The sequence below is a fragment of the Macrobrachium nipponense genome, chromosome 14 (assembly GCF_015104395.2).
Source record: "Macrobrachium nipponense isolate FS-2020 chromosome 14, ASM1510439v2, whole genome shotgun sequence".
NCBI lineage: Eukaryota > Metazoa > Arthropoda > Malacostraca > Decapoda > Palaemonidae > Macrobrachium > Macrobrachium nipponense.
The window spans coordinates 24,010,328-24,082,416 of NC_087207.1; the positions used below are offsets into that span (position 1 = coordinate 24,010,328).

At 38.4% G+C, this 72,089-nt stretch overlaps 1 protein-coding gene across 2 annotated transcripts; it reads left to right on the forward strand.

Annotated features, from left to right (window-relative positions):
* The first annotated feature begins 4,904 nt into the window (after positions 1-4,904).
* On the forward strand, positions 4,905-46,506 carry LOC135226390 (acetyl-coenzyme A synthetase 2-like, mitochondrial). 2 transcript variants are annotated; one of them, XM_064265870.1, is made up of 12 exons: positions 4,905-5,372; positions 32,133-32,258; positions 33,590-33,686; positions 34,646-34,845; positions 35,709-35,884; positions 36,675-36,827; positions 39,446-39,593; positions 40,451-40,681; positions 40,898-41,168; positions 41,588-41,684; positions 42,397-42,582; positions 43,887-46,506. In XM_064265870.1, exons 1-12 carry the CDS (start codon positions 5,159-5,161, stop codon positions 44,052-44,054), a joined length of 2,067 nt encoding a protein of 688 aa, XP_064121940.1. In that variant the 5' UTR covers positions 4,905-5,158; the 3' UTR covers positions 44,055-46,506. The 2 variants fall into 2 exon arrangements, with proteins under 2 accessions (XP_064121940.1, XP_064121941.1); XM_064265871.1 differs by having other exon boundaries at positions 5,239-5,372; positions 32,129-32,258.
* The last annotated feature ends 25,583 nt before the right edge of the window (positions 46,507-72,089 follow it).

The following is a 72,089-nucleotide window of genomic DNA, read 5'->3' on the forward strand; positions in this document are numbered from 1 at the left end:
AAGTTGTCTGGCACCATAAAAAATAAGTGAGTAACAACTCTAGTGCCACTATGAACATTTAAATAAACAGATCCTAGTACTGGTACAACTGCCTGGGTGACTCCCGTTAACCTTGGTAAATTTCTCATCTTGGCAGGCTTCAAACCTAAGCTTTCCACAAAGGATTTCTTAACTATACTGGCACAGCTACCTGTATCAACTAAGGCTTCAATCATGTTATCATTAACTACCAGACTGATACTAGGAGCTCGTGCCTGACTCCCTAGTCATCTTATACCTACTTTTCCTGGACATCCTACATGACCTCTCCTACTATTTTGTTGGAAACAATCAAAACAAACTCCCTTGGGAGGATCAAGAGGACAATCTGACAGATTATGGTCAGTCACTCTGCAAAAGGCACAATATTTACTATTACTCTTCTGTTTCTTCATGTTTACTTTCTCCAGCTTTTTATTTACCTCTTCAAGCTTCTTTCTTAAATTATCTAGCTCACTTCTTTGTATTTCCCCCTGTTGAACACCTGTTACTGGGGTTGATGACTGAGGATTCCCAGTGCCTGAAATTGGCAAGACTCTATTCCCATTAATACTATTCATTCCTTGGGCCCTATAATATTCTTCTTCGGCCCATGTCATGAAATTTTCCAACGGAATATGGTCTGCTAAGAAATCAACTAGTTTGGCTTGGGCCTGTGAATTCAATCCCTTATAAACCTTTGTCTACAGGAATTGGATCATTGGGGAATTTCAAAGTTAAAGCTGAGATTTTACACTGTAATTTATTAATAAAGGAACTAGGAGGTTAATCAAAATAGTAAGTCATGGCAGTAATCTCTTGCCATGCCTGTAACAGAGTGGCTGAGCCAATAAACTGCTTCTTCATAAGTTTCTTAATCTCATCCCAAGGTAGATTATTACCCTGTTTTACTAACGCTGCGGTTAAGAATGTAGCTATATCCGGTTCAGCCCGGGCCATTGCCACTTCTATTCTCCTGTCATCTGAGCTAGTGCATGACTCTACTTGTCTAAAGAAAGTATTAAGTCTGTTGTCAGCAAGAACTCCCTTGAGTTCAGAAAGTTTGAGAAGGGCTACATCTTTCGGCTTTAACACTGGTACATTCTGAGGAATTGCTACTGGAGTGTTTATTGAATAAAAGAAAGGATTGGTATTAGTAAAGGGATAAGTAGGCTGTGGTCCAAGGAAAGGATTAGGTATTACAGTCTGTTGACCTTGCTGCAAAATGAATGGGTTTGACAAGAGTTACCTGATGATGGATTAGGTATAGGTGTGGATGGTTGTGGAGGAGGTTGTATTACCACTGCAGGGTTAGGTGGTGTTGATGAGACATTTATGGGTATTAAGGACACTGTACTTGTGATAGTAGTTGTGTTTTCTGGTGGGTACTTAGTATTTGTACGAGGCGGTATTGGGGGTATGTATTGTGGGGTTCCTGTTATGGTACTGAGGTTGTCACATGAGAATGGATTACTTGGAATGTGAGACATATGTGGTGTAGATTTATGGGTGGTTGAGTGTCATTATGTTTGGGTGTTAAGTGTTGTATTGTCCCCTGTATGTCAACCAACTTCTGGTCCAAGTCCTTGATTTGATTTGATAAATCTCCCACTTGAGACCAAACGTCCTGGTAGGATTGAGTGAAGCTCTTAACTGTCTGTAATGTTTGTTGTGTTTCTTGTTCTAACTGAATTAGATCAATATATGATTCATCAGTACCAGTCGCCATTGTTACAATATTTCAAACACTTACATATATAATCAAATAATAAAATGTAAACTACATTAAGAGACAATACCACACAATCCGTCACTATAGAAATAATGAATATGCATGTAAACAAGTCATGACCTTAATCAGACAAAAATCAACAATATTGTATAAAGAAATGCATACAATACGACAAAACATTATAAGTGACCTACATAATATATGGGCACAGTGGGTCTGGATCAATAGCATTGGACTACAGATCCTACACAGCTGCCACCAAATGTCGCAGGAGAATTTTTCCCTCAGCAATGACATTAAGATTCGCGAGTAATAAGACTAGGTACTACTATACATATACAAAGATAATAATACTATTGTACATATGCACTGTTGTTAGTCTTCTTGCCTGGAGACAGGGGTCGGAGAATGGTACTGTGTCATAGTTGACACGATGGGTATGAAGACTAATGACCTTTACGCTGCCTGGGAATTAGGGTAGGCCTGTCCTACCTGCTATTACATGATATTCCTTGTGTGCATGGGTCTTATTACTGATGAGGCCAGGTGATGTCTTCCCACTGGGAGTCAATTGAAGTGCTGATTTCCATTTTAAAGGTATTGAAGAAAATTCCTGGTATTCAGCTTGTTTCTTTATTACTCATTACATCCTGCCAAATTTCTCCCAGGCCTAGTCTCGTGGACTTGATTAATTTACCTAGTCTTCAGAACTCCTGGACTAGATCCCTTGCAAGGGATAGATAATCATTTGTATTAACATTTTGGTAAAATAGCCAAAATGAAGAGCGGACAGGTTGACGTATTCACACGAAAGCATTCGTGATTCTTACATGTGTCTTTTAGTGTTACCAAAATGCAGACGAAAGATTCAGGGCAGCGCTACCATACTCAGAGCGAAAAAAAAAAAAATAAAACAAGGGACTGGCTACACTGCTACGCACTCGACGTTCACAACAAAAATGAAAACATTTTACAGTTCCAATCACTTTTACAACAGTAGTGTAAAGATATTAGAGGAGGATGATGAATCAATTCCTAAAGAAATCACTAATAATTAAAGGAATATTTTTCCCATTACACAGGCTCCCTATTTAAGGATATACGTAGGCACACCGATTAATCAGTTATTTAGTTGTTGTTCCAGTTTCTTCTTCTTCCTCTTCTTCTTCTTCTTCTTCTCATTCACTTTATTATCTGGGTAGGCGAATTTGTTTACTTCATTGCTCTACCGTTCATTATTAATGGATCAAATTGTTTAATTTACTTTCCTCATAAGCATATCAGTCATGATAGCTTTAGCATGAGCTCTATTTTACACAAATATTTGCCACGAGAATCTCTTACATTTGCAGAAGGAGCTGACCAACATGATTAGACTTATACACTCCATCGAGCGTGAACTTTCCTGGTATGGTCGATATATAGCTAAAACGTTCTACCTCAACAGGATTGAATATTTGTAGTTGTCCTTCTACCCCAGCAACTAAAACACTATGGTCTCTGACCCCCTCACCGAGGAGGCAAGATTTATCTAGACCAATAGTTGCCATGGGCTACGCATTCCTCTTCGGGTAGAGCCACGTTCCTCAGCGTCAAGATAAACCGCGACAGGTAAAAAAGAATTGGGAGTGAGGGCTTCAAGGGCCTGTTATCTGGTGTCTGACATCAGCGATGTCAGAAGACGCTCGATAATGACGTCTTTGAACCTAATCTCAGACGAAACTTTGGATTAGACGGAGTAATCATTCTTTTTAAATTATTTAAATAATTACCCTTAAATAATTCAGATAAGATTTGTTAAAAACTCGTGCAGATACCTGACGTTTGAAATAACCAAACGGAATCATCCTGTATAGGTACCCATTAGGTGGTATGATGAGCTTACGTGAAATCTCAAAGCTAGCTTACATAGGCCTATGCAAAGTAATGGAACTTCTTAACAAAGGTAGATTATATATATATATATATATATATATATATATATATATATATACATATATATATATATATATATATATATATATATATATATATATATATATTATTTGGCCACTCTCTTCCGTTTGTAGAGAATATTCTTTCTGAAATAATATAAAATCTAAGGCCACTATAGGTTATATCTGAATAATAATATGAAGACAATTTCCGTCCACATATGTTAGTCTAATGCTACGTCATTAATCGTTTGCTATTTCCATATTGTATGAGGTCTATTTTACACGCTGTTGAGTATTGAATTACCTTGTATACGTCATTACATATTTTTTCAAGGTTCTCGGGTACATTTTTGACTATATTCTAATATTTCTTTCCAGTTCGGTACGATGAAATGCGCAGAGTTTGGTCGGCAACGTACTGAAGTAGGATGTACAATGTACAATAATGAACTCTGGATGCATTTACAAATACGTCCATGTAAGAGAGATTGATCTATAATTTTAATTTCTCTAGTTGATATTTACGTAAATATACTAAAAAGTTTAATGTCTTAGTTAAAAGCGTGAGCTCCAATCTTTAATTATTGCGATGATTATCACCATTCGATAAAACGGCAATCGGCAACTCTGCACAACATTCCGTGTGACCTTCTCAGGGCGAGAAGCATTGCTTCAGGAACTTGTAAACAAAAGCCGGCTATTAATTCCAAGAATCGGCTTTTATTGAAATAAAAGTTTTTTAGAGAAGTGTATTTTTGTATTCTATATAAAAAAAAGTTGTTACTGACAGAAAGCCGTTGAACTTACCTGTATGTATAATTGGTCTAAAGTTTTATGACGTAGTTAGTGATAACAAATCATCTTGGTCTAGATTTAAAAAAAAAAAATAAAGTCGAAGAAAGTTTTATTACTCAATTAGATGTTTATCAGGAATTGCTTCATTTTTATTACAGAGTATTTAAATAATAAAATTACAGCCTGGTTTAATTTTAGGGATTAAAGATGATCACCATCAGAAATCATTTGATTATTACATTCTACATTAAAGAAAAGAGTTATACGTGGAAAGGGGCGGTCCATATTTCTCACGATTTCTCTTTTGGGGCCGACTTGTAAACAGACATGATAATCCATTCATGTAAACACCTGACGTCCCGAGAGAGAGAGAGAGAGAGAGAGAGAGAGAGAGAGAGAGAGAGAGAGAGAGAGAGAGTCAGTTAGCTCTAGCACTGGTTAGTCTGGTGGTTGCTGAGGTTCACTCAGTAGTATAGTAGTATAGTGTGTAGTGCTGGCGAGATAGGTCGCAATTCTCTCTCTCTCTCTCTCAATCTTTCTCTCACACCCTTTCTCTCCTGAAGATAGTTTTAAAAAGGCGCAACTAGTGGATAGTGATAAGTGTCCAACAATACTTCGAAGTACAAAGACAGATTCCTCCGAAGGTGATGAGTCATGCGGCGCCCTTACGCCTGCTATGGCAGGTCCTGCATTCGGGTTGCACCAGGGCACCACCACCATCACGCCCACGGCGCTTGTCAAGCGCCCTTTGGGCGACGAGGCGCCTCTGCTCTTCCTCGCCCATGCCCTTGGCCGAAGCAGAGGCTGTCAGCACGCCCATTCCCGAAATTACGGAAGCCTTCCCCCATTTGCGCACTTACGAGAGCATTTACAACTTTTCCGTGGAGCAGGTGGGTTGCAAGTGTTGTTATTTTCTTTTCTAAGTAAGTTAATGTCTCTGCTTATGTTCCTCTATCATTTATAAGTAACTGGAAAAGTTTCAGCGTCAAGAATGCATTTTGGGTTCATTTTCCGTAGCCTTAGGACTAAATAAACCTTTTTTTTTTCTCTTACTATAAACTGGTGGGTTACAAGTGTTGTTATTTGATTTCTGGATCATATTTAAGTTATGAACATCTCTACTTTATTCCTCATATTAACGTCTCTCCTTAATTCCTCAATCATATGAAGCAACTAGAAAAATATTTGGGTTCGTTGTCTATAGGCCTAGGCTTAAAAAATCAGAATTTAGTAAAAAAAAATAATTTAAACTGGGACTTGCTCCTCTTTGCATAAATGGCCGTTTTTCTGGTTAATAGAAAAATTAAAAATGAAAAAGATTCATAAAAAATAGAAATGGCAATAGATAAAAGAAAACCACAATAATAACGGTAAAAGCAAGAAATTCATTGAAGTAGTGTTAAAGATATATGTATAGTGAGCTCATTATAACATAATTCAAGCTGGCTTAGGGATATTCGATTTCATATATATATATATATATATATATATATATATATATATATATTATATGTTATATATATACATACATATATATTATATATATATTATATATATCTATATATATATATATATATATATATTATATGAGTTTGAGTTTGCGTGTACACGTATATCTTAGAAAGACTTATATTTACGATTTATTTTTACAACTTCGAAACAGAAGATGATCGTGCTGTTACATTTAGTAGGTCTTCAGAATGTAATCACAGCATCAGAGTGCAATCGCACGAACTGATAATGCAATCAACCACGAGATGCAATCAGACAACCTAAGAATGGAATCATGCAATCGGAACATCACCGGTAGGGGATGGAAACATCCTGCTGGTTGTTTGTTGTTGCGAAGGGAGTGACCTTCGACGAGTCCTCAATGTGAAAACGAGCCACCATGACCAATATAAACCGGCCAATTCTGAATTATAATACATAATACATGATTGTCTAAGCAGAAAAACCTTTGGAAAAGTCATAGGTCTAATGACACGTCGGTTGAAACTTCGTAATCGCTAGCCAATTCCCCGCGAAGATTATTTCCCGCCAATTTTAAATTTACTCAAGTAGGAAAGGTTATTTATCAGGAGTTAAGGATATTTTCTTGGCGTGGAGATTTGACATTCAAACCAGTCTTCTAGACTTAGTGACATGTCCGTTGAAACTTCATAATCGTCTGCCTAATTTCGCGCGAAATTTATATCCCGCCGAACTTGAAGTTTACTTGGGAAGGGAAAAAAAAAAAAGTTCAGTCTTAGACTTATTTGAAGAGAGAGAGAGAGAGAGAGAGAGAGAGAGAGAGAGAGATGTAAACTCCTGCATTACCTTTTCGTCAATATACATACACTGACCTCCATTGCTTATCTGAAAACGCGATGACGTCATACTTGTGTCCAAGTTCACGCCAACAGACCATATTTCAACTTAGCTCTCGCTTGCAGCATTGAATTCCAATAATGTTTATAAATAAAGGATTCCAGGACTCCAAATCACAGGTTTTGAAGCTGCAAATTTTGGAAGAAAATAACGGTAACGGTTCACGTTAGACTACGTTTGAATAGAGCTTTTTACTTTGTAGCTTTTTAAAAAAAAGAAATATAAATAGTTAGATATCTGTTCAGAGGGATGTTACGCTTTATCGCTTATTTTAAGGAGTTACAGAAGAATGGGTGTTCTGTTCTCTCTTTGGCCTTGAACTTCATGCACACGTATTCTCTCTCTCTCTCTCTCTCTCTCTCTCTCTCTCTCTCTCTCACACACACAATATTTCGTACTCGACATATGAGAGGTTCTCTCTCTCTCTCTCTTTGTCTCTTGGTATTTATGTAAGTAGCGGCAGAGCTGGAGCTGTCTGACTCTCTCTCTCAGGAATTTTCCTATTTAACTCTAGGAAAGATTGTTCCTCTCTCTCTCTCTCATTATATTAGATATAATATGGGGCCATGTGACAACTATCTCTTTCTCTCTCATTTTCATATTCGACAGTAGAAGAGACTCTCTCTCTCTCTTTCATTATTATATATGGGGCCATGTAACAACTCTCTCTCTCTTCTCAGTATTACGTAAAGGACCATACAACAGCTCTCACTCTCTCTTAGTATTATGATATACATCATTCACATATGAATGACAAATATACACCGATTAAAAAAAAAAAAAAAGGGAAAGATTGTCGTTCTGGGAAAAGGAAAGCAGAAAAAGAACAACACCAAGGCTTGGTAGTACGGGGAACGTTTTTGTGAGAAGTAGTGGCTTGCCGGATGTTACAGTTAATTTTTTTTTATTATATCCTTTCTCCGGAATCATTATGTCACTATATATTTTTTTTCAGAATTCCACCTTAGTAAGTAGGTCCAGTGACTGAGTGATTCACTAACGTAGAAAATTATTATTATTATTATTATTATTATTATTATTATTATTATTATTATTATTATTATTATGTCCATGTATTTTTATGGATCAAGTGAATTTGTTAGAAATTCAACAGACTAGATTTTTAACGCATATATATTATACACATTTTACCACTATGGAGTGAGGTTGTTAGCCCCGCAACCCTTCCTAGATGCCAGAAAGTGCTGGTATACCCATATACAAATTTGGCGGACTGCTGTGCACTATAGGCTGGGAGTATCCTCAGACCATCCATATGCACGCACACATTATATATATATATATATATATTATATATATATATATACACATATACACACACACACACATATATATATATATATATATATATATATATATATATATATATATATTCTGGATTTTCTTCTATACAGTTTTCGTTAAAAGCTACTGCTTTAGTGGCATCAATATGCGTGTTACATGGATCTTCATACGTCGAAGTTTAGTACCGATGCTCATTCGTCAATTTATGGTGAAAAGTGCGCAAACTTCCTTCTTCCATTTATCGAATTTTATAAACGAAATCTCCGCTAGCATTCCCATTTCTTGGTTCTCAGAATTTATAACTAAAATTTAAGATGCGTCCTCATTTCTTGGTTCTCAGAATTTATAACCAAAATTTAAGATAGCGTCCTCATTTCTTGGTTCTCAGAATCTACGATACGCACCTATATCTTTCCCCTTTTTGTATCGTTACGATAACGCGCGATAACGCAAACCGTGGGATATATCACCGGTTTGATCGACCCAATCCAGATATACGATACCTTGAGAGAAAGAGGTATCGCGTTACTTCCGTTACTCTTGTGTTATTTCTGGCATAGGATTTCCTTTCATTTTCGCTTACTCGGGGGGTAAGCCTACACACTACTTCGTTGTTGTTGTTGTTCTTGCTGTTGTTGTTGGTGGGGGGGGCGGGGGCGGGTGTGAGGAAAGGTCTATTGAAAAAGCTAAAAATGTCTGAAAAAGATGTTTTTCATTGAGTTAAAGATACAGGAATTTGAGGATGGGATATTTATGATTTATTCATTAGAATGAAAATGTAAAAAATAGATAATGTGCATCTTATACTGCACAGAACAATTATTTCTATTAAAATATATCGTATTTATTTTAACTTTTCATTGGTGAAACAATGTGCTATCTGTATGTAGATTTTAGCACGTGACCTGAGTAAGCTGGAGGTCGGATCACGCCTTGTTGTTAAGGGGAACAATATTCACGTGGATTGTTGTAAGTTATGTCTTGTCCATTAGCGACTTCGCAATATTGGTGGTCATTGATGAGGTCAAGTAACTCAATATTTATCGAGTTCACTCTCTTTTATTTATCTTTTTATTGTTATTATTATTTCGTTACCAATATTATCTTGGACTTTGATTCTTACAGATTTTTAGTTATGTAGATTGGTGAGGTCAAGTAACGCAATATTTATCGAGTTCATTTTCTTTTATTTATCAAGTTTTATTTATATTGGTTTTGTTACCAGTATTATCTAGGACTTTGATTCTTATAGATTCAGGTTAAAATGATAGGTTCTTATTGAAATCAAATTACATAATTATATAGAATATATTAATTATTAATATACCAATGTACTAAGCATAACAATTATAGAAAATGCCATTGGAGTATATTATTATTTATTAGTTTGTCGAACATAAGTTAATCATCCGTTGTTCTTTGATGCAGAACTCGACCTAGTTATATATTTGAGCCGTTGGTTACCCTTCCACTGCGAAGTCACTCTCGCGATAAGGAACGATTGTATAGTTGAGAAATCAACCCAAATCTGTCTGGATTTGACAGGTTTAGGCCCAATCGGGCTTATCTTATCGACCGTGAAATCTTATGGAAGTCAGTCTCTGGTACACAGTGAAATGGTGTGTATACATACATACATATATATATATATATGTATATATATACATACATACATACATATATATATATACGTATATATATATATATATACATGGTAACTCATACATGTTCATGACATACGCATTTCTGTTAATTGACTGCAATATTGATTTAGGGTTCTTCGGCCCGTATATACAACCCCTTCGTTCCTTTTACTGTACCTCCTTTCACATTCTCTTTCTTCTATCTTACTTTCCACCCTCTCCTAACAATTGATTCATAGTGCAACTACTTTGAGGTTTTCTTCCTGTTTTTACATCTTTCAAACCTTATTACTGTCAATTTCCGTTTCAGCGTAGAATGACCTCATAGGTCCCAGTGCTTGGCCTAAATTCTATATTAAATTCAATTCAATTCTGAAGGGTTTATAGAAGCATAGCTAATGGTAGCATCAGAGAATAAGTAATTATAAATAAGAAAATCAATTCTGAGTTGCTTTCCTCTCTTTTAAAAACTATGGTTTACATACCTGATTAATTCTCCGGAAGGACATGGCCTTAAACTGTAACCTTAGGGTGATAGGTCGTTAGAATTCAATTAACCGAACAGGAAAAAGGCAGCTCGATTTATATTGTACTGCCAGTGCGTATTCTGTAATTCTGTAGCCTCGTGTGAGATATGTGACTCTACTTTTAATTAGGTGGTGCGCAGATTATATTAGAGCTATTTTAGATTTCTTGTCTCTTCTGAGTGGTCACCAGAATTCGCTGATCGTCTTCAGAAACCTCAGTTTCTGTGACACCAGTCTGCAGTCATAATGCAGACACTCTTGCCTGTCAGTCAAATCAGTCAGCGTCTTTTCCCAAGTATTGTAAAATTTCAGGCACGATTGCGGAATATTCGATACATGAAAGCTAGGCTTAGTACTATACCAGGTTTGGGGTCAAGGCGTACGTAGACCTTGGCAGAAGTCAGCCCCTCTCTGCCAAGATCTGGCTCCAATAGATTTGGGCATTTTCGTGGCCTCATCAATAAAGCTTTAGCTTTTGCATTGCAAAACGCAGCATCGCAGGGCACTGAGAAAATTGCTTTTTTGACTCTGAACATTAAGATGTACTTATGACTTGGCATTCCTGGACGCATTGCAACATTACTAGTTGACGCGGTGTTAAATAATTCTGTTCATGCAACAGATGCAGTTTATGTGAACCCAATTATCCCAATATTCACGATCGTCTCTTTGCAGTCTCCTGAAAGCAGTGTCATTAAGTTACACGCACCAAGCAACCTTCAACCGTCACTTTGTAGTCTCATGAAACGATGCTGTAAAATTAAATGCACACAGCACCTTTGAACCAACAATTCTCAGTCGTCCTTTTACAGTATGCTGAAAACAATATTAAAAGCAACCAGGATTCCTCAACCAGCAGCTCTCAACCGTATCTCTGCAGTCTCCTGGAATATATATCTATATTTTAAGTAAATTGCATCAGGCAATCCTCAACCGTATCTCTCCCGCTCCTGAAAACAATATTTTGAAATAAAACTCAGCTGGCAATCCTCAACCGTATCTCTGCAGTCTCCTGGAATACATATCTATATTTTAAGTAAAATGCATCAGGCAATCCTCAACCGTATCTCTGCCGTTTCCTGAAAACCATATTTTGAAATAAAACTCAATAGACAATCCTCAACCGTATCTCTGTAGTCTCCTGAAAACAACACTTTGAAATATAACGCATCTGGCAATCCTCACCCAGCAGTTCTCAATCGTCTCTTTGCTGCAGAAACCTGAAAACTTTGTATAATAAACGCACCCATCAATCCACAACCGGCAATTCTCAACCGTTCCATCGCAGTCTCCTGAAAATGCGTTCAAATCAAACGCCTATATGCCATGAATTCTCCACGTTTTTAATCCTCTACATCTTTTTCGGATCAGCTAAGGAACAGGTGTTGATAAAACGGACATCACAGCGTCAACCGGTGCTAGAATAAATCTGACAACACTTGTGTATGACAAGCGAGCCTGACGTCCCGACCGGCACAGGAGCATTGTTGCCAAACCCCTCTAACCCTACAGGAGACGAGAAATTACCCTACATAACTGAAAATGACCCAATATTCTGCGGCTATGATAATAGATAAATCTTTAGATTATATGCAATATAATGAATACTAATAAGCATATTGATCTAAACCTACCTTGTTACAATTACCCTACACTTGAAAGTGTTGCCCTGCTGTCTTAAGATTTTGCCCATATTTCCCTACACGTAGGGCAACTACCATACAGTTGGCAACACTGCACAAGAGGTGAGTGAGTCTATACAGGTTCAGTGCACCTGACCGGTTGACCTCGGAGATTTCTCTCGGCTCTTGAGTGGCCAAAGATGATATTATATAGTCCTCTTTGCTGTTGTCCTGGGTCTCTATATTTATTTAATGGTAAATGCAGACGCACTTGCGATTAAAACTCATAGTTCCGAGTTTTGATTGTGAAGGATAAAGATGAAAATTGTTAATAGGCTGACTTTCTGTTAGACGTGTCTATACGTACGGTAAAATTATTTAGATTGTTCGATACTTTTTTGTTGCATATATATATATATATAATATATATATATATATATATATATATATATATAGAGAGAGGAGAGAGAGAGAGAGAGAGAGAGAGACGAGAGAGAGAGAGAGAGAGAGAGAGAGAAGCACGCTCGCTCATTATTACATAAAAAGAGAAAGTTTCATTATTATTGATCTTTATATCTTTCCTGGGAAGCAGAAGTCTCATTTTATGTAAAAGTTAACGTAAAACACATTAGATATCGGACATAATAACAGTCTTAAGCCTAATTATGACATTAATAAGGTACCTCGTTGTTTCCAACGATGCTCTCTTGTTTGTAGTTCGAGAGGAGCAAGTGGCTGTTGACTGAGTATACAAATGAACATAAGCTATTCAGTTATGTTATCTTACGTTACGAGAGTCAGTCAACACACAGCTGGGATGTTATATTACGTCGTTTTGCTATGTGACGTTATATTGTCGTATCGAAATAGTGAAAGTGACCTAAGTGGCCGTTGTTGTTTTCTCTTACGTAAGTCATGGGCAGTCATGCAATGTTGGCCCAACTACCCCCTGACGAGAATTAGTAACGAGGGGTAAAGTTATTTTTCGTTGTTCTTCTTCAATGACTGATGTTTTCATGCAAGCTGTTCTTGCTCGCAAGACTATGCAGGCCATGCAGCCTGCTAGCAGTGTAGTGTCGTTCTAAAGCGCCGGGTTACATAATGCTAAGTTTGCTAGACCTTTTACCATTTCTACTAAAATGTAGAGTATTATTATTATTATTATTATTATTATATTATTATTATTATTTTATTATTATTATTATTATTATTATTATTATTATTATTCATAAAAATCTCATAATAGCATGCTGACTAAAATGGTGAAGGAAGCCACAATGGTGTGAATGCAGATACATATATATATATATATATATATATATATATATATATATATATATATATATATATACCACTGTGGATTAGGAATAAGTAAGAGGAGATAAAGGGGAAATGTAGAATAGTTTGCATCTTGCAGTTTGTGGAGGAACCGTCTTGATCTCCAAATGTTGGAGAGAGAGAGAGAGAGAGAGAGAGAGAGAGAGAGAGAGAGAGAGAGAGCAAATTCATTCCTGTTCTCTACTGCTTCTGAAGTCTTCAGAATTTCAGTTGTGTCGGTTTTTATCTTCTGTTCCCTCGTATTTATTCATTTATCACCTTTTCCTACTCTCTCTCTCTCTCTCTCTCTCTCTCTCTCTCTCTGGTTTAACTGTTTCTTCGTTTTATTTATTTATTTATTGTTTTTAAATTCACTCTCTCTCTCTCTCTCTCTCTCTCTCTCTCTCTCTCTCTCTCTCACACACACACACACACAGTTTTCAATACCGACCATCAGGAAGGAGGTCACTGACCAAACCTTTAAAAAAAAAAAATAATTAAAGCAGGCGAAAATATGCCCTTGGCTAAGCAGTCTAAGATTCCAACGGATGCTCTCTCCAGCTTGTTTGTTTATGCTTTCGTACGTGTTTGCTTGTTGCGTGTTTGTGCACGTGACGTCACGAGGCGACAATGACCTGAAGGGAAGGGTATCGGTGCAGGCGGGCGAAGCGATGATCACCGTATGGCAACACGCCACACTGGTTCAGGACATTGGTTGACGATTTTTTTTTGTATAATTATTTTGATAATTTTTTTAATGAGTTTTATCTTGGGCCAATTCCTCATTTCCTCCTGGGAAAATGAGATGTCGTCATAGAGACTGCATTATGTGTTATTGCTGTGAATATATATGTATAGATATACTTATGTATACGTGTATATACACATAATATATATATATATATATATATATATATATACACACAAACTTATAAAAATTAATCACATTAATTATACAAAAAATCGCCTACCAGTATATATCATATATATAAATATATATATATATATATATATATATATATATATATATATATATATATATATATATATATATATATATATATATATATATATTCTTAGATGGTTCAATATCTTTCCAGTTATTAGAAGATATTTATATTTATATTTATATTTATATATATATATAATATATATATATATATATATATGCATATATATATAAATAAAGGTTTTTTGCCACGAAGGAAAAAATGAAAAAGCGAAATAGTCAAGTACTTTCGGTCCTGTTACTGAGGCAAACTGATTTTACAAAGAACAACATAGTCAAAAGAAGGCTTAATATACAAACTGACACTACCAGATTAGCCATAAGGGCGATTTTCACTCTACAGAAAGGAGGAGCCGCCAGAGGCTAGCCACACCTTGAAGGATACCCGCAGTAAACAAGTGATTCTTCCAGAAAACAGTACATTTTTGAAAAAAACACGGGAGCATATACAATTTAATATCATGAATTTTTTACACAAATTTTCCCAACAAAAATTATTATTAATGAAAAGACGAAAGAAAATACAAATATATATATATATCGAGCAAGAGAAAGAGGGAGAGAGAATATTGAACCAGAGATTTATTTTTAATGGAGAATATTACCAACAAATATTTGGTATGGCCATGGGTAACCCTTTATCACCTCTCCTTTCAAACTTATATATGGAATTTTTTGAGAGACGACAACACCTGAATATCACACTTATCCCCTTAAAATGGTACCGATATGTCGATGATATCTTAGTAGTCTTACCTGGTGGTATCGATGTAAATGATTTACTGTCTAAATTGAATAATTTAGTGCCATCCATAAAATTCACTGTTGAAATTGAAAATAACAATGTCATCCCTTTCCTAGATGTATTAATACATAGAGAATCTTTCCAACGCAAATTCAGTATTTATAGAAAACCCACAAATAATTTAACATATGTACATTTTTATTCTGGCCACCATCTTAATATTAAAATTTCAATTTTTTCTTCCATGTTCCTACGCGCTTTGCGTATCACGAGTCCACAATATCTGGACCAAGAAATAGAATACATAAAAAAGATAGGAAACGATCTCTGCTACCCACCTCATTTAATTGATTTATGTTATCAAAAAGCTCACAAAAAGTTTTATAATGTTGCTATTAATGAAAAAGAAATGCCTAAAAATGTACTTAGCTTATCTTATTTTCGTGGATTTGAAACCATAAAATCAATATTTAAATCGTTTAATGTTAATGTAGTGTTCTCTTATAACAATACCATTAAAGATATGCTAATTAAGAATAGTCCCGTAACAAATAACAACATCACTTACAAAATTCCTTGTAAAGGTTGCCCTTCGTTTTACGTTGGTCAGTCAAGTAAAAATTTATGTGTACGTATAAAGCAACATATGTATTCAGTTAGAACAGCCCAGACTTCAAATGCACTGTTTATCCATCTGAGTGAAAAATCTCATTGTATTAATTGGGGTGATACCTCGGTAATTGCTAGATCTAATGATTATGTTTCAAGAAATTTACTGGAATTGGCAATTATACAAATCACTAATAAAACTACCTAAATCTTAGTCTGGGAATGTACCATTTGGACCCATATATTTGTAAGATGTTTATGAAGGACCTCAAAATAAATGAACAACTAATAAATTAGTCCCACATGTATATAGTTATTATTTTCTCTCTCTCTCTCTCTCTCTCTCTCTCTCTCTCTCTCTCTCTCTCTCTCTCTGGTTCGATATTCTCTCTCCTCTTTCTCTTGCTCGATATATATATTTATATTTGCTTTCGTCTTTTCATTAATAATAATTTTTGTTGGGAAAATTTGTGTAAAAATTCATGATATTAAATTGTATATGCTCCCGTGTTTTTTTCAAAATGTACTGTTTTCTGGAAGAATCACTTGTTTACTGCGGGTATCCTTCAAGGTGTTGGCTAGCCTCTGGCGGCTCCTCTTCTCTGTAGAGTGAAAATCGCCCTTATGGCTAATCTGGTAGTGTCAGTTTGTATATTAAGCCTTCTTTTGACTATGTTGTTCTTTGTAAAATCAGTTTGCCTCAGTAAAGGGTCTGAACAGGACCGAAAGTACTTGGCTATCTTGCTTTTTCATTTTTTCCTTCATGGCAAAAAAACCTTTATTTATACATAGCCTCACGTTTTATATATTTCGTGATCAAGTTATTCATATATATATATATATATATATATATATATATATATATATATATATATATAATATTGTCTTAGCTGGTTCAAGATCTCTCCATTTTTCAGAAGATCTTTTGGAATGGAGGTGCGAGCCTCATACCCCCTCTCAGCCATGGCTCTGACACACCGCAGTCAACTAGCAACCAGGAACTTACCCAACTATAAGAGAACAACTGAGGAACAGTTTGCGTTAATGTAATATCTCTTAAGCATTCCAACCACTTGCAGGTGTGACGAGCGTCCTACCCACTGGAATACGAGACAGTGAGACACCCTGGGGAACACAGAGCGAGGGAGAGAATTCATGATCGCTTTATTCTCTCCTCAGTTAAGAAACGGCTGAGTTGATCTCTCTCAGTTTGTGGATGCTCTATGGCCTCCTCGACTGACATTTAAGCTGATAGTCAGGCTAAGTCAGCCCATAAACTTTTCACGCTCAGCGATTTCGTAACCTCCCCTCTGTGAAGAGTTAGTTTTGTAAAACACACACACATTATATATATATATATATATATATATATATATATATATATATATACACATATATGTATATGAGCATGTATTATAAGTCTATGTATATATAATATTATATATACATTATGTGCATATATGATATAAATATTTATGTATATATAATACATAATATAGATATATATATATATATATATATATATATATATATTATATATATATATATATATATATATATAGATATATATATATATATGAATAATTATCACATCGAACCGTGATCCATTTATATATCAATTCAAGCTACAAATGTCCTTTAATATCTAAATTCACTTTACCGCCCAAATGATATATTTTCATATATGTACCGAAGGGGTAATTTTTAATTGATAATAATTTCGTCCCCCCATGGGATCGAACCACCGTCCAAGTGGACGGGGACGAAATCAGGACGGTCATGACGCTATCCAATCAGCCAACAGAGACGCTATAAGTTCATATCGATTCTGACCTTACAAATCACCCTCGATCTGGATGCATTCGTAATTAGAATCGATACGAAAACCCCGTCTACCATGTTGGCCAATTCGAGCGTTTGACAGAACGTAGCCTTTTGTTATGAATAATTATCACATCGAACCGTGATCCATTTATATATCAATTCAAGCTACAAATGTCCTTTAATATCTAAATTCACTTTACCTCCCAAATGATATATTTTCATATATGTACCGAAGGGGAATTTTTTAATTGATAATAATTTCGTCCCCCCATGGGATCGAACCACCGTCCAAGTGGACGGGGACGAAATCAGGACGGTCAGTGACGCTATCCAATCAGCCACAGAGACGCTATAAGTTCATATCGATTCTGACCTTACAAATCACCCTCGATCTGGATGCATTCGTAATTAGAATCGATATGAAACCCCGTCTACCATGTTGGCAATTCGAGCGTTTGACAGAACGTAGCCTTTTGTTATGAATAATTATCACATCGAACCGTGATCCATTTATATATCAATTCAAGCTACAAATGTCCTTTAATATAAATTCACTTTACCTCCCAAATGATATATTTTCATATATGTACCGAAGGGGGAATTTTTTAATTGATAATAAGTTTTCGTCCCCCCATGGGATCGAACCACCGTCAAAGTGGACGGGGACGAAATCAGGACGGTCAGTGACGCTATCCAATCAGCCAACAGAGACGCTATAAGTTCATATCGATTCTGACCTTACAAATCACCCTCGATCTGGATGCATTTCGTAATTAGAAATCGATATGGTAAAACCCCGTCATACCATGTTGGCCAATTTCGAGAGTATTTGACAGAACGTATGCCTTTTGTTATGAATTAATTTATTCACATCGAACCGGGATCCATTTATTATATATCCAATTCAAGCTACAAATGTTTCCTTTAATATCTAAATTCACTTTACCTCCCAAATGATATATTTTCATATATGTACCGAACGGGGAATTTTCTTAATTGATAATAATTTCGTCCCCCCATGGGATCGAACCACCGTCAAAGTGGACGGGGACGAAATCAGGACGGTCAGTGACGCTATCCAATCAGCCAACAGAGACGCTATAAGTTCATATCGATTCTGACCTTACAAATCACCCTCGATCTGGATGCATTCGTAATTAGAATCGATATGAAACCCCCGTCTACCATGTTGGCCAATTCGAGCGTTTTGACAGAACCGTCCTGATTTCGTCCCCGTCCACTTGGACGGTGGTTCGATCCCATGGGGGGGACGAAATTATTATCAATTAAAAAATTCCCCTTCGGTACATATATGAAAATATATCCATTTGGGAGGTAAAGTGAATTTAGATATTAAAGGACATTTTGTAGCTTGAATTGATATATAAATGGATCACGGTTCGAGTGATAATTATTCATAACAAAAGGCTACGTTCTGTCAAACGCTCGAATTGGCCAACATGGTAGACGGTTTCATATCGATTCTAATTACGAATGCATCCAGATCGAGGGTGATTGTAAGGTCAGAATCGATATGAAACTTATAGCGTCTCTGTTGGCTGATTGGATAGCGTCACTGACCGTCCTGATTTCGTCCCGTCCACTTGGACGGTGGTTCGATCCATGGGGGGACGAAATTATTATCAATTAAAAAATTCCCCTTCGGTACATATATGAAAATATATCATTTGGGAGGTAAAGTGAATTTAGATATTAAAGGACATTTGTAGCTTGAATTGATATATAAATGGATCACGGTTCGATGTGATAATTATTCATAAACAAAAGGCTACGTTCTGTCAACGCTCGAATTGGCCAACATGGTAGACGGGGTTTCATATCGATTCTAATTACGAATGCATCCAGATCGAGGGTGATTTGTAAGGTCAGAATCGATATGAACAAATTATAGCGTCTCTGTGGCTGATTGGATAGCGTCACTGACCGTCCTGATTTCGTCCCCGTCCACTTGGACGGTGGTTCGATCCCCGGGGGGGGGGGGCCCACTTAGGGGGGACGAAATTATTATCAATTAAAAAAATTCCCCTTCGGTACATATATGAAAATATATCTTTGGGAGGTTAAAGTGAATTTAGATATTAAAGGACATTTGTAGCTTGATTGATATATAAATGGATCCACGGTTCGATGATAATTATTCATAACAAAAAGGCTACGTTCTGTCAAACGCTCGAATTGGCCAACATGGTAGACGGGGTTTCATATCGATTCTAATTACGAATGCATCCAGATCGAGGGTGATTTGTAAGGTCAGAATCGATATGAACTTATAGCGTCTCTGTTGGCTGATTGGATAGCGTCACTGACCGTCCTGATTTCGTCCCGCCCCGTCCACTTGGACGGTGGTTCGATCCCAGGGGGTGACGAAATTATTATCAATTAAAAAAAAAATTCCCCTTCGGTACATATATGAAAAATATATCATTTGGGAGGTAAAGTGAATTTAGATATTAAAGGGACATTTGTAGCTTGAATTGATATATAAATGGATCACGGTTCGATGTGATAATTATTCATAACAAAAGGCTACGTTCTGTCAAAACGCTCGAATTGGCCAACATGGTAGACGGGGTTTCATATCGATTCTAATTACGAATGCATCCAGATCGAGGGTGATTTGTAAGGTCAGAATCGATATGAACTTATAGCGTCTCTGTTGGCTGATTGGATAGCGTCACTGACCGTCCTGATTTCGTCCCCGTCCACTTGGACGGTGTTCGATCCCATGGGGGGACGAAATTATTATCAATTAAAAAATTCCCCTTCTTTGGTACATATATGAAAATATATCATTTGGGAGGTAAAGTGAATTTAGATATTAAAGGACATTTGTAGCTTGAATGATATATATATATATATATATATATATAGATATATATATATATATATATATATATATATATATATATAGATACACAAGAGAGAGAGAGAGAGAGAGAGCGAGAGAAGAGAGAGAGAGAGAGAGAAAGCGCTACACACAAATATATATATTCTATATTCCATAACAACTTCTAATTACTATATCTAGCGTCTCGTCGGCTATACATTATTATTTCCGTCCAGTTTGCCAATGCAAGATTGGTAATTAATAAGATTTGTAAACTCAAAACTATCAGTTATACTTATTGCAAAATCTAAAAAATAATGTAAAAAAATCTCAACAGGAGTATTTATTACATAATAATATTTGCATATCAATAGAATTTCGCTATTAAGATTGGCAAAATCCAAACTATCTGTTATATTTATTACAAAATCTTAAAAAAAATCTCAATAAAAGTATTTATTACATAATAAATATATGCATATCAGTAGAATTTCGCTAATAAGATTAGCAAACTCCAAACTATAAGTTATATTTATTAAAAAAAAAAAATGGCCGAATGACCTTGCATGACTTCGTAGCAACGAGACCTTTATCTGGTCCTAATTTCATATTCGGTCCCATTCGGGGATCGAGCGACCGTCTGGAAGATCGATCGTTACCTCATACAATCATTATTCCTTCTCTTTTCTTCCTTCGCTCTCTCCGTAGGGGAGTAGTGCCGCCGTCAGTGCACCTCGTGTGGTACACTGTAGGCATTACTATAGGTTGTTGGAAGCGTCCTTTAGACCCCTAGCTGCAGCCAATTTTTAGCTTTTTAGTTTTTTTTTATATTTTATCTCTGTTCCCACTTCATTTTATTCCATCTTCTTCTCCAACAACTACTGAACTTTTATGTATTTTAGCTTTTTACTTTTTTCTATTTTACCTTTGTTCCCTCTTCCATTTATTCCATCGTCCTCTTCAACAACTCCAGAACTTTTTTGTATTTTAGCTTTTTCCTTTCTTTTTTTTTATTATACCTCTATTCCCACTTCCATTTATTCCGTCATCCTCTCCAACAACTCCAGAACTTTTATTATGTATTTTAGCTTTTTACTTTTTTTCATTTTACCTCAGTTCCTACTTCCTTTTTTCCCGTCTTGCTTTCCAACAACTCCAGAACTTTTACGTAGCCTTGAACTCTGGGACTAGCTTACGACCTCCGAATCTTGTGACCTCTTAAGACCTTTCAAGACATAATGCATTTGGTTTCTGCCAGAACTCTATAACCTTTTATTCTGTAATGCCCTCCTTTGATCATTGATATTTATGTCCTTTTTCTGGATTATTTGGTTTTGTGACCCACTTATGCCCTTCGATAGGTGTGACCTTGTAGTCTTTGTAATTTTTTTTAGTAATAAGTTTAATGTATCGTGAAACAAGTGTTCGAACGCATGTGTTGTTGATTTCTGATTTCTCTGTAATTTGAAAAAAATGTTTTTAATAACAATGGGCCATCATATGCAGTTTTTTCGTGTGTGTGTATGCACGCGCGTGCGCGCTTATGCTATTGTGTGGGTACGGGCTTACATATGAAAAACAAGGAGGCTGAGTAGATTTATAGGTATATTTATGCAAATTCAGCTCCTTCAGCATAACAAAATTCAGTTGAATAATGCAAATTTTTTTTTATATATATGATGGAACATTGTTACTAAAAATGAACAAGTAAAAAATGCGCCTAAGTCTCTTTAGTGCAGTCGAGTTTTCTGTATAGCGTATAGTGTATTATGAGCCGCGGTCCATGAAACTTTCAGCCACGGCCCGGTGGTGGCCTGTCCTAAAGCTTTGGCAGTCGCACGACCATAGCTAAGTTTAACCTTACATAAACTAGCAACTACTGAGGCTAGAGGGCTGCAAACTGGTATGTTTGATGATTGGAGGGTAGATGGTCAACATACCAATTCGCAGCCCTCTAGCCTCAGTAGTTTTTCTAGATCTGAGGACGGACATAAAATGTGCGGACAGACAGACAAAGCCACCGCAATAGTTTTCATGTAGTCCAGAAAACTAAAAAATAAATACAGAACGCTGAACAGCTTTTACGTTCTCGAACTCCTGTTTTTCAATGTGTTCTGTTTTTAACGAAGTCCACAGAAGGGTTTAAATAAATAAAAAAAGTAGAAGGAGAAGAATCTTACAGTGGAAGTGATAACGAATATCTCCGCCATTAGCAGAGCGAATGATAAGGCATGAAAAATTATATATTTCATGGGTTCAGCATCGCGTGATATTGCAGCAACGTACGAAACTGGAGAAGACGAAAATAAATGATTAGAAATTTCACGTCGAGTGGCTCTGCAAATTTCCCTTTGGGTCAATAAAGCAAGTAATTGGGGTTAGGGAATATTGGAAGAATAAAGAGAAGAGAATAAGGGTTGAATGCAAAGATCGGCTCACGTAATATTGGAGCATTGTACGAACTTGAAGCAGACGCAGATAAATAGTTAGTAAATCCGCGCAAATTGTCTCTATAAGTCTAATTTTCGGCAAATTAGCAAGTAATTAGGATTAAGGAAGACTGTAAGCATAAGGCGAATAGTTGTTGAATGGAAAGATGGGATAAGAACGGACTGAGGGGGCAGACCCCACTAGGTTTGATAGTGGGGGTAATGTAAGATCACACCACTGGATGCGCACCTAGCGGAGACGCGTGACGTCATAGGGTTGAGTGCTCAGTGGTTCATCCAGCCTAGCTCGGCTCCTTGCGCAGTTGACTTGTTAGTGTGTATGTGTGTGTATGTGTATCTGTGTGCGTATCAGTATGTCTGCTTGTTGCCATTATCTTTATAACACTGGTGGGTAGTTACGATTAACAAGCCAGGTCTCTGATAGTCAGTGAAAAAAAATGTATAGATAAGGTGAATTTCTCCACTTAAGCTTTGGGAATTAGGGTATGGATTGTTAACCAATAAATACCCAGCTGATTTATGACCTGGTAGGCCGTGGGCTATGAATGTGGAAAGGAACACGGGGGATTGGAGAGAATGAGTTCTATAAAATGTTTGGGTAGAGGTTTCTTGATGATTGTGTAAATGAAGTTTTTCAATTCCTCTGCAAACGAATTTCTAAAAACAATAATTCGGTCTGGAAGAAACTGAGCAGAAAGTTCAGTAACGTTTCCCTGAAAATACCGTGAGGTAGGTTTTCATTTCTCTCTATCTCTCTCTCTCTCTCTCTCTCTCTCTCTCTCTCTCTCTCTCTCTCTCATGCGTGTTAAATGTCAGAATATCAGAACTTATTGTTACTCGGAGCAGATGCTGTGCTTGGCTAGTTTGAATCTCTCTCTCTCTCTCTCTCTCTATCTCTCTCTCTCTCTCTCTCTCTTTCTATATATATATATATATATATATATATAGATATAGTATATATATATATATATATATATATATACATACACACATATTTATACATTTATATATATATACACATATACTTATACATAACATTATTGTGTGCATGTATGTACACTGAAAGACGCCGTAATATTAATCTTCAAGAAAATAGAGAAAGAAATCAAAACAGATTAGACACATACACGCATATATATATATATATATATATATATATATATATATATATATATATATATATATATACTTTTGATTTACTTCCGTCTTTCAGTGTTAAAGGTTTCGCTTGGAATATTTCTCAAACTGTATTCACATCTCATTTGCCCATTATTATATTCTTAGGAAGACGACCTTCAAAATTCACCATCTTCACATCGTGAGAGACACGAAAAGATAAAGTTTCAAGTGATTAAGTCAATCAAGATAAGGCAGTAGTTCCATTAGATGTTAAAACGAGAAGATATGTCTTCATTCCACGAACAGTTCCCTCAGTAGGTATTCGTCCGAGGAATGACCTCTTATGAGGTTCTTTGCAGCGTCGCTGCTTCCTAAGGGCATCTAGCTGCGACCTCCTTTCGTTCCTTTTTACTGTACCTCCGTTCATATTCTCTCTCTCTTCAATCTTACTTTTGCAACAGCAAAACATTTTCCTCCCACCAAGACTCCATGACTTTTGTTACCCTTACTTCTAGGGCCCCTAGAAACGCCCTTAGCTCCTAGAAACACCCCCCTACCCCCTAGAAACCAACCCCCTACTTCCTGGAACTCCTTGACCCCCCTATTCCTAAGGTTCCATGACTTCCCCTATTTCCAGGTCTCCGTTTTACCCTTAATTCCAGGGACCCCTCGACAACCCCCTTACTCCCTGGGTCCCTTGACTCACCCCTACTCCCAGGGTGCATTGGAGCTAAACCCCCCCCCCCCACGCCTCTCCCATTCATTATTCACCAAACGGAAGAAGAAGAAGAAGAAGTGGAGGAGGAGGGGGAGGAGGAGAGAGTTCCTTCAACCAAGACAGTGCCCTCTCCCCTGCCTCTCCCATTCATTATTCACCAAACGGAAGAAGAAGAAGAAGAAGAAGAGTAGGAGGAGGAGAAGAAGATTACGAAGAGGAGGGAAGAGTTCCTCCAAGCAAAACAATGATGCCTGTGGCAACATTAAACATTCTCAAGGCCAGCTCTGTACTTGTTTGTACTCGGCCACCTCCGTCTCTTTGCTTTATAGTCCTCACGGGACGATGCTTCGGATATACTACTACTGCTATATTGGTCTGATGTGACTTTCACACTGTGAGGTCTTCTTATCTTCTTCATGATGTGAGGGAATTTGCTGGTTGATTACTATTGCAATTTTCTGGTGTATATATACTATATATATACATATGTATATATAGTATGTATATATATATATATATCTATACATACACACACACACACATATATATATATATATATATACATACATATATATATACACACACCCTATATATATATATATATATATATATATATATACATACACACACAAATGAATATTATGTTCTGCTTTTGCGGAGTCAAGCACTCGTGCTTGGCGCAAACACTATTGTCCTTTGTTTGTGTTCACTGAATCAGCATCTTTGCCACGCAGCTGCTCATTGCTTGACATTGCATGCAAGAAAGAGGAGGAAGGAGTTGGAGGAAGACACACACACACCTATCTCTCTCTCTCTCTCTCTCTCTCTCTCTTCAGTTTTACCATGCTATTGATGGAACGCTCAAACATTAATTATTTTCTCCACTGTAAAGTTATTGACAAAGTGATAGGCTCTTTTTTCGGCACTATGCTTGTAATGAGAGAGAGAGAGAGAGAGAGAGAGAGAGAGAGAGAGAGAGATAGAGAGAGAGAGAGAGAGAGAGAGACGAGGGGAAGAGGGGAGAGGAGAGAGAGAGAGAGAGAGAGAAGGTTACATGATACCACACTGCCAGTTGGGAGGGCGGGTTAGCTGTTCCTCTATAATGAAGCTTCGATAACCATATCTAATCGAAAATTGATCACGCCTCATTTAGGGGTAGCGTGAAAGGCGAAAGAATGATTGATGTGGTGTGTATGATGTTGGTGTGTATTTGTGTATGTGTGTATGGTTTTTCTTTGTGTACGTGTATACGAAAGTTTGCGTTAAGTGTATTAAATTAATTTTTTTATTATTTTTTATTTTATGTATTCGTAATCTAATTTCGCTTTCAGGCATCTCTTTATGAAATTACCGTAAGGGGGGTTGGGTAGCGCAATCTGTATACCCCACGCGGTGCACTGTAGGCATTAACCCTTTTCATTCCTTTTACCGTACCATCGTTGACATTCTCTTTCTCCCATCTTACATTCCTCAACCCTCCCCTAACAATCGTTCCAACATTATTTTCAGCGCTGCGTGACCTCACAGGTCCCAGCGCCTGGCCTTTGGAATAAAAATTGTATTTTAATGATGATAATGATAATGTTGATAATGAGTTACGCAAATCATACTTTCGTCCATTTTCAATTTTGATAAGATTTCAACATTGGATCAGAACTATGAAATAAAAATAATCCATGAAAAAATAATACCAAATATTCACTCATGATACTTAAGTCCATTTTTATTTTTGATAAAATTTCAACATTCGATCAAAGCTATGAAATAATAAAAAAAAAAATTATGAAAAAATAATACCAAATATTTAGTCGTAATACTTTCGTCCATTTTAGAGACATTTCAACATCTGTTAAAACTATGACAACAATCAGAAAAATATAATAAAAGATATTCACTCATGAAACCTAGCTGACCTCTGTAATATTTCTCCAGCGTCAAAAGTCTCTGATAAAGATAACTTATTAACAGATAATCGATAACTTAACAATCTGCGTATAGAGGGAAGCACTTCTCGTTATCTGCAACTGTGTTGAGAGTTGAGCAGAAAATCCTTATCTCGGGAGATATATTCCTTATCAGACAGAAAAAGGGATTGACAAGATAAAAACAATAACAAGAAGTGAAGGGTCTATTTCCTGGTGGGTATTTGCATAATTATTCTATGGCGTCCTTTCTATTAGCTGCTATACGCATGTCTGCAACCCCCTTTCGTTCCTTTTACTGTACCTTCGTTCGTATTCTCTTTCTTCCATCTTACTTTCCACCCAGATCCTGATAATTGAGTCATAGTGCAACTGCTTTGAGGTTTTCCTCCTGTTACACCTTTCAAACCTTTAACTGTCAATTTGCATTTCAGCGCTGAATGACCTCATGGGTCCCAGTGCTTTGGCTAAATTCTATAATCAATTTTATAAGACTATAGCGTACTTTATCAGCATATTGCCAAACAGTTATTAAGCACTGATAATTATATATATATATATAATGAATTCAACCGGCCCTTGTTTCTACCCCGTATAGCACGTGACTAGTGTACACATTTCAAAGTCCGCTGTAACCTGGATTCGATGACCTTGAAGAAACTCTTTGAGTACTCAAATTATCTGTCAGTACTTTCTTCGTCTCGTCATTATCGCGAGAGAGTTTACGTATAAGATCCAGTAGTTTATCTGGTGCTTAAAAGAAGGCTTCATTTATCAGCGCTGTTCTACGAAAGCAAAAAATACATATCAGCATTTCAGAGAATTGTATTTCAGTTTAATACCAGATTAATAATTCGGTATACATTAAAAAAAAAAAAAAAAAAAAAAAAAAAAAAAAAAAAAAATATATATATATATATATATATATATATATATATATATATATATATATATATATATCAATAGAGGGATCCACAGTAATATCCTTGTTTATCTAGATATTTATATCTAGATAAACAAGGATATTACTGTGGATCCCTCTATTGATTTCTTAGAAGCACGATACAGTGTTTTTATATTGCATATATATATATATATATATATATATATATATATATATATATTATATATATATATATATTTATATATATAAATAACTTGATCACGAAAAATATAAAACGTGAAGCTATCTATAAATAAAGATGATGCCATTTTCCTCTGTGGCATCACCTTTATATATATATATATATATATATATATATATATATATATATATATATATCATATATATATATATATATATATATATATGTATAGTATATATATATATATATATATATATATATATATGTATATATATATATATCTAATAAAAGGAGCCCATAAAAACACCAAAATGTAGAGAGAAAAGTACTATATTTCAGAGACTGCTGTCTCTCTCTTCAGGTATATGAATGAGAAAGTTTACAGAAAAGGTGGTATTTATACCAAGAGATTTGTCCACAAGTAAGCCAATTTAGGTCACCCCCGCTGATAATCTTCCTTTAATCTTCTTAAGCGTTGGTTGAATGAACACTGCGTCGACGATATCTGATATCCAATTCCCTTTTGAGATGTTCATCACCTGCTTCTCTTTTATTAAGGCCGATTCCATCATTTGACTTTTGTACCGGCAGTTGCTGCTATAAATTACACGTGACATATTCCAGTTTATTCTATGGTTATGTTCATTTATATGGTTGAAAATAGCCGAGTTCTGTTGTCCATACCTAACTGACCGTTTGTGTTGTATTAATCTCTGGGGAAGTGATTTACCTGTAAATCCGATGTAAGATTGGTCACAGTCCTGGCATGGGATCTCATATACCACAGAGTCTTTGGGAGATGTCTTTTGTTGGACGTTAATCAGGGATTTGGCTAAGGTATTTGGGTAGGTAAATGCAAAAGGGTTGGATTTCCCAAGGGTGTGAGTTACTCTCTTAATCGTCTCCAGGTGGGGAATTTTTATTTTATTGTTGGGTGTGTCCCTGGTCTTGTCTTTAGGGGGTCGGTAGAAAATTACGTTTGCTTTTTGAATTGCTTTCTCAATTATATGGTCAGGATACTTTAAAGATGAAAGTTGCTTGTGAATTAGTTCAAATTCTTTTTCCAGGAAATCTGGGGAACAAATTCGTAAGGCTCTTAAGAATAGGTTGCTAGCTACACCTATCTTGATAGTATTGTCATGATAGCTAAAGTAGTGAATATATGAAAGTGAGAACGTTGGTTTTCTGTATATGGTAAATTTGTATTCTGTCGTGTCTCTGATTATTAAAACATCAAGAAAAGGAATTTTGTTGTCTGTTTCCCATTCAACTTTAAATTTGATGCTGGGCACTAATGCGTTTAATTTGGAGAGGAATTCATTAAAATTACCCCACTTATTATCCCAAAATGTTAGTATGTCATCCACGTATCTCATCCACAGCATGTTTTTGGGTTTTATTGCAATAAAACCCAAAAACATGCTGTGGATGAGATACATGGATGACATACTAACATTTTGGGATAATAAGTGGGGTAATTTTAATGAATTCCTCTCCAAATTAAACGCATTAGTGCCCAGCATCAAATTTAAAGTTGAATGGGAAACAGACAACAAAATTCCTTTTCTTGATGTTTTAATAATCAGAGACACGACAGAATACAAATTTACCATATACAGAAAACCAACGTTCTCACTTTCATATATTCACTACTTTAGCTATCATGACAATACTATCAAGATAGGTGTAGCTAGCAACCTATTCTTAAGAGCCTTACGAATTTGTTCCCCAGATTTCCTGGAAAAAGAATTTGAACTAATTCACAAGCAACTTTCATCTTTAAAGTATCCTGACCATATAATTGAGAAAGCAATTCAAAAAGCAAACGTAATTTTCTACCGACCCCCTAAAGACAAGACCAGAGACACACCCAACAATAAAATAAAAATTCCCCACCTGGAGACGATTAAGAGAGTAACTCACACCCTTGGGAAATCCAACCCTTTTGCATTTACCTACCCAAATACCTTAGCCAAATCCCTGATTAACGTCCAACAAAAGACATCTCCCAAAGACTCTGTGGTATATGAGATCCCATGCCAGGACTGTGACCAATCTTACATCGGATTTACAGGTAAATCACTTCCCCAGAGATTAATACAACACAAACGGTCAGTTAGGTATGGACAACAGAACTCGGCTATTTTCAACCATATAAATGAACATAACCATAGAATAAACTGGAATATGTCACGTGTAATTTATAGCAGCAACTGCCGGTACAAAAGTCAAATGATGGAATCGGCCTTAATAAAAGAGAAGCAGGTGATGAACATCTCAAAAGGGAATTGGATATCAGATATCGTCGACGCAGTGTTCATTCAACCAACACTTAAGAAGATTAAAGGAAGATATCAGCGGGGGTGACCCTAAATTGGCTTACTTGTGGACGAATCTCTTGGTATAAATACCACCTTTTCTGTAAACTTTTCTCATTCATATACCTGAAGAGAGAGACAGCAGTCTCTGAAATATAGTACTTTTCTCTCTACATTTTGGTGTTTGTATGGGCTCCTTTTATTAGATGGAATTCTGTTGTTACAGAAACTTTTTACCAGTCATATATATATATATATATATATATATATATATATATATATAATATCTATCTATCCTATCTATCAATCTATCTATATATATATATATATATATATATATATATATATAGTATACAGATATATATATATATATATATTTATACATATTTTTATTATTATCTATATATATATATATATATATATATATATATATTATCACTCAAAAGAATTTCCTCTCGATCACAACCGCGTCAGCAGACATTGATCAATCAATCAACTTGATTAAGAACAGTTCCCATAATCTAGTTTGTATGGCATATTCATATAACATATAAGTTCTTCAAAATGAGTGAATGAATAACAGGCAGGAGAAACTTATTTGAATCCCATCTTGACGAATCAGAGGAGGTAATAAGGCAGAGAAGGAAATGAATTGTCAGTTTTCTTAGTCTCTTCTTCTTTTCCAACCAATACCTTTGTGTACTTAGGTGACTCAGTTCTCTGTTCTGACATTCTCTGCAGGCAGTGGTGCGTCCAAATTACGTTAAACTTGTTGTAAGTACATGTCGGCAACTTACCGCATACATATCACAGACATGTTGTAAACAAGTAGAGAACGAACGTCAACTTGTCGCATATATTTTACAAACATGTTTTAAACAAGTGGAGAATGAACATCAACCTATTGCATACGTTTTACAAACATGTTGAAAACAAGTGGAGAATAAGTATCAACTTGTGGCATACACAAACATATTGAAAATAAGTGGAGACTAAACATTCACTTGTCGCATACATTTTACAAACTTGTTGAAAATAAGTGGAGAATAATCATCAACGTGAAGCATACGTTTTACAAACATGTTGTAAACAAGTGGAGAATGAACATCACCTTGTCACATACATGTTGAAAACAAATGAAGAATAATCGTTAATGTGTCGCATACAATTTACAAACATGTTGAAAGCAAGGGAAGAACAAATGTCAACTTGTTGCATACATTTTACAAACATGTTGAAAACAAGAGGAGAGCGTACATCAACTTATTGCTTACATATCACAAACATGTTGAAAACAAGTCAACGACCATAAGAGGAGAACAAACCTTAGGAAAACAATGGATGACCGTTTGAAAGCACTGTATACATCTGCCAACAAGTATAGCTAATTTGTATTCAACCTTCTTGTCATGTGTGCGTGATAAGTCGCCAACTTGTTTATTACATGTTTTGCTACTGTGTGGATGCACTGTAAGGATGTGTATGCAATTATTTGAACAATATTAGCCTTACCATTAAACATACTACAAGATGATGGCGTGAAAAAATGGCATAAGAAAATCATTACTGTTTTTTCTGGTCAGACATTTTTACCTGGATATATAGTGTGTGAGGTCTCTTCTTCCTTTATTTCCCTTGACCTCATCTTACCTCTTCGTAATGGACACCATAATCTTTGTAAGCTTGAATTTCAAGTCAGTGGCCCCTTTGGTGGTGGGCTTGTTTCAATAGGCTTTATCTTTTGAACTTCAGAATAATAATAATAATAATAATAATAATAATAATAATAATAATAACAATAACAATAACAATAACAATAACAATAACAATAATAAGTATCAAGACCTGAAAATAGAAATCAGAAGGATATGGGATATGCCAGTGGAAATCGTACCCATAATCATGGAACACTAGGCACGATCCCAAGATCCCTGAAAAGGAATCTAGAAAAACTAGAGGCTGAAGCAGCTCCAGGACTCATGCAGAAGAGTGTGATCCTAGAAACGGCCCACATAGTAAGAAAGGTGATGGACTCCTAAGGAGGCAGGATGCAACCCGGAACCCCACACTATGAATACCACCCAGTCGAATTGGAGGACTGTGATAGTCCCACCCCCCCAAAAAAAAAAAAAAAAAAATTATAATGATAATGATAATAATTACTCCTTTCTTTAATGATGTCATCCAATCCTTTTATTTTTTTCCTTCTTCTAAGCCAGAGGAGTTCTGGGGAAGGCTGGGAAGGACCAGACTGGAATGGATGAGGGACTTCACGGTCGTTGCAGACCACGACAGGGAGAAGGCCTCGTTCAGGTGGTTTCCAGACGGACAGTTAAACGTTTCAGGTAAGTGCGCTTTTCCGTTGACGTTTTAGATGAGACTGGATATATTATATATATTATCGGTGGGAGTGACCTAAATTAGCTTACCTGTGGATGGATCTCTTGGTATAAATACCACCTTTTCTGTAACTTTTCTCATTCATCTACCTGAAGAGGGTGACAGCAGTCTCTGAAATATAGTATTTTTCTCACTATATTTTGGCGTTTTTATGGGCTCCTTTTATTAGATGGAATTCTGTTGTGACAGAGCATTTTTACCACATTATATATATCTATATATATATATATATATATATATATATATATATGTATATATATATATATATATATATATGTGTATATATATATATATATATATATATTATATATATATATATATATAATATATATATCTTGCAATTCCACAATGGTCCCGTGGGTGAAGTATATAAGAGATCCTCACGTGAAAATGAAAGGAGGACGGTACCAAGACTTTCAACTTTTATTCCAAAGTCATCTTCAGGGTACTGAACAATTTTAAGAGAACAACTTATACAAGAAAGCAACATGAGGCCACAAATAATAAAACAAGTCAACAATCTACTTAAGTATGCAGATAAACATTGTTCAAAACAAAAGACATACTTTAACGGAAATATGTAGTTACTAAAATCACAGTACAAAACTATCTTTTTGTAAAATATCTAACAACTTGTTTTAACTTTTAAATCATCAAGATATTTTTACAAACAGATAGTTTTGTACTGTGATTTTAGTAACCACATATTTCTGTTAAGTATGTCTTTTGTTTTGAACAATGTTTATCTGCATACTTAAGTAGGTTGTTGGCTTGTTATTTTTGGGCCTCATGTTGCTTTCTTGTATAAGTTGTTCTCTTAAAATTGTTCAGTACCCTGAAGATGACTTTGGAATAAAAGTTGAAAGTCTTGGTACCTCCTTCTTTCATTTTCACGTGAGGGAATCCTCTTATATATATATAATATATATATATATATTATAATGATATATAATATATATATATATATACATACATATACATACATACATACATACTACATAATACTAACTGGGATAATTGACCAGGTTCAGTTTCAAATAATGAATTTTTTCCCCAAGCTAAATCTTTTCTGTGATTTCCTTGAAATAATATTGTAAATCTTGGAATAACTTCTTGTGAAGACACCTAATATTTTTTGTGTTATACTTAATATCTAGGTATTTCTAATTTTTTCTCTAATTTTCTACCTATTATTATTATTATTATTATTATTATTATTATTATTATTATTATTATTATTATTATTATTATTTGTTTGTATCTGCTAACCTTTCAGTTAACTGTGTGGACCGCCATGCTCGGAAGGATCCGGACAGAGTGGCGCTCATCTGGGAGAAAGACGAGGCAGGACACCATGAAATGATCACATACAAGTCAGTATTCGTATGCTTAACACCAAGTCTGTATTCGTATGCTAAACACTAAGTCTGTATTGGTATGCTTAACGCCAAGTCAGTATTTTTCTTCTTAACACAAAGTCTGTAATTGTATGCTTAACACTAAGTTTGTAATTGTATGCTCAACACCAAGTCTGTATTCGTATGCTGAACACTAAGTTTGTAATTGTATTCTTAACACCAAGTCAATATTCGTATGCTTAACACCAAGTCAGTATTTATATACTGAACTCCAAGTCAGTGTTGGTATGCTTAACACCGAATCAGTATTCGTATCCTTAACACTAAGTGTAGTTGTATGCTTAACACCAAGTCTGTATTTGTATCCTTAACACCTAGTCAGTATTTGTATTCTTAACACCAAGTCTGTAATCGTATACTTAACTCCAAGTTTGTATCCGTATGCATAGTACCGCTTAATACACAAACGTATCATTGGCCAGGGATCAACTTCTTGACAGTTGTCTTTCAAATAAAACATCGATTATATAGATCCTCTTTTAGCATATTTAAATTATGTTTCCCAGTAAGAGAATAAAGGATTAATGTTCAAAGCGTCAATTAGATTTGTAACTTTTATTTGATTGTCTGTGAACAACATTTTTCTCGCGTTTTTAGTAGTGTTATTTATCATGTAAACTCTTCTTTTTATTCGGCATATTCAAAACTCTTTTTCATTTGAATTAATATACTGTAAAATCCATTGGGGTTAATCAATATCTTGCAAACTCTCGTCACATTAATCAGAGTCCTGCAAGCTCTTCCATTTGTGTCGGGACACCAGATACTGATATCAATCAATCAAAAACAATCTTTCGTAGCTTTGACTCCTTATTAATCAGTTGATCCATGTTCATCAAAACACTTACTAACCCCACTGGTGAATGAGACGGTCACGTATAAACGTTTTTCACCCTTCATTTCTTCCCGAACAGACAACTCCAAGACCTGGTATGCAGGTTGGCCAACGTCCTGCTGGACTGCGGGGTCAAACGAGGTGACAGGGTGGCCTTATACCTCCCGGCGTCGCCCCTAGCAGCAGCCTCCATGCTGGCCTGCGCTAGGATAGGTGCCGTTCACTCCGTCGTCTTCGCCGGGTTTTCTGCGGAGGCTCTTGCCTCTAGGGTACAAGATGGTGAGAGGCTGTTCTCTTCCCTTATCTAATTTGTTTGTTGTTGTTACCACTCCCAGGGTTTGTTCACACTATGGTAAAGCACATATATCATCAACCCAACTCAGCAACGAGCATGTCAGAAACACACTTCGTTAATTCATCGCACAGACATCACAAACAAGTTGAATACGAGTTCACAACTTGTTAGTACTAGTACTACCCAGTACTCGATACGATTACCCAGCGTCTGCCAGACTCGTTTTCAGCTTAAGAGTCACTGACATGTTTGCCACAGACGAGTTGAAAACAAGTCAGTGACTCTTAAGCTGAGAATGAGTCTGGCAAATGCTGGGTAACCATATCAAGTACTGGGTAGTACTACTAACAAGGTGTGAACTTGCATTCAACTTTTTTGTGATGTCTGTGTGCGACGATGAGTTAACGAAGTGTGTTTCTGACATGCTCACTCAAGTGTGGATGCACCCTTAGCTAAATGGGAATTTTGAGAAATGTTTGTACAAACATTCATTTCCCCAAGTGAATAGAATCTTGAGAGTTCAAACCTCATTTCTATGACAGCCATAGTGTAACAGACATCTGTATACTTGTCCATCCATTTATCTGTTAAGACCCAATGATCTGGTTCAACGTTAACCTTAACATTTTCAACGTTATCTATGAAAAAGAGACTTAATTTTCTATCTTCATTAATATAATTTGGTTTGGATCCCACAATAAGCTGAAGGAACCGTTGCAATGTAACCAATTGGTTCCTAGCCACGTAAAAATATCTAATCCTTCGGGGCCAGCCCTAGGAGAGCTGTTAATCAGTTCAGTGGTCTGGTTAAACTAAGATATACTTATTTTTCTATCTCCATAAAAAGCTGGGGCGGAAACGATCATCACGATGGACCAGGCCGTGAGAGGAGGGAAGGTCATCGAGCTGAAGAAGGTCGTGGACGCTGCCGTGGCCAGATGCCCCTCCATCAGGCAGGTCCTGGTAGGGACCAGAACTGGAGCCAGCGTGAACATGGGGCCCAAAGATATCAAACTCGATAAGGTAGAGGAGAAGATTCTATCTGGAATTGGTGGTTGAGGGAGAGGCTTTTCAGGACCTAATATATGCTTTAATGGTTCCTGATAGTTTATTGTTTTTGTTTTTTTTTTTTTAAGCATTATGTGTATTAGGACTTGATACTGGATAGTGATATGACTACTTTGTACTCTGTAGTAAGTCCCTTTTTTTCGTGTTTTGTTTTCTTATAGGCTTATGTTATTTGCGTTTGAAGTTGTATTTTTCTTGATGTATTTTTCTCTTTGTAGGCCATGTACTTACAAGAACAGAAGAGATTACTGTCCACTTTGTTTATTTTGTATTATGTCTCTTTGTGGACAAATTTGTACTAATAACTATATTTTTTTGTCCATAAAATAACTAACTATGGAAACGTATTGGGTTGTGTAGATGGGAGGGAGAAATTGCACTTTCTGGGGAAATATAGAGGAGGTATAGCTGGCAAGAGGGAGAAGGGGATTGGCTGTCCTTTTAGGTAAAACATTATAGAGAGGCCATTGTACTGTAAATTAACCAAAGATTGACTTAATTATGGATTGAAATGTAATCAGATGAAAAAAAAATAGAATATCTATTCAAAAGACCAAGAAACCTGCCATGAACCATAGCAATCACCGAGTTGGGTATGAGGTTGCAAGACCGTGCCCATGACCTTTAAAAAATATTCATGGTGCCCGGATCTATACCCCTGTCACACACTCTAACACACAACAACACAGATACACATACCTCTTCTAGCCTGTCTTTCCACTTGCTAATTCTTCTCGTGTTCCAGATCCTGGAATCTGCCAGCACTGAATGTACCCCAGCCGTCCAGGACGCAGAAGACACACTGTTCCTCCTCTATACCTCTGGAAGCACTGGCTCTCCGAAGGGCGTCGCGCACACCAGCGCTGGATACTTACTGTATACTTCGGTTACTCATCAGGTTAGTGACATACACACACACCCAAGGTATATAGAATGGGTCAGGTAGAGTCATTTGTCGGGGGTTGCGGCTTATCCCCCCCCAAAGAGCCGCACCTCCTGGAGGAGAGGTCAGGGCGAGAGAGGTCACTCAGCTACCGTTTCATTCAAATGTAGATCGCAGGTCACTTCAGCTATCCCTGTAGTGATTTAGTTTTAGTTTTAAATTCTTCGAATACGTCCATAGTTTTGATTTTTTATATAATCTAAATTATTATCTAAATAATGCCAAACAGCTGCGCCGTGTTTGGTTGGTATTCAAATAGAAAAAAGGAGGTATCCTTTTTCCGATTCCCTCGTGATGAGGAAACAAGACGGAAATGGGTTCATCGTTGTAAGAGAAAGTACAACTTTAACCCTGCTACTCATCGCATATGCAGTAAACATTTTGAAGAAGTGCATATAAAAGAGAGATGCAGCATAAACGTAACACATAAATGTAACAGGTACGCAACGCAACGTATGAATGTGAGGAAAGCAATGCAGCTTCTTTCGGAAAAACATCTAAGGCTTTAGATTTCATGGAAGTCAGGGACTTTTGAAGAGTATGTTCTTGCTCACTCCTGGTTTGATGTGTTCAATTCAAGGGTACCTTATGACAGAAAAAACTCTAGGCATGCTTATGGGATAAAACGTACAATGGAGAAAATGCATTCAAACCAAGCAGTGGAGTATTATACGACTTGGCATGCCATATTGAAAATTGTTTATCTTTGCCTATTAAAGTGATATTGTTTGTTTTTTTATCAGATTTCGGATTTTCTTTTAGGATGAGATTTCTGAATGGCCAAATTGTATCGAGTAGACAAAGAAAAAAAAAAAGATGCGTAAATTAACGTCAAACTTTTTTAAAGAGATGAGTTGAAAACATTCGCCTTGTTCCTGAAAGTTATTTACGACTTTTTCATCTAAAAAGATGATGAATTTAAAAAGCGTATTTTGATATGTCAGTGTTTGTATATAAAATTATCCTGCAATACGATTCAGTAGATTAGAATCCTCAGTCATCATACAATACCCATTGTTTTCACTCATGCGGTGCACTGTAGGCATTACCTAAGAATCATTGCAACGTCCCTACGGCCCTTAGCTGCAACCCCTTTCGTTCCTTTGACTATACCTCCGTTCATATTCTCTTTCTTCCAGTCTTACTTTCCACCTTCTCTAACAGTTATTTCGTAGTGCAACTGCTTTGGGGTTTTCCTCCTGTTACAACTTTCCAACCATCATGTTATTTTCCATTTCGGCGCTGAGTAGCGACCTCTTAGGTCCCAGCGCTCGGCCTTTTTAAGTTGATTCGTTAACCAAGATATTCCCGAATTCCTCTCGTCGGTGTAACGATTCCTTTGACCGTCACTATTCCTGTTACCAATTCAGGTGACAAAATAATGACAGCGCCTCAGTGGCGTGATCGGTATGGTCTTGACCTGCCACCTCGGTGGCCGCGAGTTCGATTCTCGGGCATTCCATTGAGGCGTGAGAGATGTGTATTTCTGGTGATAGAAGTTCACTCTCGACGTGGTTCGGAAGTCAAGTCAAGCCGTCGGTCCCGTTGCTGAATAACCACTGGTTCCATGCAACGCAAAAACACCATACAAACAAACAAAACATTTCATTATTTTAATGTCGTACGGAAATTGGAGATTATGGTGACGTAAGCGGTGACACTATACCATCCGGTGAAACCAGGAAAATTAGCATAGATATTCTTCGCATCTCGTCACAAGTGTGTTTATACGATCGGCTCAAGGCTAAATCTCTAGTCGTGCGTTCCCAGAATAAATATACGTAAGTGCGTGTTGGAGAGGCTAGTGACTGAAGACTTAATAATAATAATAATAATAATAATAATAATAATAATAATAATAATAATAATAATAATAATAATAATAGCCAGCTAAAACATTACATTTAAATCAAAGACAACATAATGGAATTTATTTTGTTTCAATTTTTAATAAATTTTCTAATGTGTAAAATCATATCTCAATTGCTTGTGCCAAGTTGAAATTAAATCAATTTGAAATTTACGTTTTTCATCTTATTAAATAGGTAGTTCACTAAGTTGCATGAGGTATAGTGACCACTAAGTTGCATGAGGTATAGTGACTGACTATAAAACATATAGAAGGAATGGGAATTTCATCAGTTACCCCGAGGAAAATTAGTTTCCATTCTATTGCTTATAGATAATTATAGAAATATCAATACCTTCACTGTTATTCATTCGAATTAGCTTTAGTTATTGTGCCTTGCTGTCAACTTCATTATTATTATTATTATTATTATTATTATTATTATTATTATATTATTATTATTATTATTATTATTATTATTATTATTATTATTATTATACTGTTGTGCCTTGCTACTAATTTTATTGTTATTATTAATCATTATATTTTAGGACAGCAAATAACATCAGATATACTTGCAAAAAATAGAAAAAATGAACACTCAATGTAAGAACACCAATGACAGATATGAGAGATAACGTCATAGTGCAAATGAAAATAAATAAACAAAAAGAAAGCACAGACGATCAAACAAAACTCATTAGCGTCTCTTAAATGCTTGCAGCACGTGTTCGACTACAAAGATGGCGACATATTCGGCTGCGTCGCAGATGTCGGCTGGATCACCGGGCACTCCTACGTCGTCTACGGGCCCTTGGCTAATGGAGCCACCACCGTCCTTTTCGAGAGCACTCCTGTGTATCCTGATCCTGGTAAGCTGAGTCAGTGGTGAGTCAATGATGAGTTCAGAAGGCCCAGTACACTGGGATGTTGAGTTATTTGGCTATAGTTCCTATTTTAGTGATCACGGTGTACCCTGATTTTGGTGAGCTGAGCAGTGAGTGAGCTATTCTTTAAGTCAGTGCTCAGAAGCCCTTAGTACACTGGGATGCTGAGTTATTTGGACATTGTTACAATTTTAGTGATCACGATGCACCCTGATCCTCGTAACCTGGGTCAGCGAGTAAGTCAGCGAGTTATTCTTTGAGTCAGCGGTCAGAAGCTCCAGTTAGACTGTAATGCTGGGTCATTTGGGTCTAGTTCCTATTTTAGTGATGACGATGTACCCTGATCCTTGAAAGCAGTGTTGGTGAGTCAGTCTGTGAGTCAGTGCTTAGGAGCGCTTGTAGACCGGGATGCTGAGTCATTTGGGTATAGTTACTATTGAAGTGGTCATGGGGCTAGCAACTTCATCCCAAGGGTCAGCACTGCACTTTGAAACTTACAGGTGACTGTGGAAGATTGGTGTGAGTAGCAGAGGGTTACGATGTGTCCAAAAAAAAAAAGATAAAATGGACATTCTTGCATGTATTTCACATTGGTATCATCGTCTAATCTTCAACATTCATGTAGAGATGCTTAGATGAGTGATTTAATTGAGGTAATATTCTCGTTGATTCATAGCATAAGGTCTCAATAACCCTTAGATAGGCTTTTATATGAAGTATTTTTACACTGATTCATAACATAAGACCTCATTAGTTTTCACTACTCCAGTTAGCCATAAGCTATCCCCTGACGCTACCAAATATGTTGATCACTACCTACTTCCTCCTCCTCCTCCTTACAGGACGTTACTGGGAGACAGTGTCCCGCCTGGGCATCACTCATTTCTACTGTGCCCCAACTGCCCTGCGCCTCCTCTTGAGGTACGGGGACGATTGGGTTAAAAAATACGACCGCTCTTCGCTGAGGGTACTTGGCTCTGTCGGCGAACCCCTGAATCTGGAGGCTTGGCACTGGTTCCATGACGTGGTTGGAGAAGGTGCCTGTACCCTCGTTGACACTTGGTGGCAAACAGGTTAGTTGACACTCGGTGACAAACTGCTTACTTGACACTAGGTGGCAAACGGCTTAGCTGACATGGTGGCAAACAGGTCAGTTGAAACTTGGTAGCAACCAGGTAAATCCAACTCCATCTTGGCTCTGTTGGTGAAAAGGGTCTTCTGTTGTACATTTCTCTCAAATTCCCAGAATGATTTAAGTTATCTCAGTTGATATGCTCCTCCCTTCACAGAGACTGGTGGCATCATGCTCAGCCCACGGCCGTCCTACCCAGATGCCCCGGTGAAACCTGGCATGCCCATGAGACCTATGTATGGTATACGACCCGTGCTCTGTGATGCTGGTGGGCAGGAAGTCCAGGGTCTTGGTGTTGATGGGGCACTGTGCATAGGCTCCGTTTGGCCGGGCATCTCCCGGACAGTCTATGGGGACCACAAGAGATACCTCGAGACGTACTTCTCGCCCTTCCCTGGGTATTACTTCAGTGGGGATGGTGCCCACAGGTGAGCCTCAGTGTTTGTATGTCTGTTGGGTTATGTATTATAGGTGTTTGAAGCTTTTATACTTGATATATGACCGATTATTGATGGTTCGTTAGAGTAGACTAGTTCATGCCATTATGGGTCTCTCCCCTAAGACTAAGGCAAGATAATTAGAAAATTTTCAGATAAAAAAACATGAAAATGGAAAAATATCAATAAACCAAAAAGAAAATAAATAAATAAATGACAATAAAAAATTAAAATTTTTTAGAAAAGCAAAAAACTAAGCATATTAAAAATAAACACATTAAAATAATTTATGATTTTAATTAGTTTACTTTTAATCCATCTTCTAGATTAAAAGTGGGGTAAAAATAAAAATAAATTATAAATAAAAAAAATGAAAGTCTAAGAATTGATTAATGTGTCAAATATTGCAGGGACACCGATGGGCACTACCAAATCACAGGTCGAATGGATGACGTCATCAACGTCACAGGGCATCGGCTGGGTACCGCCGAAGTAGAGGATGCCATGGTACAGTATAACACGAGTGACTGATGGGTTGTAATTGAGGGTTATTAAAATGAATTCTTTGGTTATAAAGGCTACGCTATCAACTTTTAAGGTTTCATCCGTAATGGTGATTTGATTGTTATTTTTGCCTTAGATGATCTCTCTCTCTCTCTCTCTCTCTCTCTCTCTCTCTGTGTCAGTCAGTCAGTCAGTCAGTCTGTCTGTCTGTCTGTCTCTCTTTTCGTGCTTTGTTTACTTATTAAGTCTCTCTCTCTCTCTCTTTCTTTTTCGTTCTTATGATGCTCTGTTTATTTTCTTGTACAATTTCTCTCTCTTTCTCTCTCTCTCTTCTGGAGCGATGTTTCCTATTCTTATCAACTCTCTCTCTTTCTCTCTCTTTTTCTTTCTTGAGGTACTATGCTTATTTCATTATTTAATCTATCTCTCTCACCCTCTTTCTTTTTCGTTCTTGTGGTGCTATGCTTATTTTCTTATTTAATCTCTCTCTTTCTCTCTCTTTCTTCTGGTGCTATGTTTACTTTCTTGTAAAAATCTCTCTCTCTCTCTCTCTCTCTCTCTGCAACAACATCATGGGATTATTCCAAGCTTGAAAAATATTACAGACAAAAAATCGAACACTTCAAAACCGACCACACTTCAACGAACCTCCAAAGGTAAACAAAGAAGACCTTCCCTTAAATAACTCCTCTTATCTCCCCCCAACTCTCGGCAGACGGAGCACCCAGAGATCGCAGAGGCGGCGGTGGTGGGCTTCCCCCACGACGTGAAGGGCGAGGGCATCCTGGCCTTCATCATCCTGAAGGAGAATCCGGAGTCGACGGAGGAACAGATCCTGCAGGACCTCAAGAAGTTGGTCAGGACGAAGATCGCTGGATATGCCATTCCAGATTTCACGTTGGTCAGTTGGTTTTTTTTTTTTACTCTTGTGGAGAGAGAGAGAGAGAGAGAGAGAGAGAGAGAGAGAGAGAGAGAGATTTTAGAATAATGTATGGGTATATAAAAATTTGAATAAAAATAATAAAAATAGAAATAAAATGAAGAAACATAATAATAGAAATAGTAAAAAAATTAAAAGAGAGAGAGAGAGAGAGAGAGAGAGAGAGAGAGAAATTTTATAATAATGTATGGGTAAACATAGAACCACAGGAGAGAGAGAGAGAGAAGAGAGAGAGAGAGAGAGAGAGAGAGAGATTGTGTTTTGGGGAAGTAGTATTAATAGCAGGAATAGTATTGGGGATTTATTTGATTTTAAATGAAAAATGATTTGATGAATCTGAAGGAAAAGTATAAAAACACCTATAGAAATTCAATTCTGGTCTGCATGTAGATCGAAACACTAGTTCGTTTTTGTGCTTTTCCATTAAATTCATATTTTTCACCGAATGTGGTGCACTGTAGGCATTACTTAAGGTTCTCTGCAGCGTGTCTTCGGCCCTTAACTGCAACCCCTTTCTCTCTTTTTACTGTACCTCCGTTCATATTCTCTTCCTTCCATCTTATTTTCCACCCTCTCCCTCTCAATTTTTCTTTCAGCTTTGTGGCCTTATCTTAGGTCACAGCGCTTAGCCTTTGGATAAGATTTCATGCTCTATTCCAATACAAAATTAACAAATAAATGGCCCATCTACCCAGACATCCCTTATTTTCTCCTCCTCTTCCTAAGTTCCTTATTGGAAGAGTGGTTTGCGTGCTCGCCTACCGATTCGGTAGTCCTGAGTTAGATTCCTTGCTCTGGCAACGTGGAATTAGATGCATTTGTTTCTGGTGATCAGAAATTCATTTCTCGAAAAAAGTTGGTTCGGATCCCGCAGTAAGCTGTAGGTCCCGTTGCCAGGTAACCAAATGGTTCCTAGCCACGTAAAAAATATCTAATCCTTCGGGCCAGCCCTAGGAATGAGAGCTGTTAATCAGCTCAGTGGTCCGGTTAAACTAAGATAGACTTTTTTTTCCTCCTCCTCCTCCTCCTCCTCCTCCTTCTGTTACACCTTTCAAACCTTCTAACTGTCAATTTCCGTTTCAGTGCTGAATGAACCTCATAGGTCCAGTCTTTGGCTGTTGTTGTTATTTGAGATTAAGCTGGCCTTATGCCAGCGCATACTCTTGCTCCTAGAACACCGTAGTGGTCTTTGGTTTAAACTCTATATTCAGTTCAGTTCAACATATCTTATATTCTACTCCTCTTCCTCCTCCTCCCCTCGACAGGTGTGTACGGGGCTCCCGAAGACACGTTCCGGAAAGATCATGCGACGTATCCTGCGCAAGATCGCCGCCGGAAAACCGGACGAGCTCGGGGACATCTCGACCTTGGCTGACCCCTCCGTCGTCAAGATCATCATCGACACGTACAACGCGAAGGTCAAGCAGACGTAGGAAGCTCCTCCTCCTTAAGTGGTGGTTGGCCAATGACAAAACGAGCGAGCAGTTCTACATAGTTTTTTTAAAAATTGTGTCAGAGAGCTCTATATTTTCATATACTGACGATAAAGGAAGTTACGCAACGGTAGAATCGACTTAGGGAACTCCTTAGTCATAGAAGTTAGCCAATGACAAAACTGCCAGTCTTGTCTATTCATCGTTTGTATCAAAGTAATCTATTTTCATATGCTTATTGAGGGAAAGGGATTATTCTTAAAAGTAATATATTCCATCCACATAACCTTGCATCTCTATGGGGCAGGAAAGGTCTTCTTCACAAGTGCCTTTGTACAGAAGTGTACTTAAAGCTTGCAGGGATTATCAGGTAAATCTAGAATTAAATTCGACAATGCTATGCTATATACATGTGTATACATGTATGTATTTTGTGCTGACGCTGGTCAGAAAAGTCTCCTGAATCATATATATAGAACAAAGATGCAACTCCTCTCGTGTCTTTAGTATTTTTGAAAATGCTTCTCTCAACTGCAAGAGGATTTGAAACTTGAAGAATTCTGCTTTGTCTGTGATTTGCTTCATTCCAGATCATACTGTGTATGATAGATGCGCTTCAGAGGTTGTTATATTTCAAGACTGACTTGATTTATTTCCAGTAAATTTTTAAAATAATTTGGAAATGTTTCCAGTGTTTCTGTAGCAATTTTTATCTTTTTTTAGATTAGACAAGATCCAAGACTCTAAAACTGTAGTTGAGGTAAGGACGTGGATTCCAGATGTCTGGTCCCCAGAATGTTTATGTTATTCTAAGTTTTGCTTTACCTCGATCCTTTGTGGAATTCCGGATAATTTAGGTTAGTTTATGCTTTGTGTTGCTTGGCCCCTCTTGGAATTCTGGAACATTTCAATAATTATGAACTTTGTGTTGCTTAAAACCCTATAGACTTCAGGAATTTTGATTAAACCAGAAGTTTTTTTACTCTTCTAGACTATACTCTGTTTGTTTTCCATCTGTCCACCCGCTTGTGGTGTTTGCGTATGGTAACACTGCATCCCGGGCTTTAGATAGTTACGTTATGTGTAAGTTTTAGGTAAATAAAAGGATATCTGGGTGTACATTTGCAACTGAGAAGTGTTTTAATAATTTACTGTATGCGAATTACACCGTTAATATTCGAAATAGGATGTTATTTTTGTTGAATGTAAGCTGAATGTAACTATCTAAAGCCCAAGACGCAGTATTACCATACGCAAACACCACAGGCGGGTGGACAGATGGAAAAAACCGAGTATAGGCAGGTAACATCACCTGTCTTAAGACGTTCACTGGGGTGATGACCTTATTCAGCTTCAGGCTTGACCTTGTTTGATTTAAAACTTCCAGATTGTCTCAGTCTCTGGTCATATATATATATATATATATATATATATATATATATATATATATATATATATATATATATATATATATACAGAATGCAAATCTTAGCTTGAGAACAGGGTTTTATGGTGAAGCCTTGTGGTGTTCAGAAAATTTAACTAGCTACAGGTAAATGGTGCTTTACTATATTGAGCAAATTTGGTGCTCAGTGAAAAAATGCATTGTGCCTCAAAACAGTGATTTTCGGTTGACTAAAGATTTGAAAGGTATTAAGATGTATACTGGTTAGTGTTTGTGTCTTGATTTGAAAGGGTTATCAGATAACATTGTCATCTTGAAGTCAACTGTCATAGGGTCATTTCTCTCTCTATTGTTGACGAACTGAGCTGATTTTATGCTAAGCACAGCGTCCTATCTATTAAGCAGCTCGTGTAGTGTTTCACACCCTTCCACTTCCTCAAGCTTTAATGAAACCAAGTAGAAAAGATTAAGAGCGGTATAACAAGGGATAAAAGGCTGGATGCAAATTTACAAATAGAGCTGACGGTTTTCAACCAATTTAAATGGTAGAGGATTTAGATGAACCTTTTAGTGCTCGACAATGTAAATAGCCCTTTCAGTTCTTGAAAATTTAAATAACCTCTTCAGTGCAAGATAATTTAATAGCATCTTCTGTGCTCGAAAATGTAGGTAGCATCTTCAGTTCTCGAAATTTCAGTAGCATCTCCAGTTCTCTAAAACTCAAGTAGCATCTTCAACGCACGAAAATTGAAGTAGCAGCTCCAATTCTCGAAAATTTAAGACAATGAAAAAACGTGTGGTATTTTCTACAGGCTTACTAATACAATTCTGAAGGACTGAAAAATTACATGATCAAGATATTAAATAATGTGAGTGAAACTTTGAGTAAGAAAATCGAAAACATACTTTTATTGTAGTTTTCTGTCTTTTCTTTCAATTTTATATATCACTTGTTAGAAATGTACTTAAGTAAGGACAATAAACAGTATATTTTATGTTTTAAACGAAGCATTTGTTGTAAAACAAATAAAAAGTGGTTATATGAAAGTGTCTGTTTTTGTCTTTTTTTGTAATTCATGTAATTGTTTATGAAATTTCCTTTACCTTTACCAGTTAGTTATATATTATATATATATATATATATATATATATATATATATATATATATATATATATATTATAAAACGGAATCACGAAAGTTTGGAACATGATAAATCCATAAATAAGGTATAAGCCACGAAGGAAAGATAAACAATGGAGTTTCTACAAGATCTTTCGACTCAATGTCCTTTACTTAACAGACAAATAGTTTGTCTGTTAAGTAAAGGACGTTGAGTCGAAAGATCTTGCAGAAACTCGGTTGTTTATCTTTCCTTCGTGGCTTATACGTTTATCATAATATATATATATATATATATATATATATATATATATATATATATATATATATATATATATACAACATGGGGGGAAGAACCCCCAGTATTCATAAGGTAAGCGTGGACACGAAACGGAAGGCAGACCCCCACACCCTATTACACACAGGCTCTCTCTCTCTCTCTCTCCCGGCAATCACCCCATCTCTCTCTCTCTCCACCTCTTTCTCTCCATTCTAACAGGTAATGAAAATGAGAGAGTTGCATCATAACATAACGTTTATTTACAAGAATAACTAAATCAATTAACTAAGTAATCCAGTCTTACAGACTAACTCAAAACAACTCATTGTCAAGTCACCCAAAAGTCCACACCCCACTGGGAACTCTGTCCCCCGGTATTCCAGATCCGTCTGTTCACACACAAGTTTAAAGACAAAGTTAATAAAATGGAACATCTTACAAGATATCAAACAAGCCATCCCTTTGGCTAAAGTAAAGATAACACTTACCCATTCCCAACCGGAATATCACTCACTGATAAATAAAAACACTTTGGCATCTGCCATCATGGCTTCGCCTTCCTCCCCCGAATGTCTGTGCAAGTCTTCCCATAGACTTGGCTAGTGATACATTATGAATAGAAGAGGCGCACACGCACATACGAACACACAGTTCGCTAGCGCCTCGCGGTTCTAGCTGCATCTAGTTTCCCAAAGGCACTTTGAGAAGAGTTCATAAACTGTCGTACATTGACTTCCTGAATTAAGCACTTTTATCTCACGCCACCCCCTAGAAACTCATTGATCAGCTACTCTCAGGTCGTTACTCCTGCACTGTTCTCCACATTCCATAGGTTACAGAGAATGCACGAACAATATATTATTAATCAAAACCCTATGTCTTACAGATAGCTCGGCCACCTATAATTGCTAGCCCCCGCCTAGCAAAATTGCTTATATAATACAAAACACTGGCCGGCTTAAAATAAAATAAGTAAAACTGCACGTCTCTGGCATTATAAAATAAAGTCTTATCACGCTTTAATCTCCCAATAACACAAGACGCATTTTCTCTCATATTTTCTGCATTAGGATTCTTGAATATCCCTCTTCGCTTGTCTGCAAGTAGCTGAACAGACAGCAACAGGCTATAGCAGGCTGTAGCAACTGTAGGAAGACTGAATGCCTCCCTCATCGTAGAATACTCTCACGGCTTCTTGTAGATCCCCAAAAAACACGCTGTAGAATTCTCTCGAACACCCACGTGAAAATACTTGTAATCACCCTGGACAACATGGCAGCAACCTCTCTTCACGGCTGGTGGACGTCTTGCTGGTGTCAGGGAACGACTTTTTTCCTTTGGGTGTGTGTTAGTATGTCAGTCAAGTCTTTGGTCAATCTAAGAAAATTAACCCAAACATACTACCTCTATCAAACAATGATCTCAAAAAGTCAGAAATACTAACTGAACGTCTCCCAATTAACTCCCTCAATATGACTACTAAAATGATAAGTCATTATCGCAACTCTCTAAGAAAAAAAAACATCAAGTTCTCCAACTCAATTCTCCAAACTCACACATCAGCACACACACAACTCAGAAATCACAGCAACTCCACGGAATTCTGCACTCACACTTCGAACTCGAATGTGCTCACACACAAAAAAAAAAAAAAAAAAAAAAAAAAAAAATTCGTAACGAGCTCAAGAAAGAAAAGAATCACGTAACACCCAGACCCAAAAATGTTCTCTTAATGCTCTGATATTACAGCAACTCACAAAATCAGTAAAAATCTCTAACTTTTAACAGCAAAAACCCCTTTACTGCTTAATAATTAATCACAATGAGACTTAATGTCAAACTCCCTTTACGTAAGTAACAACCCTCGAAAAATTACATCTCCCGGTAAAATCAAATCTCCCGTCCAAAAAATAAATGCTACTTAAGCTCAATCCCCAAATCATATCTCTCATAGGAAAAGGAAGAAAAACAATAAAAAAAAGGATAATCACGAGTAGATTTCCCCAATCACAAAATACATAATACATGTATAATATGCATAACTCCCGCGTTTTCCCCCAAGAAATGCTCCATGTAAAGCCCCGGAATTTGCCAGAAAGCAAACTCTTATACATGCGCTTTCGTGAAATGCTATAGCCAACATTTCCAGATATTGCAAAAATTCTGATCTGTCACCATCAGACGAAAAGAATCAGCACACGCTCAGCACACGGCTCATCACATCGCTTGTCAGCAGAAAAATCGCCTGCGGACGCATGCTCAAACAACAGCGCAAAAATTGTCTAGTCAGACACATAAGTTTGGAAACTCATGATTCTCTAGAAAAAAAGGTCTAACTGACACATTTCACAGAATTAACTCCAGGATATGACTAATGTGTTCAAAAATTTGTCTCGAAGACTTATTCTCTCAACATGACTTTTCCCCAAATTATATTTCTCCAAGAATAACACACTTGTGAACATGAAAAATGCACACACATCTCCAAATGACTCGTAATGCAGTAATGCCACTTCTCTCCAAATAGTCACGAAATCAAAAAAGAGAACCTCAGAAATCTTCTCTTGTCTCGAAAAAACTCCCATAACCACAAAAAAAAAAGGGTCACCCACCCAAGATTAATACCAGCTCCATTATGAGACACCATATTAATAATAACACCACTCCGGTTATAAAAATATTTCCTCCATTTGGTTAATAACCAACCCCCTTATATTATTCTCTTATTTCTCCAAAGCCACATGTCAGTAGAAAAAAAGACACCACTCCAGGAATAGAGAATAATCACCTCTATTTCGGCAAATACAAAATATTTACCTCTATTTCCCCAATAACTCCATGTGGAACAAAACAAGGCTCCAAAAAATATATCTCCAAAAAATGTGCACTCAAGGCAACTAACTCACATACTCACAAATATTGCCCCATAATCTCCAAATATGTGTCTCCATTTGCAACAAAGGGTGGCTGCAAAAAAAATTGAACCTTACAACCTAAAACATAGCTCTCATCACGTTGTTGCAAATATCACAATGGCCAAAAATGTATCTCCCATATATTATATCTCAAATTATAACTCCAAAATAATATATACCTCCAATGATCTCTCCAAAATAATATATCTCAATTATATCTCAATTCTAACTCCAATTCTCCAAAGAATAACTCAATGTTATAGTAAAAACTATAAAAACTCTCTCCATTTAGCATAACTGCTAAAAAAAAGGCAAAAACTCGGCAAATAAAACTGTCTAGAAAATTCTAGAAAAAATCACCAATGTGCCACAAGTCATTATAACAGAATTCCCAACTCACAGTGTCTAAGCAAAGACTTCCCCATATGCACTACGACATAGCCATTAGAAAACTTAACCAAGTTTCCTATCTTTCACAAAGTTGTCACAAATACAACCAAGGTATTGTGCAAGAAAACTCACAATTTCTGGAACACAAATATCCAGAGAAAAAATGTGTAGTGCCATACGTATGCATTCAAAACATGCAAAAATTCTCCCATATATTTCTCTATAGCATCAAATAGCTAAAACACAAACACTTTCTCTTAAATGACTCTAAGTCATGAACTGAGATAATATTCACACTAACTGGAGAGAAAAAATAAATTCAAATTCACCCTTGGTAAAAAAAACTTGTGTCAGCTATGGCTAATTTCCAAAAAAGGAGAAAAGAAAAATCAACGGCACTGTTAACTCTCTCCCGTAACTCACTATATGTCCAAGCTATTATCTGAATGACCTCATAAAAAGAAAAAAAAAACTAAAACAATGTGTTGTTAGTTCTTCCCATAATCACAAAAGATTTCACCTCCCTTGACAGCATTAAAACACCCACGTATTAGTATAAAAAAAATCAGTATCAGAAATATCACTATCACAAAATCACCAAAAAAATTGCTATCATCAAAATCATCAGTATCAGTACAAAAAATATCACCAATGTTAATGCTTGTCCATTCTCCAAAAATTCAGCAAAAAATTCAGCAAAATTTCACACAATTCACCAAGATTCAGTCAGATTCATCAAGATTCAGCAAAACTCATCCCCGTGAATCACTGAAAATATTCTCCAAAGTTACAAAAACTCAACAATTAATTAACACAAGACTTCTCCCATTAATTCATTGTAATAATTCTCCCTGAATAATTATCTGTGATAATTATTGAATAATCTCCCATGAAATATCTCAAATCTCTCGTAAAATAATTCTCCCGTAATGATAATTATACTTAGGTAAACCTCCCGTGACACATCTCAAGTATAATAATTATTAATAATAATAATAATAACTCTCCATAGCAAAAACCTCAAGTAAGGGTGAAATTCAAAATAGCTTACACTAGTATTGCTGAATCCTATGACATACAATTTCTCCCGCATACAACACCATGACATAACACCATTGCCACACAACACAGATACAACACCAATCATCGGCATTTCAAAGTAATTTCTCCAACACAATAAAAAAATAATTTGTGTATCCCCCTTATATTTGTGTCTTTCAAGGCACAAAGAAACATATAATACATCCCGTGCATGTTAACTACTTTTCCCCTCATTCACGGAAAAGAAAAATCTCTTTTCTATTTCCTTTTCTCATCGTCCAAGAGAGAAAACAAAAAATCTATTTTCTAAAAAAAAGACTCTACGGGCATTTCACTTCATCAACTTATCAATCAGCTGATATCTTAGCATTCAATGTCAAGGCCAAATCCATCCCCAACACAAAGAAAAAAAAAGGAAAAGGGGGAGTTCACCCACACTGAGAAAAAAAAAATTTCTCCCCCCCGTGAGAACAACCCCTCAGTCGAGCGGCAGAACAGCCCGAGGCATACCAGCAGTATCCCCCATCTCCCCTTGAACAGTGTCTGAGGACCCCTTCCCAAGGTATACCTTAGTGCCCATCCCTGCACTATCTCTCGAGTGAGGCTAGTGGTACCCTCACAATACCCTCCCAAGGGATGACCGTACCCTCGCAATGCAAGGCGCCTCTCTGCAGAAATGTGCTGAGCCCGTAAAATTGTGGCCGCTCTGTCTCTAAGCCAGATATGATTATCCAAGCACAGTTCCCATGCATAGAAAAATACACTCCTATGTTTTAAACAAAGACGAATGCATACGTCTATTACAAACACGTGCAAATAAAGAAAACACGTCACTATGGAGCAAAGACAAGAAAAATTATTGACCTCTTGAACCAATCCCATTTCCCAGAAATATTTAAACAAAAGCCCACTCCTTTAAAACAATAGTTTAACACTCACCACTCCATAATGGGAACAAAAGGAACTCGAAATTCTTCGTAGAATACGTAAATCTCGTCGGCACAATACAAACGCGACCGGTGAGATGACCCCTAGCAACACTCACTCATGAACTAGACTGAGTTGCTTGTCTCACGACTCCCGCCCTGAAGAATCTCGGTACGAGCAAATTTTATGACCCTGATAGAAATTTTCTTTCCTCATCCCCCCATCCCACGGACGGATATTTTCTCTACCCTTTTTATCTTCTAACTGGCCAACCATCTCTACATTGGCGTTCCTAGGCATAAAAAAGAAAGAAGACTTTCTATATCCCCTTTTAACCGCTGACACCACTATAACATGGGGGGAAGAACCCCCAGTATTCATAAGGTAAACGTGGACACGAAACGGAAGGCAGACCCCCACACCCTATTACACACACAGGCTCTCTCTCTCTCTCCCGGCAATCACCCCATCTCTCTCTCTCTCTCTCTCTCCACCTCTTTCTCTCCATTCTAACAGGTAATGAAAATGAGAGAGTTGCATCATAACATAACGTTTGTTGTAAATTTATTTGTACATATACATTTCTAACCTTTAACGAAGTCACTGCTAAGAGCTACAAAGTAACTATACCCCATTTTCTTTAGTATAAGCTCTGCAGAAAAATTAATATTATATTTTGAATAACTTGATTAACTTTACTTAGCATTTAAAATATTTGATAGATAGATTTAATAAATAGATTTAACTGTCCCTTCAAATTATTTAAGAAATTATTTTTTAATTGATTTTGGGGAGTGATAAGAACCATTGACCTGACATAGGCCTTTTCAACGGGGTAGGATTAGGTCGGGCGGGTTTCGGGTTTTGGGCTTTTGGGTTGTTCAAACGGACGGCGAGCGAAGAAGGCGCCAACTAGGTCGGCGACTTCGCCCTTTTTAAGTTTTAATTTAATTTACGTTGTGTAGGGTTTAGAAATTAGTAACCCTTTAAATAATTGGTTTGTATGATCTCCTTTCCTGTTTGTACCTATCCTAAAACCTCATCCTATCCAAAATCCTTATCTGCAACCAAAACTTTTAACAGCCTTCGTCACTGATCGGTCGACGGAAAATTCGGTAAGTGGAATAACATTTCTTATCAACGTACCAATTTATTTCCACGAATGCGATTAGAGGTCGCTGGGTTTGCTGATTAAATATATAGGATTTGTTTTTAGTTTACACGGGAATTAAGAGGTGTGTGTCCAAACTGGGTTAACTTGAAGGTAGGTCAAAATACTAATTGTTTCCACAAAGACTAGACCGCCATTATTGGACGGCTGATTGAGCCAACGGACTTTTCGTTAGGGAGCGGTTTCGTCTTTTAACGTTTAACTTTCTTACGTATTTAACTTAACTTACTTATTCAAGACGTAATACACTGTTTTCTTTACCTTGACTAAATTTTAAGCCCTTTTACATAGTTAGGCTATTGTAATATTGGAGTTTGTGAGAATTAATTAGGCATAGACTCAGATTGAATAACTTTACAAAGGCTTATATAATTATATGGGCGTAGTAATAAATTTAGTTGAAATTAGTCTGTCTGTTTACTTAGCATTATATTCGGGATTAGTTTACTTTAATTTTACTTTAACCGGGTCGGAACTTAATTGAATTCTGGGACCAAACTGAACTGCCCTGGGAATTTTATGGCCTTGGTTTGATTTATTCATAGTCCTATTTAGATTAATTGCATTTACCTGAATTACTTTTACCGGAATTTAACTAGCCTACTTAAGCTTACCAAGCAATTATTAATCCTTTGGATTTTCTGGCACAAGTCTGAAAACACATTAGGCGCACGGAAGAATTGTGTGCTTAACAGCCCGTTTTATACCATTTACTAAATTACTACTAGAGAACACTCAGTGGAAGGAATTACCCTTGTAATTTTGTAGAGTATATTCCTTCGATCTTCCCATTGAGCGAAACAAATTTCCCACAACGTTTATTTACAAGAATAACTAAATCAATTAACTAAGTAATCCAGTCTTACAGACTAACTCAAAACAACTCATTGTCAAGTCACCCAAAAGTCCACACCCCACTGGGAACTCTGTCCCCCGGTATTCCAGATCCGTCTGTTCAAAGATACAGAACACATCCCGGTAAGTACACACACAAGTTTAAAGACAAAGTTAATAAAATGGAACATCTTACAAGATATCAAACAAGCCCATCCCCTGGGGTTGGCTAAAGTAAAGATAACACTTACCCATTCCCAACCGGAATATCACTCACTGATAAATAAAAACACTTTGGCATCTGCCATCATGGCTTCGCCTTCCTCCCCCGAATGTCTGTGCAAGTCTTCCCATAGACTTGGCTAGTGATACATTATGAATAGAAGAGGCGCACACGCACATACGAACACACAGTTCGCTAGCGCCTCGCGGTTCTAGCTGCATCTAGTTTCCCAAAGGCACTTTGAGAAGAGTTCATAAACTGTCGTACATTGACTTCCTGAATTAAGCACTTTTATCTCACGCCACCCCCTAGAAACTCATTGATCAGCTACTCTCAGGTCGTTATCCTGCACTGTTCTCCACATTCCATAGGTTACAGAGAATGCACGAACAATATATTATTAATCAAAACCCTATGTCTTACATATATATATATATATATATATATATATATATATATATATATATATATATATATATATATATACATAATTGGCTGCTGCCTCGTACACAAAAAGTACATCATCAAAATCTTCAAATAGCAAAGCTTTAGAAAAAGCTCATCTCTAAGTGCCAATGAATAGACAATATTTAATTGTATCCTTATTTATTCCATTTCAATTCAAGAATGTTGTAGTAACCGCTGTTATTGTTCTGAAACATGTATATATTCTTAAGCTTTTGAAAGCTCATATTTCTTAGTTTTTACAGATGGGCCGCCTTCGTATGTATTGCCAAAATGATTTTAGCAAAATTCCCTCAATAAATGTTTATTTAATAAAAAAAAAAACCAACTGAATGCTCACTGCTTCTGAGAAAATTTTTCTATTGTTATAATCTACAATAGTTTTGAAAGTAATCTTTAATGGCTATTTTGTGAAATAAAAAAAACAAACAATAGGCATTCCATCAATATACTGCGCTTGGCAAAAGTTGCCAGATCCCAATATTTTCTTAAAATTAACTCGATAATTCTTACACACACCAATAGATGGCACACTCACTCTGACTACGCAATCTCTCTCTCTCTCTCTCTCTCTCTCTCCTCTCTCTCTCTCTCTCTCTCTCTCTCTTGTAATAAGAGTGAAGATAACTATACATCGCCAGTAATTTCGCTCAAGAAATCGTGATTAGTGGTATTTTCAAATTAAACAAATTTTCAGCACCAATAGAAGTAGTATATACCCACTATGGTAAATTAGTCTGAATTAAGGAGTTAGAGAGGGCAAATTCCTTCAGTTCAGCTCATGTCATCAACTCGTAATTAAGCTTTTTTTACTTTTTGCAAGCAGTAATAGCAAGCAGCTCATCAGATCGATAATTTTGGTAGTAAGGAACTGAAATTCTTTATCAGAGTCCTTTTCAAATGACTGGATTTCATTTCTACTCAAAAACTTCACATTTGTTTCATACTGAAAAGACGATTTTCTGGTAAGTTACAAAGAGTCAGTAAAGTAGAATTTGTCCTATATCTTACTGTATCTTAATACAAATGAAAGTACTACCTAGCCAGTAATTTTTGTTAATATCTCACAATGGGACTTATTGTTACCGAGCGCTTTCGAACTTGACACCTGTTTCGTAGTCAAATTAGACAGTTTGAAATTATAATTAAAGATAAGCCATTCTGCGAGCTAAGCTAGGTTGAAAAGTCACTAAGATAACCATGAAATTCAGAATGCGTGTGAATGATATATAATCTTTTTTCTTATTCAGATTCGGAAAACGAATGATTATAGTACCTTCAACAATCGAATGGGAAAGGATTTTATGAAAAGATTAGCACCTATTTGCCGTCAAAGAAAGGACGGGAAAACAACTAGGAAGTCTTACATAATACGTAAACAATGAAAGATTAAAGAAAATAAAGAAAATAAGAGGGTTAAGGGAAAGGAAATTAAACAGAAAATTGCTGGCGTGTTTAGGAGGAGCCGTTCCAAATCCAATGGACAAAGCAGAATAGACCTTCTACTACTACTACTGCACAAGATTGTCAAATCAAACAGTATCTAGGACCTAACTTTTCAGTTTCGGGAAAATATATTACTTGAGAAGCTTAGGGATGGAGAATCCCAGGATGGAAATGGAGAACAGAACATGCAGATCAGGTGAGCGATGAAACATTAGCTAATTATTCTGTTCTGATTGGGTATTTGGGTTTCTTAAGTAAGAAAAGATGCAAACTTCAGGTGGATACCTAGGTAGAACCGTAAACATTCCAAGGTTTTACCTACCCAGTACCTGACATACCTACTGGACTTCCAAAATCACTTCCTATTCTAGGAGATGACCATAATCCCTGTGCCCATTGTAAGATTATATGAGTCCTTGGAGCGCTTACAGTTCAGTTGACCACGGGTTTCGTCTGCTATGGAATCGGCGGAGCAATACAAACAAGATGGCGGACGCTTTGTTTTGGCGCCCGGTTTAAAAACTCCGAAACCTATAAAAACGATAATGGGGGACCCTTTTGGGAACCGGGGTTTTTGGGTGGGGGAGTACAGCGAGTAAATGAACACGGTAAGGGGGGGAGCCATTGGGAAACCGGGGTTTTTGGGTGGGGGGAAACCCAGATGACGACAATGAACACGAAAAACAACAAAACCCTAGCAGACGAACCCGTTGCCAAGTAAACTGTAAGAGCTCACGTAACCAACAAAAATGTAGGAGGTCCCGTCCCCCGTTGTGTTAGGCTAACCAAACGACGGCAATGAACACTAAAAACCACGAAACCCAAGCAAAAAAAACCAGTGGGCCAACTAAACTGTATGAGTCCCGTTCCAACTAAACTGTAGGAGCTCCTGTTCCAACTAAACTGTAGGAGCTCCTGTTCCAACTAAACTGTAGAGCTCCGGTGATCGTAACCAAACGAACCAACCTAACCAAACTTAGGCCGCGTGCCCTTACCTGGCCGGGGGCTTCGCCCCCCTGGACCCCCCAGTATAGTATATTAAGTGATTGCTACCTAACCATAGTTAGTCTCCACGTCCTTACCTGGCCGGGGGCTTCGCCCCTCCCCCCTGGACCCCCCAGTATAGTATATTAACAGTGATTGCTACCTAACCAAAGGAACCGACCTAACCAAACTAAGTCTGCATGTCCTTACCTGGCCGGGGGGCTTCGCCCCCCTGGACCCCCCTGTGTAGTAGTTAACAATTATAAATATCTAACCAATATAACTTGTCCCTAAATATGGCTGGCACCCGTATATCCTTGCTGATAACTAAACAAAATGAATATTTCCGAGAATACATTGGTTAAAGTCAAGGCCACGTTGTTTTGCTCGAACACATGGACTGCGTTCGAACACGTGGACTTCTAGCGAACGTGAATGTTCGGATGTGTTGAGCGTGCCTGACTTCAGCAAAGCGGAAATAACAATGGCGTGCTTAATTTTGGCAAAATAATTAAAATAACGTGCATTTACATTGATAACCTTACCTTGGAGATGTTGCTAGTCGTCCAGAAATATAGAACTTAATAAGAGAAATCCGAGTCGTTCAAATCTTCTGGGTAGAGGATTTTTTTTTTTCTTTCTTGGCGGGACGGTAGTTTTCCGAGATGACTGAACAAGGGGTAATTTGTTTTCATTAAATAACTAACTAGGGATCGTTCGTCTTGACACAAAATGTATATGTCTTCCAGCGTGACGGGAACGGCGGCAGCGAACGCCACGTGTGCGGAACACGACAAATTCTCGGCAGAAGAAGACATGGCAGATATGACGAAGCACTGAACTGGCTGAGAAGCAGGAACAGACTGAAGGGTCGAGGAAGGTCAGGCATGGTCCGTTCCACGGTTCCAGGTACTAGTTATCCTAGCGGATAACTAGTACCTGGAAAATATGTATCGAAGAATGTAAAAAAATGTAGGTCATACAGATGAGTTGGGCAGGAAAGAAATATCGAATAATGGGGAAAAAAATGTATCTCCTACAGATTATGTTGGCACGGGTAAAACTATCGTGGGCAAGAGTCAAAATATCGAATAATGAAAAAAAAATGGAACTCCTGCAAATTAGTTGGGCAAAGCATGGGAAAAAAAATAGAATAACGAAGGGGAAAAAAATTGGAGCTCTTACAGTTCATTGGGCATGGGTGAAAATATAGAATACTGTAAATTAAATTGGAGGTCCTAAAGATTAGTTGGGCAAGATTAAAAATAAAATTCGAAGAGATCGGCTTTCATGTTGATGCATGTTCGTTCGTCCTGTGGGTTGGGTTCGGGTTTGGTCGGCTGGGGTCGGGTTTGGTAGGCTGCGGGTCATCTGCGAGAACTACTTACCTTGGCGGAGGGATTACGGACCGGGCAAAATGGTGTTACACGGTCCGGTCAACTGAACTGTAATCTACCCGAGTCCTTTTACCCGGTAGCTTGGGTCCTTGGTAGATAGGCTACGGTGGTTAAGGTAAAGAATCGCATTGAGTCCATCTTACTTGCGAAGAAGACCCATTTTCACTCGATATTTAATTGGTGAAACAACAATACAATTACATCTTTAAGCATACCATTCAAAAGATAGAAGTTTCGTCAACATAATGTGATACCTATTGTATGAAAGCGCCATACGAACTAAAATAAGCATGCGAGGTCTTCGTAAAATATGTTTTCAAGGCAGCTTTTAAATCCAATCCTATGTTTAGGGTATGAAGGCATGTTAATGCCCCAGTAGGTATTGGTTTCTGTAAGGTATGTTCTTTTCTTGATATCATCAAGCTTGCTCCTTTCTTGGAGAAATTAATGTCAAATATAAACAGCACAACAGGGAATGTTTTAGCTTAATGAAACCTCCCTCTTAACCTAATCTAATTTTGCTCCGTGTGGACAAATAAAGTTATGGTTGTGGTATGGTAATTGTAATGCTAATGTCACCGAGTTAAATTTACAACTTAGTTAAATTTCCATTTCATATCCTACAATCGTGGCCATTTTTTACTTTCTTAATGGATTTCCAACAGATTTTGGTGTTTTTCATTTTCTCATATGTGATACAACACTGCTTTGTAGGAACATCATATTAGGGTAAACGACCAAATGGCCACCATTTCACTCGAAAAGACCACTTGATTCACTCGATACTTAATTGGTGAAACAACAATACAATTACATCTTTAAGCATACCATTCAAAAGATTGAAACTTAATCTTTTGAATGGTATGCTTAAAGATGTAATTGTATTGTTGTTTTACTAATTAAATACTGAGTGAAAAAAGTGGTAATTTCAAGTGAAATGCTGGCCATTTGATCGTTTACCCTAGAACATATATAGTATTCCTGTCAAGTGTCCTGAACTGGTGTAGCTATTAGTTATTCACATTTTTTAGCATGATGGCAAGGTAGTGTGTTGGGCAGGCAGTACCATCTTTGGATAAGAAAATATTTCAATAAAATGTTCTCAAAAGGTAGTTTAAGACTACATACATATAAAATAGGTTGAATTAGTGCTCTTGTAAATATAATACATGGAAACTAAGAGCAGAGATACTCTTACACTTATTTATTTGCAAATCTACAAGTGGAATGCCCGGTGTGCAACCTTGCATTAGGTAGTTGCCCTTTTTACTTCTCCTTGCATTAAGGGGGTAATTTTTCTTTACTTTCTTGAGTGAATCATACTATAATTCATTATGGCTTGCTTCTTACAGTGTGCTTCTATCTACAGGATCAGTAGTTCCAGCTCAGAGGAGGATTAAGATGCTTTATGCTCAGACAGATTGGACTGCTACCTGAAACCTGTTGTATATAAGAATGACTGAAAACATGAGCTTCTGACACCCTTTTTGTGGACAGGGTCATTTGAGTGAGATCTGGAGAAGGCTGCGGTGTGTTGTGCTTATGTAAATTTTACACCTCAACAGGAATTTGATTGTCTAAATGGAACTGACTGAAAACTTGAGATGTATGATGTCCATGTGATGGACTGGGTCAGCTGTGTAATACCTGGAGAAGAGCATCACTTGTTTTGTTCCTTAGAAACTTATTACTACTTACAAGTTAGTAGAGGAAAAATTCCTGCTTATGGATCATTCTATAAGCACGGGATCTGTTGCATCAACCCTGAAGAGGATTATGGTGGATTGCATGCAGATAACCTGGACAGCTATCTGCAAATTACCAATGCTCTCATGAAATAGCCAGAAAACTTGGTACCTGGAAGTCAAGATTCAAGACAGCATGGTTTTTTAGCCCGAGGTATGTACTTTTTTAATCATATACCAAAGAAGATTTCCTATTCTGTTAAGTGCAGACATTAAATAGTTGTTAGATTAAGCCAGCGCTAAGCTAGCATGGGTTCTAGCTCTAAGGAATGGCCTATATCTTACGATTTAACTTGTGTAAAAGAAGACTTGGGTATTTATGGGTAATTGAAAATTTTAACAGGCAGGATTTAATCCCTTTCAAACCTTATGGTGTCTATCACTTAGAGAAGAAGCTTGATTGCTACAAGTTCTTGTGTAGTTATTTTCTCCCATACTGGTCAAGGACAAAAGCTCATTGGTCAATTAACAATACGTACATGGTATCACTCCTGGTTAGTTAGGACATAATGTCCAAGGTGTCCTAGGTTAGGTTAGGATAGGTTTAGTTGAACAGAAAAAAAAAATATCAGGCCACAAACAATTGGCCAATGAGTCTGGACCATCAACCGTTGGTCCACATTAGCTGCTGAAATGAATTGCAGTTAAGCTTGATTTGCACAGAGAGCACTAATTTAGTTGTATCAGTATGTAAGTAAGGAGACTAAAATGGAAAGGAAAAATAGAAGTATGAGAAAATCCGGGACATGATTGGTATTGAATTACGAATGTTTAAGGATCATTTACGGACAGAGGGTAGGAACAAGTTGAGGTGGATGGTTAAGTTGTGATTGTTCCTCGAATTCTCTGTGCATTTGTGGAGGCTGGTGTTGGGTGGATGTCAAGGTACTACTCATGTTGCTTGTTCTGGGAAATGTTGTTGTGAATCCTGGTGCTGGAAGTACCTTCCATTTTTCCCATGCAAAAATGTGCAGATTACATATAATACATGCCCTCTGCAGCAGCTTTAACTCTATATGCAGTATTGGCAGTGGAAGCATTGCAATGGTTCCAATGTACATTTTTCCACAGAAAAGAGCCCCATAATTTGAGGCATAGTTAATGGGAATTGGGTTCTTCAAACTGTTAAAACTTTCATAACAGGTGCTCCAGATTTTCTTACACGCCACTGATTACTTTAGACTGGACTAAATTACGGAGTTATGTCAGCATCCACTTTCATAATTAGCAAGGCACCTCAGAATACACTTTTAAAATCACCCTGGCATTCTAACCATGATGTGAACGTGAGGAACATGTAGTTCTTACTGGTTGGTTGTTTCACTCAGCACTAATGAAGCTTTTCCTTGTTTTAAGTGTGTAATAATACTTGTTTAACTGTGCCTAATAGATGCAATTAAGTTTGCATTTAATGTATGACACTTACCTGGCAGGTATATATATAGCTATATTCTCTGTTCCACCTGGCAGAAATTTCAAATCTCGCGGCAAACGCTAGTAACCTATTAGTAGTTCAGGATACCACCACCCCGTTACCGTGGCGCTAGCGCCAGGAACCGTTCCCACTTGAACCAGATTTTTTCTGCCAGCCGAACCGGCACATTGTTGGTGGTTACCCTGCTAGGACTTTTTCTTCTCGTTGCTGAACTTTTCCATGGATTTTTGGTATCGTACTTGGAAACGTTAGCTTGGCATTCGCTTTGGATTGTTCTTGGAAGATGTCTGACACTGGTAGTATGTTTAGAGTTTGTGTGAAAGAGGGGTGTAAGGTAAGGTTGCCGAAGGCTTCGGTCGACCCTCATACCATTTGCAAGTGTAGAGAGAATTGTGTACTTGGGAGAGTAGGTGTGTTGAGTGTGAGAATTTGTCAGAGAAGGAGTGGAAGATATTATGAAATATGTTGAAAGACTTGAGAAAGATCGTGTAAGGAGATCTGTTTCTCGTAGTGAGAGGTCGAATACTTCTAGTAAAAGGAGTGAATGTGTTTCCTCTCCAGCTCCTTCTAACGTAGAGTTGGTAGTTCCTTCTCCCCAGGTATCTCCTGTGCCCGCTGCTGTATCGGAGGGCACGGACGATACACAGATTGTAAAGGTTTTCGCTGCCCTTGCGTCCATGGGAGACCAAATACAGCGCCTTACGGATAAAGTGAGTGCGTTTGATGTCAGTGAAAGTGTAGTGGAGGGGGCGTCTGATCGTCTCTCTCGTGCTCCTAGACCTAGACCTTTGTCAAGCTCCCAGACCCAAGGGAGAAGGCATGTCGACAGTCGAAGAAGGGAGGCGAGAGAGGTTTTCCCACGGTCAGGCGTCCCTTCGGACAGTCCTGTTGTAAGATCCCAGGCTGTTGCAGTTCGCTGCAGAAAAGGCGTAACTGGGAAGTGTGCGTCCTCTGATGGTTCGACATCAGAGCGCGAACATCGGTACTCGGTAGTGTCTCGCCCCCTCAAGAGAACGTTAAAGACATCGACTACTCATGATTGACGTGCTCAAGATCGTGAAGCTTGGAGCAGCCCGGAGGTTTTGCCTTCCTCGGACGAGGACGTGGTTCCAACCAAGAGGAAGAAAATTGTGCGATCGGAAGAAGTCTCGGTACGCCCCGTACGTTCCTGGATTTCGTCAAGAGACTCCCCCCAGTCCTCTTGCTTTTCCTCTCCTCTTCTCTCTCCTTCGGGTAGAGTCCAAGATCGTTCTCCTTTGCGTCCTAGTCCTTCTCGTCTTCCTCCTCCTACTACAGCTGTTCGTCAGGAAGATAGTACGAAGGATTTCTTAAGAGAAATGCAGTCGAAGCTTGCAGTTCTCGTCGATTCATGGGACGCTCCTTTGCAAGGAACTGCAAGGCGTAAGGACGAGTTCCTTCCTGTTAAGTCTTCCAAGAAGACGGACGACAAGTGTTTGCGTGTCGAGGATTTAGGACGCACGGGCGCTACGAAGACGGGCGATCGCGTAGTGTTCCAGGACGCAGGAAGAAGAAGATTGTTTCGGAAGAAACAGGACGCAAACTGTCAGGACGCGGAGGAGCCGCTGGTGGACGCAGGACGCAGGCGGCAGGAAAGCAGACAGTGTTTTACCGATGGGGGACGCAGGTACGCAAGCGTGCAGCACATCGATTCTTCTAACTACGGTTGTAGAACACAGACGGCAGGAGCAGAGACTTCGTTGGTGACAGGACGCAGGCGGCAGGATGTTAATCCATCAGCAAAGCGTCACAATGATAGTGATCTGCAAGACATTTCTTCAGCAGAAGAAGAAGTGGATTTTGTTGAAGAGAAGAATGTCGAACCGTCTTCGGATTATAAGATCCTTACTTCACGTCTGCTGTCTATTTTCGAAGGAGAATTTCAGCCTACGGCTCCTGTATCTCCCCTGTCTCAGTTTTCTAAGACTAAGACTCCTAAGAAGTCATCTTTTCTCAAGATGACTCTGTCGATTTCGGCCAAGAAGGCGTTACAACGAGTGAATAACTGGCTGAAGGACAAGAAAGAAGCGGGGAAATCCTCTTTCGCTTTTCCCCCAGCCAAGTTAGCATCTAAGTCTGGGGTATGGTACGCTACTGGAGAAAGTCTTGGCCTGGGAGTACCTGCCTCCTCCCAGGGGGATTTCTCCAGTATAGTGGACAGTTTGAGCAGACAGGCGTTGCATTCGGCCAAGGTCTGGTGGACTTCGTCCGAGTTTGAACATCTTTTTAAGGGAATTTTTAGGACTTTCGAAGTCTTCAATTTTCTAGATTGGTCATTGGGAGCGTTGGCGAATTCCTTAGAAGATGAAAAGGAACAGGATATGGAAGTGGCTAAGAGCATTATGTCCTGCATGGACAAGGTTCTCAGAGATGGAGCAAATGAGCTGCTTCATTGTTCGCAAGCAGGAGTTTTGAAAAAGAGGTCGCTTTTGTGCTCATTCGCTTCTAAAAGCGTTTCCACGCACAGAAATCAGAATTGATGTTCTTCCTCACCCCTTTCTAACCAGCTGTTTCCATCAGAGGTTATTAAGGATATAGCTCTGGCGCTTTCGCAGAAGGCCACTCAGATTTGCTCTCTTCATCGGTAAGGAAGTTTTTTACCTTCCAAGTTTGGTGAAGAAAACTCCAAAAGAATTAATTTAGCCCTCAAACAAGGCCTTCTCAACAGCCCTTTCGAGGCAGAACGTTTGCACGACCCGCCTTTAGAGGCAAGAGAGTACCAACGAAAAGAGGAGCCAAAACTACCTCTAAACAATGAGAACTCAGTCCTCCAGACAGCATAGGAGCCAGACTTCAAGAATTTTTGGGAAGTTTGGCAGAACTTGAAAGCAGATCCCTGGGCCGTCAACGTAGCTTGGGAAGGGTACAAAAATTCCCTTCTTAAAGAAACCTCCTCTCGCAACATCTCCGAGAGCCCTGGGGGTGGGGGTAAATTACAACGATTTAGTGAAGAAAAAGGCTCTGTGGGAGCAAGTCTCTTCCATGCTAGAGAAAGGAGCCATAGAACCTGTTCTGAATCACGAATCTCCGGGATTTTACAACCGGCTATTCCTGGTTGCGAAGTCCTCGGGAGGATGGAGACCAGTGCTGGACGTAAGTCAACTGAATGTTTTTGTGGAAAGACCAAATTCACCATGGAGACGAACGATTCAGTACTGGCAGCGTACGTCCAGGGGACTGGATGGTTACCCTGGACCTACAAGACGCATACTTTCATATTCCCATTCATCCAGGAAGCAGGAAGTATCTAAGGTTCGTGATTCAGAACAGGGTCTTTCAATTCAAGGCCCTGTGCTTCGGCCTATGCACAGCCCCCCAAGTGTTCACGAGGATGATGTCCAATGTAGCAAGATGGTTACATCTAAGAGGGATCAGAGTGTCATTTTATTTGGACAACTGGTTGATAAGATCCCAATCGAGAAGTCAATGTCTGGAGGACCTGAACAAACGTTGACTTAGCAAAAGACCTAGGTCTTGTGGTAAACCTGGAAAGTCGCAGTTGAATCCCAAGCAACAGATAGTTTATTTTGGGGATTCAGATATCGTCAGCGACTTTTCAGGTTTTTTCCGTCCCCCGAAAGGCAAGCCCTATGCATTCGGAAGGTGCAGGACTTCCTAGAGAAAAACCGATGCTCAGCAAGAGAGTGGATGAGTCTACTGGGCACACTCTCTTCGCTAGAGAGGTTCATTTCTCTAGGAAAGCTGCACATGAGACCTCTACAGTTTTTTCCTGAAAGATTCATGGCCAAGAAAATCGCAACCGGATTCCTTCCAGTTTCTAATTCCTGTCAAAGTGAAGGAGGAATTAAGTTGGTGGCTAACCCCAGGCTAGTTAGCAGAAGGGATGTCGCTTCAACAGAAGAGCCCAGACCTCATCTTGTTTTCCGACGCGTCGGACGCAGGTTGGGGGGCGACATTAGGCCCTCAGGAGATGTCGGGTCTTTGGAGCGAGGAAGAAACAATTTGGCACATAAACATGGAGGAACTGATGGCGATTTTCTTGGCCTTGAAGCACTTCAGAGAGTTTGTTATTCGAGACCAAGACAGTGCAAATCAACTCGGACAACACCACGGCTCTGGCATACATCCGCAAACAAGGAGGGACTCATTCTTATCCCCTCGTACATGCTGGCAAAGGAAGTTCTACTTTGGGCGGAAGAATGGAAAATGTCGTTCTTTCTGCTCACCAGGTTCATCCAGGGGAGAGAATGGGGAGCGGACATGTTTTGAGCAGAAGAGGACAACTTCTACCGACAGAGTGGACGTTGCACCTGGAGGTATTGTCAGAGCCTGTGGAAGTTGTGGGGCCTGTCCGGTAGTAGATCTGTTTTTTGCGACAGCCAGAACAAAAAGACTACCAACGTATTGCTCTCCGGTTCCAGATCAGGAAGCAGTGGCGGTCGACGCCTTCCTGATGGACTGGACAAACCTAGATGTTTTTACGCTTTTCCACCCATTCAAAAGTACTGGGGAAAGTTATGAAGAAATTCAGGAGAGCCAAGGAACGAGGATGACCTTAATAGCTCCGTTTTGGCCGGCCCAAAGTTGGTTCACAGAGGTACTGGAATGGACAATAGATACACCAAAAACTCTTCCTCTAAGAGTAGATTTACTCAACAACAACCCCACTTCGACAGATTTCACAAGAATACCCTCGCTCTGGGTCTGACTGCGTTCAGACTATCGAAAGTCTTGTCAGAGCGAGGGGATATTCTAGAGAGGTGGCCAGTGCAGTGGCTAGGGCCAGAAGAACCTCCACAATCGCAGTATATCAGTCGAAGTGGGAAAATTTCCGGAAGTGGTGTAGGAAGAGGAAAGTGTCTGCATCCAATACCTCTGTGACCCAAATCGCAGACTTCCTTCTATACTTAAGGAAGGATTTAGGATTGTCAGTGTCTACAATCAAAGGTTATAAGAGTATGTTGACCTCAGTGTTTAGACACAGAGATATTGATACTCTAATAATTTGGACCTTAGAGATCTGATTAGGTCATTTGGTACTAAGAAACAGCCACAATGCAGGCCTCCTGCTTGGAACCTCGATGTTGTCTTGAGGCATCTAACCTCGAGTAAATTCGAGCCCTTAGAGAAAACCTCTCTGAGAGATGTGTCTAAGAAGACTATCTTTTTAGTCGCTCTGGCAACGGCTAAAAGAGCTAGTGAGCTTCAGGCCATGTCAAAGAAAGTGGGATGGAGACATGGTAATGCAGTGTGTTCATTCCAGGAAGGTTTTTTGGCCAAGAATGAGAACCCTGCGAATCCTTGGCCAAGATCCTTTGATGTCTTGGGTTTATCTGTTAGTTTGTGGGACATGAGCAAGAAAGAGTCCTCTGCCCAGTGAGAGCATTAAGATTCTACATTGAAAGAACAAGAGAGATCAGAGGGAATTCTGATGCTCTTTGGTGCTCAGTCAAAGACCCCAGTAGATCCATGACAAAGAACGCTCTAGCTTTCTTTATGAGAGAGTTAATTAGAGAAGCTCACATGTATGTGTCAAGAAAACAGACCTTCGGGATCTTGAAAGTGAAGGCTCATGAAGTCAGGGCAGTCGCGACTTCATTGGCGTTTAAAAGAATTTAGCCCTCAAGGAAATTATTGAATCGACCTTTGGAGAACGAATTCAATATTTGCGTCTCATTATCTGAGGGATATTCAGACAACCTTTGATAATTGTCAGACGCTAGGTCCATACGTGTCCTCGGTACAGTATTGGGCAAAGGAGTTACCACCCCATAACCTTCTTTTAAGCTAGTATTTTATCAGGTGATGGTGTTGTGTTTATTGGTAGTCTGAGAAAAGTGTGTTTACTTTTTTCAGTCTGGTTTGGGTTATATTGGTATGGTGTGTGTGTGTGTAGTTCAGGTACTGATCTATTACTAAGCTTGAATGTCGTGGCATAAGAGGGCTGTAGGGTTCTGTCAACACATTGGTCACGCCCAGTTGTCAGTTCCAGTCTTAGCTTCTTCAACATACAGGACACTTCCTTGTTGAGAGCTCCTAAGGTTTAAGCGACTGAGAGGCAGGACCTATGAAGTCAGCTACCTTAGCAGGTAAAAGAACCTAGAGTTTTAATAATATTTTTAATAATATTTTATACTCTAAATAATGTTGCTGTCTTTGACCCACCTCCAAATGTGTCAATCAGCTATATATATACCTGCCAGGTAAGTGTCATACATTAAAATGAAGTTTCATACAATCAACTTACCTGTCAGATATATACATAGCTAAGACTCCGTCGTCCCCGACAGAAATTCAAATTTCGCGCCACTCGCTACAGGTAGGTCAGGTGATCTACCGGCCTGCCTGGGCGGCAGGACTAGGAACCATCCCCGTTTTCTATCATATTTTCTCTGTCGCCGGTGGTATCAACATTGTTGCTATTACCTCCTGACTTAGATTCATATTTCATCCTTTGATCATCGTTTTTCGGCTTTTTTTTTGTGAGTATCTGGATCGTGTTTTGGCATCGCTACATGTGGACTGTTTTTGGAATAACTCTTTTGGATTTTTCTCAGTATGTCTGATTCAAATGTGAGTGTGAGAATGTGTGTGAATGGAGGCTGCAGGGTGAGGATACCGAAAGCTTCGGTTGATCCTCACACTGTATGCCGTAAATGTAGGGGTTCAGTGTTCTGCTATAATACTTGTAAGGAATGCGAGGGATTGAATGCAGAAGAGTGGAAGACTTTGACTTCTTATTTGAAGAAGTTAGAGAGGGATAGAATTAGACGATTGAAAGGTGTTGAGTTCAAGGCCTATTGAGCCTTTCACGGATAATTCTAATTCCTACTGATGTAGATTCTCCCTATGTATCTCATTCTCAAGAGTGCTTTTTCGGATTCGGCATCGGGAAATCGCCAATCTGAAAGCTACAATTAGAGACATGAAGTCCAAGATGGCTGACTTCAAAGGTAAGGCTAGTGAAAGTTGAACATTTCAGTGAAGTGAGTTCTCCCAGTGTTGTGGAGGGGGCGTTTGATCGTCCCTGCGACGCTCCCAGGCCTAGACCTCTTCCAAGCTCCCATGCCCAGAGGAGAAAGGAAAGTCGAAAGCCTTAAGGAGGTCGTGGGAATCCCCAACGTCAGACGTCCCTTCAGCTAGCTCTGCTTCGTGGCAAGCGGCTCAAGGGCGCTATAGAAAAAGCGTCCTTCGCGAGTGTTTCTCGTCCTCTCCCTCTCCCTCACCTAAACGAGGGTGGAAGGAATCGAACTTGTCGAGACCGCTGAAGCGTCATATGAAGCCTGACATAGATTCTAGTCCAGAGCGTTTCTCAGATGACGCCTCCGTCTTCTAGAAAACAAAAAGCGCAAGTGGGGGTGTCACCGTCACCCTGAAGTGTACGCGGAAGTACCCTTTCCCTTTCCTTCTTCCCCTCCCCCTAGGTGATGGACGAAAGACGTCATGCACTGGACGTGGGAGAAGCGTCAGAAGATCATTATGGCAGTTCAAGAGCACTGTCATCTCTAGTGGGAGTTTAGCGCCACGTCGGAAGGACGTGACGCTTCCAATTAAGAAGTCTCGTCCTCTCTCACCTGTTCAACGAGAAGCGTCATACAGACGGGAAACGGCTAAACGTCTTACAGAAGCGTCTAGTTCGAGAGCGAGAACAGGTGCTTACGAGAGTTTTCTAACGCCAGAGAGACGTAAGACGTCTTTTAGACGCGAATGCGTCATTGGAAAACGGAGGCATAGACATGACGCTCCGTCCAATATTATGACGCCAAGGTAGGACGCCTTTGGAGAGCTGGAGCGTCTTCCCAGAGCGAAGCGTCATCGAGACGTCAGCAAAAGACGTCATCCATGACGCTTGGCGAACGGGAAGCGTCATGTAAGCGTGAACGTCTTCTAAAATTCTAGAGAAGCCGAAGCTTATGACGCCTTCCAAGACTATTAGAACGGAAGAGGAAGGATTATCATTCCCTTAGCCCCTCTCCTATTAGGAGTTTGTCTCCTCAAGAAGAAGAACGTTCGGAGACGCATGTAGATCCCGAGTTAGAGGAAAACTCGGATGACAATATAGTGGAAGAGAAGGTCTGTCTAACTATAAGTGTTGACTACCCTACTTCTTGAGGAGTACGGAGACGAGTTGACGCCTGCCGCTCCTCCTTCTCCGCGCTACGCTCTTTTCCATGCTAAGACGAAGAAGTCTTCGTCTTTTCTCAAAATGCCCACCCCCATATCGATGAAGAGAGCATTACATTCCCTTAGACTCATGGATGAAGTCTAGAAAGACTTAGTGAGGACAGTCTTTCTGCATGCCTCCAGCAAGATTGGCTGGGAAAAGAGGCATTTGGTATCAGACGGGAGAGAATATGGGTATTGCTCTCCCTTCTACAACCGAAACAGATTTTTCGACTTTGGTTGACGCTTCACGGCGTCAAAGTCTCAATTCTGCACGGATTACGTGGGGAATTTCGGAACTGGATCATCTCCTCAAGGGACTCTTTCGTGTATTGGAAGTTTTTAACTTCTTAGATTGGTCCCTTGGGGTGATGTCCAAGAAAGCCCATGATTCGGAAGGAATCGAACCTGAAGCCCTGTTATGCATATTGTCTTGTATTGACAAGGCGGTACAGGATGGTTCTTTTGAAATCTCCTCTTTGTTTGGGGCAGGTCTTTTAAAGAAAGGACTGTATATGGCGCCTTCTTAACAAAGGCAGTCTCACATGCTCAGAGAGCAGCACTTCTATATGCGCCTCTATCTGACTTTTTGTTCCCTTCTCAGTTAGTAAAGGACATTGCGCATTCTTTTAACTGAGAAGGCAACTCAGGATCTGCTGACGCAGTCAGCAAGAAAGAAGAAACCTGTTGCTGCATCGACAAGAAAGGACCCAGTACAACGGTGCAGCCCTTTCGAGGTGGTCCGACCTCCAGACCTTCCACAAGGAGGAAGGCTCCAGAGAAGAGAGGTAGATCTGCTTTTCGTCCCTTTAAGAAGGGAAAATGAAGATTCTCTCCTCCAGCACCAGTATGTGCCAGGCTCCTGGGATTTGTGGAAGCCTGGACACTGATAAATGCAGACGCGTCATCTTTGGCGATCTTAAGGAGGGGATATCGTATCCCTTTCCTGAACACTCCTCCCCTAACGTCAATACCAGGGAACTATCAGCCAAATACAAGGATCCTGTGCTGAGGGATACTCTTCGATCGATGGTGGAACAAATGTGGGACAAGAGACGATAGAATTGGTACGGGATCAACACTCCCCGGGGTTTTACAATCGCCTTTTTCTGGTGGCGAAAGCCTCGGTGAGGCTGGAGACCAGTACTGGACGTCAGCTCTCTGAACAAATTTTGTTCAGAAGGAGAAGTTCTCCATGGAGACTTCTGCTTCAGTCATGGCGTCATTACGACCAGGGAGATTGGATGGTGTCCTTTAGATCTCCAGGACTCCTACTTTCACGTCCCGATCCACCCTTCATCGAAGAAGTCACCCTCCAGTTTCATGACGGGGGGAAGGATCTTTCAGTTCAGAGCCTTGTGTTTCGGCCTGTCCACAGCTCCTCAGGTCTTCACAAGCCTGATGAAGAATGTGGCGAGGTTTCTTTCTTCACCTCAAAGGAGTGAATGTCTCTATGTATCTGGACGACTGGCTCTAAGGGCCAGATCGGAGAGACAGTGCTTGGGGGACCTAAAGTTAACTCTGGATTTAATCAAAGCGTTGGGATTGCTTGTGAACCATCGAGAAGTCTCAGCTGACCCCCAGACAAGACTAGTCTATCTGGGGATTCGGATGGATTCTCGGGGTTTTCGAGTTTTTTCCTTCGCAGAGAGAATCGCAAAAGGTTTGCGGATAGTCTCTCTCTTCTTAGAGAAGCAACAAACGTCGGCGAGGGATGGTTGAGCCTTCTGGGGACGCTTTCCTCGCTAGAACAATTCTTCCCTCTAGGAAGACTTCATATACGTCCCGCTTCAATTCTTCCTCAAGAGGTCTTGGAGCTGGAAACAAAACCGGACAACTGTCCGGACGTTTTTCCCATTCCAGTGGAGATAAAGTCACACCTACAGTGGTGGTTGCTCCCTCTGGAAGAGAACAAAGGGATCTCTCTAAGAACACAGAACCCAAGACCTAGTGTTGTTCTCCGACGCGTCGGAGAGAGTTGGGGAGCGACCATTAGGCTCAGAGGAAGTGTCAGGCACCTGGGAACCAGCACAGGTGTCTTGGCACATAAACTGCAAAGAGCTCTTCGCCGTACATCTGGCCTTGAAGAGCCTAGAACCTCTGGTGTCAAACAAG

What these genes read in the sequence shown, in the direction of transcription:
- LOC135226390 (XM_064265870.1), top strand. Translation starts at nt 5,159, where the DNA reads ATGGCAGGTCCTGCATTCGGGTTGCACCAGGGCACCACCACCATCACG. An exon ending in CATGAAATGATCACATACAA is followed by an intron (nt 33,687 to 34,645) that starts GTCAGTATTCGT and finishes CTTCCCGAACAG; the next exon opens with ACAACTCCAAGACCTGGTAT. An exon ending in TGACACTTGGTGGCAAACAG is followed by an intron (nt 40,682 to 40,897) that starts GTTAGTTGACAC and finishes CTCCCTTCACAG; the next exon opens with AGACTGGTGGCATCATGCTC.